At 40.7% G+C, this 72,089-nt stretch overlaps 2 protein-coding genes and 1 long non-coding RNA gene across 3 annotated transcripts in view; 2 read left to right on the top strand and 1 right to left on the bottom strand.

Moving 5' to 3' along the window:
* The first annotated feature begins 14,904 nt into the window (after nt 1-14,904).
* Nucleotides 14,905-16,721, top strand: HSPB3 (heat shock protein family B (small) member 3). The gene has a single exon (XM_017811136.1). It carries the CDS (start codon nt 15,656-15,658, stop codon nt 16,103-16,105), a length of 450 nt encoding a protein of 149 aa, XP_017666625.1. The 5' UTR covers nt 14,905-15,655; the 3' UTR covers nt 16,106-16,721.
* Nucleotides 16,722-31,724: 15,003 nt separating this feature from the next.
* Nucleotides 31,725-51,561, top strand: SNX18 (sorting nexin 18). The gene is made up of 2 exons (XM_017811127.1): nt 31,725-33,267; nt 49,880-51,561. Exons 1-2 carry the CDS (start codon nt 31,725-31,727, stop codon nt 50,131-50,133), a joined length of 1,797 nt encoding a protein of 598 aa, XP_017666616.1. The 3' UTR covers nt 50,134-51,561.
* Nucleotides 51,562-63,227: 11,666 nt separating this feature from the next.
* Nucleotides 63,228-72,089, bottom strand: part of LOC108495439 — a 24,432-nt gene continuing 15,570 nt past the window's right edge. Inside the window, exons 3-4 of the long non-coding RNA XR_001874120.1 lie at nt 67,059-67,257; nt 63,228-63,844 (exon numbers count right to left, since the gene is read on the bottom strand). This is a non-coding gene — a long non-coding RNA (uncharacterized LOC108495439). The remainder of the gene's footprint in view (nt 63,845-67,058; nt 67,258-72,089) is intronic.

A 72,089-nucleotide genomic window follows, 5' to 3' on the forward strand; every position in this document is an offset into this window, starting at 1 on the left:
CAGATTATTAAGAAACTGTTCTGATAGTGTGAGTGAAAATGAGAAAGGAACCCTAAGCAAAATGAATAATCTTCATAATGAGAATGGTTGCCTATTCTGAAATCACAGGCAGAAATCTATTTAAAAACATGAACAGTATTTGCATCCAGTATTTGCATCTTCAGCATAATTTTCATCATTATAACAATAGCAAGAACATCATCTCTTTGAAAGACTGCACCTTCTGTCTCAGGAAAAGCAGAAAAGCCTTTAACCCAGTACTTGATTTGAAGAGCTAATTCATGTTCCTAATAAAATCACTTTTTTCAATAGGAGCAAGACAGTGGCTACCTGACTTTCATATAAACAGTTTCAGAGGTTTTCTTTGTAACTGAATGGGATTTTCATAGGCCTTATGCATTGATTTGTACAGCTATGCAGACTTGAAAGAAAAATACAGCTCTTGAATTCTGGCTACCCAGAGAAGTGCATACACCATCTGTGGCTGAGAGGGAAATGTAAAGCAAACAACTGAAGTAGCTTAGATGTGTTTATCCAATCAAAACTAAACTCTAAAGGCAAATGTGGTGACATAATTACTTCTCACATAGCTAGCGCATCCATCAAAATATGTGTTTTGCACTTTGAAGCTGACCATGTAGCCTGTGTGTTTTAGGAATACATATTTTATCTTCAAACTTGGGCTAAATTAGCATGACGAGATCTGCCACCGTTACTCTCTGCATGGAAGATTTTTAATGAGAGAAAACAAGACATCATCTGTTGGGAGATAGGCAGCTGACCCTGAAATGCCATTGCTCTGACAGCTCTCTCTACTGTATCTTGTTCCTGGTCCAGAAGATACTTCCAGTAATACTGTTCAGAATGACTGTAAACCACAATTCAAGAGTGAGAACAATTATAACAGCACATAGTGAGGCTTCTGAATCCTTTAAACATAGGTAAATGGCAACAAGTATCGGGATAAACTGAGATATAACAGTGGAATTCTCCCTGTTTAAGTCCTTTGTCTTAGAGAATTCCATAGGAGGAAAAAAATTAAAATTTTGCGTCTCAAACCAGAATGGACACCTGAAAGGGGTCAGAGGCAGAATTTTATTAAGTTTCAGAAGGTCAAAATTAATCTGGAATACATGAGGGGAAAAAATCAGTATTCAGTTCTGCTGTGGTGGAGAAGTGGCAATGCTCAACAAGTGTATTTGAGGGGTTTGTTCCTTAACTGATTGAAAGCAGGGAAAGAGGAACTGGGAGTGGGTTTAGGGAGTTCCAGTGGGAAGGGTGACTGGAGAAAGTCAGATCTGTGGAAAGGAGTGAGATTATAGAAAAATGAAGGAGAAGGATGAGGGAAATTCCGGAACCTTTGAGAGTCTCTCCACACACTCACTAGCCCTCATGTCTTCAGATGACAGGACACTGCCTCCTCCACTTCCCAGTAGCTTTTCCTCCCACAACAGTCCACTCCCACCTTAAAACCTAGAGGTCTTTTCTTCCCTACTCTTGCTCCCGTTGAGTGGCTTTCAGGTCCCACTATCGCTGGAGGACGCAGTCACTTGACCCTGTGTGGATGGGGCAGGGGAGGGACAGCCAAAAGTGAGCAGGCAGGTTGTTGCCAGCTCGCACACTGACAGCCCACACTTCATACACACCAGCTTAACCCCCAGCAAGATCTTGCAAAACAAGTATCAAAGTCACATACTGTTGTTTACTTTGGCTGTGCCTGGAAGTTAAACTTGCCTATTGCCACTTGTATTGGTGAGATTCCACAGATTTCAGCTGATTTCTATGAGTAAAAATTGAATGGCTTGTTAGCAAGCCCCAGTTTTCCTTGGGTGCCTGGAGGAAGGTCAAGGAAGTCTCTAATGCCCACTGCTGCCTTTCACAGAGCTTTCTGGATGCTGGTGGTACTTTGTGCAGCAGTTTTAAGATGCCTCCATCAGTTGCTAAAATATATAATAATATATAAATTGTTTATGTTCTTCTTTATTTTTCTCTGTAGAATAAAACTTTTGAGAAATGTTTCTTCCCATCCTAAGCAAGGAAAAATAATAGAGTAAAATGACAGAACCCTTTGGGAAAAACTGTTTAGCAACATTTAAGGACTTTATTGACTGAACCTGCTATTTAAACAATTTAATTCTGCTTATGTGGGCTATGTAAAATTAGGTGTAGAAAACGACTAAAGGCAAAGCCTATTATATTAATTATTAATATATTAATATATTAATACTTATATGTTATTAATATATTACCCTAATATATCAACTAAGAAACTGAGTCTTTTTAAGAGTGTGAAACATATCTAATGATTTGTTTATAAAAAGCATGGACTAAGGGTTATTGCAGTTTAACAAATGAACTGCTGCTTCTTTGCCCTGGGGAACAGCAGATGGTCACTGACAGGGAAGGATTCAGTCCAGAAAGAGCAGAGTGTGCTGTCAGTGGCTTGCTTTTTTTTCCTGGGAAGAGGTACCAAATTAATAGAGATGTTAACTGACAATTATATTAAATGTGAACTTGCTCTTACTAGGGCCGAGGGCAGGTCTGCATTAACTGCTTTTGTCTGAGATAATCACATTTAGTCACTGTATTTAAAAACACAGTGAATTACTGCATTAAAAAGTTCATTTAGTATTTTTTAACTAGAGGAATTCAAAGGGACAATGGAGGTGGCAAACATCTGATTTTAAATATCAGCAAGGAACCCTAAAACAGCTGTTCTGTTCACAGGCACAAGAAGTTGTTGTGAATCCAGGTATTTCTCAGCACTTCTTATCACTGCCACTCATTTTCCAGGGTCTATTAACCTGCTTTGGGACTCAGGATGGGGAAACATGATTTCTGTCAGGATAAGGCTCCCTCCTGACAGACTTTGTGCAAAGGTCTGTATCAGTAAATATGCATTAAGTTTTGGAGAGACTCGGGAATGAGACAAATTCCATTTACTTTATAGTAAAATGTAATTTCAAAATAAGAATAGACAGAATGCTATGTTTATTTTATACTCTCCTTATTTTATACAAACTGTAAAAGACTAGTTACTATTCCCCATTATTATTTACAAGAAACTGCAAGTATATAGTTAAGACAGAAAATCATGGGGTTGTAGCAACTATGCTAGCAATAATCCTGGATAACACACAATTCCTTTTTGTATGTTTTTCACATACGTAGTTTAACACATTAGCACATACAGTCACCTATCTCACTTATTATCACTGCAACATTTTTACATATTAATGTCCAACTACTCTCTGAGGCTTATTTTTTTACTCTATCTACAGCACAGGTACTATAAAAATAAACATTTAATCCTTTTGTCTCTTTACTCCTTTTTAGTCTATATGCACAGAAAATTCAATTTCAACATGAACTTTGCCCAAGAGAAGTTTGAAAGGTAAGCCTACGGTTGTTAATTTTAAATTGAACTCAAGTAATTTCATCCTGTAAAAGCTCTTTGTAGACAAAATCCATTAATGCTACTATAGCATGATAAGCCTAGAATAGGCATGCTTTTGTGTCTTCTTTGCAATCTAGCGTTCTACTGGTGAATAAAACAAAAGCAATAGCCATGCAAACAGGACAGCAATACAGTAACATTTCCTTTACTAACAGCAACAAAAGGTAAATCTTCTGAAAACTTCTATATTTCTATTCAACATGCATCCCTTTGAAAAATTTTCTTATTTTCTGTATACTCACCCTCCACTTGCTGTATCCTTGTATTTTCAGATGCAGTTATAATGATGGCCCAACAGCCATCCACTGCTGTGCTATCACATCCTGTAAAGCAAGTGACATACTTTTGGGGCCATAGTAGAGGTGGGGAGGTTTACCCCTTCCAGTAAGTCTGCCTCTGATTCCTGAGTCAGCAAGCTATTCTTTGGTTTTGTCAGGAATCTTAAAGGTATGTTGACATTAAACTCCACTTCTTTTTCGTCACTGGTGACACACTGTCATACTTAGCAATTCTCATGATTTTCCTTGTTTGGTCTTTATCCTCTGAAGGCTTCATATGCTATTTTGTCTCTGTGTAAGACATTTTGCATGCATGCATTGCAAGATACTGTCTCTCCTGAAAAGCTCAATAAACATAAATAGGGCTAGGATGCTGATACCTCTTCACACAAGTGGATTAGAAAGACTGTGGTTTTCCAAATGCCAAAGACAAAAACCTCCAAAGGACCCAGGAACTAAACTGGATTTCTTACCTCCCAAGGCAGTGCCACAAGTTCAGCCATCCATTCTTGCTAACACCTTGGCAGCTGGATTATAAACCTCTCTTGTGAGTAATAAAACCAGTTAATGATAATCATCTGAACAACACAAACCTAGCAATGCTGCAGACATGCTAGGGAGCATCTTGTGCACCCAAGAAGCTCAGCTGCATTAGTGTCAAGGGTATAGGAATAAATGCAACAGAGAGCAGGCACTCTTTGAAATGCATTTCCACTCAGGCAGTTTACTGTGTGGGTGGGAACTTTATAACAACACTGTCCCCCTTCTCCCACTGTTCCTATGTGTTCTCAGGATGAGAGCCTAAAGGCAGCATGTGAATTCAGCCACTTCAGTGCAATTCTTTTGTCTATCCTACATGCAATTACAGCTTCAAGGGAGGGGGAAATAAGACATGCATGTGAATATTCTGAGCGCATCTTGAAGAGTTCTCGCTTAGGAATAAACTGTGTTTGTCTTTTGACCATCCTCCACATGATCCTGAGGATGAGAATAAGTTGCAAGAAGGTGCCCCATAAAGGAATGAATCACAATTTAAAGACGCTGACGGACCTCTCAGCCAAACTGAATCTCAAATCAGGAAAACAGGTTGAAATACTACGGTTTTCTAAAAGCTCATTAAGAGCCAGGTATTTTGTGAGGTAACTGTACAGATTTCAGCTCTGGAAACAAGTCCAAAGCACGTGTTACTGGTCCCTTTGACTCTCACTAGTGTATTTTTCTTTTTTTTCCTTGAGGGAAAGGCTAGTAGCCAAAGTATAGCTTTCTTGGCTTTAACATATCTGAAGAATACATGAGAAGAAACATTTGTTGTATTTTATTTCTGGTTTATTTCAGCATGGAGTATGGATAAATCTGGACCATATATGATTTTTGTAGTCCTGGCTAAATAGTAAACTAGCTTTCTGTATAACTAGCATGAAATTTGATCACTTGCTTCTATGTGGAGGGTTTAAGAATAAAATTAAGGTGAATTTGTTAATTCATTAACATGCAACTCTGTTAACACTTAGTGAGGGAATTTAGGTTAAATATTATTGTTACTCTGAACACATAAAAAATCATAAGTAGTAGTACTAAATTAACCAGATACTGGGAGATTCTTTCGAGTAAAGTTGTAAGTATTGTGAGCAAAAAGCACAGTACATTTGTATTTAAAGCAAATTATTCTCATTAGCGTTGATCACTAATTCTTCATTTTCACCCTGCTCAGCAGATTGACATGCATATTAATGCACTGTCTTGGAACTGAGCCATAGGCAAAAGTAATGTTTTTGACATGTTCACTGTTTCAATGGCTAGCTTTCAGAAGGTTAAGGTGTATTACCACATACAAACAGATACTGTAAAATTTCCAATAAATTCTGTTGTATATCTGTGGTATATCTCTGTTGATACTTCCAACAGAGGCATTTTAACTTAGAACCTACCAGATCCTGCCTACCTTTCCTAATATCCTTTCTGCTGCAAATGAGGAAGTTCTAGTGTATCTCTGCTGGGACAGTGGGCAGAACATACCCAATAGATTCAGTCTCCAGACAGGGAACTGCCAAGAGGCTTCATCTTAGCACATCAACTGACTCATACTTCTCATGGAAGAGGAGTAGATGGAAGTCATAGTGTGCTCAGATTTAACTTCACTTTAGAAAACTTTACATTACTATCTGAATTAATTTTCAGATGTGATTCTATCTTTCTATATATCCCACATCCTTACAGCAAATTGTGTCTCATGCTGAAAAACAAAGAGGAATAGAAACCTAACAATTGTGGCTGTAGTACAGTAAATTTTTTAAACACTTAGGAAGAAAACGCTAAATTTCAGATTTCCTGTGCAGCTTTAATTCAGCCTGCCTATGTCTGTATGTGCTGTTCAATTATATGACTCTATTGTATATTTTCCACTTGACTACTGTATTAGTCAGTATTCAATTTTCCTTTTTCTTTACTGTTATTATTGTTGTATGTGGCCTCATTTTTTTACTCACGACTTGACAAATTCTGTCTGGGGACAGAAGCTTTTTTTGCTTTGTCATACATTCTGACACTAACTTATTCACAGATATTATGTTCCTATGATATTAATTAGTTCATTTTCACAATAATCCTTTGAGATGAGAGAGTATTATTATTGCTTTCAGAAGAAGGAATGAGGCAGAGAAAGGTAAAAGTCAAAGTATCTATTGATTTTGAGTACCTATTATAAGACAGAAAGGATTCTGTAATATTTAACATCAAATAGCAACCAGCCAGACTGCTTTAAGTATTACCTGGAAGTACAGCTCTGAGTGCCTAACACTCTGTAGACCAGGTCTTGACATTCCAGTCAGACCTGCTGTAGTGGAACAAAGAATGGGCTAACGGAGCCAGGTATTTCTGCTGGCCTTTCTCCCCACATCCGGAGGTAATAACTACAGTGGGTTGTATCCAGTAACACAAGGGATCAGTCCAGATGTTTTGTACATGCGGGCAATCAACTCCATGTTTCTACAAAAGGCATAGCTGACATGTCACAGCTTCCTGTGCCAGCCAGTTTGAGTCAGAAAGATACCCCTTAATGAACTCACAACACATATGAGATGTGGACATTAAAGGTAACAAGTTGCTGGAGACAAGTGACTGTAGCAACTGCATTTTGGAAACCCTTAGTGCCTTTTGCATGCTCAAATGAGAATTTCATGAGTAGTCATGCACCTGAAATGTCATTGGTATGTAGCAATGTAACCTCATTAGCTAGCTATCTAAATGCTTACTTCACATTTGGATAGGGATAAAAATTAGCCTAAAATATATGAAATCAGTGTGTGACATTTTAGATCAGGATATTAAAATTATTATCAGCATATGCAAAATAACTTTAAAGACTAAAGAAATTGGACATCCACTGAGAAAAAAATACTAACTTTGTGATTCTACATAATCAGAGCTTAGAACTGCAGCAGTAAAATAACTAAAAAACACTCTTCCAGATTGTAGAATAGTTTGGTGTCTTTTTATGGTATCACCAGGACGCATTGTTGACTCTGGGAACAATAATAAGAAGAACAGGAAACTGTGTTTGATCTCTCAAAATAGCAGAGGCCTCTTGCACTATGTAAATACCTAAACTTGGACACTGATTTTCTATGGTTCTAGGCTAGGCTCAGGATTACAGAATTACCAGTTGTTTATATATTGGCCCCAAATCTCTATTGCTCTGCAGTCTGTGCACGTTAGCCCTCTCACAATTACAGTTCATAGAACTCATTACTATTGTTTGCTCACTGACAGCTAACTGCTCTCTATGGCTCCCTATACCCAGGAAGAATGAAATGTTCTAATTCTTGATCCTGAGCAGAAAAAGGGCCTGTCTCCAAACTACACAATTTCAGGTGGGAGAATTAAATAAAAGAAACTACATACAAACTATAACAAAGTAGGGAGAAACTGGAAAGCATCCCTTCCTCAGCTAAAAAAGAAAAGCCACTGCCAAAAAAAGTCTATCATTACACCAGTGGAAAAAAAATGCCATAGGCTGCAAACCACTGGTATGTGATTTAATAGTCTGTCATTGTTCTTAATCCTGTTATTGTTTTCTTTGCTATTTGTTTCCACAGCAAAATTCCAGCAGTGATAGAAAATGAATAGCAGTGAGACAGTTTGGAGTCCATCTGAAACTGTCTGGTGTTCTTTGAGTCCTGGATTTTTGCTAGAATAAGATTTAATCTTGCAACCTGTACTTCACTGATATCCTCATTGAATGCTCTGGGAACAGCAATATGAGTAGGGAGTTGGCAAACTGGACAGATAATCACACATTATTCAACATCCAGCTGCCTTTGGCTACTATCACTCAGTACAGTTTGCTGAATGACAGCTTGCTTGTACACTGGTAATCAAATTTCCTTGCATTTAGAATATTTTGTCTTTCATTCTCGGTTTCCACCCTCTTTATCCATCCATCAGTCATTCTCTATATAAAACCGAATATGTTTTGAATTCATAGAAAATGTCAACAATGCCAAGTCCTTTGACTGCATGTTAAAGCCCCTTCTGTGGTTTGTGGTTTTGCTTATGGTTAACTCTTCTGAATGATTTTCCTGTGGCTTTGTTCATCCCTAAGAAAAAGAAGCCCGATTTCACTTTATAAACCACAGACTCCATACACACATTTACATCTGTAAATAGCTGTAACTGGCCCCAATGAAAGCTACAATATACATGGAATAGCTAACACAAGCCCAGTAAACATCTGCATTGCTTTTTAAAACTTCCCTCCACTTTAAAATCCAGTATTACTAATACAACTACAGAACTATCTTATTAACCTGTACAGACCTAATTTACCTCCTTGCCACAGCAAAGATTAATATGGAAAAAGAGCTTCTACTGTGCAAATAAAATGGTTTCCATAATATGGGAGTTAAATCTGCTTTTATAAATATTATTGCTCTCTCATGATCTCACAACAAACATTTTATTTCTTGCACAGCATGCTATGTAAACTTAAACCTTAGCAAAATAAAGTTTAATTAAAGTTCTTCTTACCTTCAGTAGAACAACATGAGAGCAACAGATTTTGCACAGCTGTTCTGATCTGTGTTATAAAAATAGCTGTATTGACAAATATGTGTTGGGAGGAAAGTATTGTAGTAATAGAAAGAAAGTGCCAACTTGCCTACTGACCAGATGTCTGGTCATTTTATATAAATGTTTATATGTACAGTGATCTTTGGTTAGAGTGTATGGCAAAGACTGAGTGAGATTTTGCCAGTATTTTATATCGTACAATGACCTTTTTAAGAAGAAAAGCAGGTCTCCTGGTTTTTTCCAACATAGGTGACATGGGGTCTTTGAATGTAGGCAAGTGTACAAAGCAGGCCAGAAAACATGTTTTCAGATTTTGAAAATTCTAATATGTATGAACAAAAGCTCAAAAAAGAGAGAGGAGAAAAAAAGTTTTAAATTTCAGGCTTAACATTTCATTAAAGCATTCATGACTCGTGTCTGTGGAATGATATACCTATTCATGTCTTATAAATCAAGACTCACAGTAAACTTCATCTGTAATCTTAAAAAAAGGGGTCTGGCCATGTTCCGTCTTCTAACTTGAACCCATACTATGAAAGAAAACGTAATTTCATAACTAGTAGGGATTCTACCACCTCTGCAGCCTTCCTGGCATTGCCAAAGTCAGGAAATTAAGACAATATGAGACTATTGTTCTAATTCCAACACTGAAGGAAATAACAGTTCTGATGCAGGAGACAGATTTTGGTTGGCTTTCACTGTGTGGGGAGAGGTGAGACAGTATTTTTGCCAATTAATTATTGGCTTTCCTTCTAAGACTGGAATTTCATATTATCCACTAAGTCAGTATATGAATACAATAGCATTGTCACCATCAATCCCCTTTGAGTCGCTCTACACTTGAGTTTTTGGGCAAACCTTTCACTCTCATTACTTACACAGTCAGTCTCCAGCTGCTCCGCATCCATTGAAGACACTTGGCACAGTAGTTATTTCCAAGGGTACACTGGTATTGAACAGCATATTTTTGTCATTCCAGAAAGGAATTTTTCACTAACCATAGCAAACCTTTCACATCAAGATGTCGCCTCAAAGAGTTTTGAGTTATCAGGGATTCTTTCCTTGGCCCTAGGGAACTTACCCACCTTGGTGATGCATGGTGGTGAGTGACTTATGTTATTTGAGAAGTTTTCATGGATTCTTGATGTTAAAGAAACATCTCACTGATTCCAGTTGCACCTACAAGACACAAAAGATGCAGGGCACCTTAAATCAGTGGTTTCTTTCAGTATCCTGTGCCAAAGTCATAGACTTCAGCTAGAGCCACAAGCCACCTTCATATCTAGGCCCATTCAGCTGATATCTTGGATAATATCTGATATTGCTAGCAAATACTCAGAAAATATTGTTCACAGCTCTAAAATTTCTTAAATGCATGAAAATAAGTATTCTATAGTGTTGTTTTTACTCAAACACATATGTCATAATACAATATTTTCATGGTAGCTGTGAAAACACAAGTTTGTTCAGTTATACCTTTAGTCCTTTTCAACATTTGGACATAGTGAAATTTTTAAATCTCAGAATTCATTTAGTAAGTTCAATTATTTTTGGCTGGTAATTATTTTGACAAACATATCCAGAGCACATGTCTTCAATTCATCCTAACTATTTAACTTCAGTCTTCATTTTGTTCTTAGGGAAAAAAAATCTAAACAAAAGGAGATAATGGGCGTTTTGTGCTAATTACAGGTTAGCATGTTTTATGTGTAATGTGGGTCCTAGATTATCAAGCCCTTACTCCAAGAAGCCTTAGTACATAATTTTAAACAGCAAAAATATTGCTACTTCCAGAACTTCATAGGTGAGTACTTCTGTTATTTTTATTAAAGTGGTCAACCTCAAAACATGCGAGTCTGAAGCTGTAAATCCGTGGAATAGGAGTTTCACTTGCTAGATATGCATGTGAGCACTAGCTATGAAGTTTTAATAGATCTAAAATAAATACACCAGTCTTACTGTACTCCACTGCCTTGAGTTAATCCTATCAGGTCTAAAGTAAAGACTTCAGGGTGGCTGAAGAGGAAGAAACCTGAAAACTGGCATTCTTCTTGGAACACTAGTTGATTTTTAACTGGTGAAAAGTAAGACTGTTTCTACAGCAAGAGTGCATTAGATTCTGACTTGCAGTGGCAAAACAGAGCTTTCCAGTCCTTAGGCACATTATCCTGTTTTAATTGTTCATTTTCTCTCAACTGTTCTCTCTGCAAGAATTAAACAGATTATTATCACTCTAAAGAGTTTGCTTTCCATGGAAGTTCTTCAAGCATTTGTGAGGCACAGAGGCATTTGCCTATAGCAGACACAGAAATGCTTAAAAATCAGCCATGTGAAAAACGAAGCAAATACAGGTAAAGTGTTCCATGACATCACTTTAAAATAACTATTATAGTAACTTGAAATTTTAAAATCATTGTTACACAAATTGCATTTTTATTCTTTCACTGTTCTGTAAAGACGTTGCTCGAACAGCAGCTGCTGTGGTCCTGTCATCCTCCATCCTCATCCTTCATCTGCTCTTCTATCATTGGAACGTGTAAAAAAAATCTTCTAATAGTAGTTGTAATGTGTAAAAATCATAGTCCATTCCATTATTACTTATATTTCTTACAGTGCTTCCTAAAAAATGAGCAAACAATCCTTAGTGCAAAAGCTGGGATTAGTTTTCCACTTCTTAAGGCCTCTAAAATTAGGACATTGAGTTAACAGTTACAAGAGAGCATCAGTGCCCTGGAGAGATTTTCCAGAAGTTTGGGCAGATCTAGCCTTTTCCAGGTTTTGAAGGACATGACCCACAGACTGAAGCCTCCCTTCAGTAAAGCTGGCTATGTAACAACACACCCTTTACTATTTGCAAGAATTTTTACAACACAGCACAAAGTCTTGCTGCAGAAAGAGTTATGTTGTGATTCACTGACCAATATAAACAATATAAACAGCATGTTGGATTGGAATGAGATGTTACTAAAAAAAAAAATCCCTCAATATTTTTTGAAAACAGAACACTCAGTATTTGCTGATTAGGCATTTGCAGGATTTGCAGTTACACTGTTGATTCCTTCAGAGTTTACATATCTCTAGATCTAACAATTCAGCTAAAAAGACAGCTCATAGTTCTAAGGAGCAATGGACTCAAAGGGATGAAAGTAGGAGACAGTAACTTTCTCACTCTAAACGAATATACTAAATACTGCGTGGAACTCTTTACCACTGAGTTTCTCTATGTGTCACCCCATTCCAATCTCACATGTATTTGATTTTACTATCTAGCTTTTTGGCATCACAACAGAGCTTATATTCCCATATTGGGTGTAACAGACAGCACGGGTAAAACTCACTGTCTTACCCTTCCTTACGTTTCATATGTATTGCACAGTCTGAAGAGGCAATATCTCTTTTGAATGACACAGGAAGTAGATCATGAGTAGATCCTTGGTTGCTTTGGTAAAAGTAACTGCAGAGCTCCACCTAAATTCATTTAGATAATTATATGACTGATTTGAAATTAGCCCATTAGCTTCTGCTGTAAGAGTTCTCGTTCACTTCATCATGCCAGCCTTTTCACATTTTTCCCTTTTCAGCTGTTACTGAATTTCAGTGGTAGCTAAAAAACAAATTTCTCTTTGGGGAATCAAGCATACCAAGGATTGTGACAGGGCAATTTATTATTTTAAAGTGGTGCCAAGCAGAGTGAACCTGATTTTCTTTAAAACATGCATCAAAAATACATTATTCTCATTACTTTATTCATGTTACATTTTTACAATTTACAATACAGCTTTACCAGGATGCCTGCTGTCTATATTTCACAGCATCACAGAATCCAAAAAAGGCTTGGATTGGAAGGGAACATGAAAGATCTGAAAGACTATCTAGTTTTAAGTCCCCTGCCATAAGCAGAGATGCCACCCAGTAGATTAGGTTGCTCAAAGCCACATCCAACCTGGCCTTGAACACTTTCAGGGATGAGGAATCCACAGCTTCTCCAGTCAACCTGTTCCAATGCTTCACCTCCCACACAGTAAAGATTTTCTTCCTAATACCTAATCTAAACCTATTCTCATTCGGTTTGAGGCCATTCCCTCTTGTCCTATCACTACATGCCCTTGCCAAAAATTCCTCACCAGCTCTCTTGTAAAGCCCCCTTTACATACTGGAAGGTGCTGGAGCCTGCTCTCCTCCAGGCTGAACAACCCCAGCTCCCCAACTCTCTCAGCCTATCCCCAGAGGAGAGGTTCTCCAGCCCTGTGACCATCTTGATGTCTCTCCATTGGACCTGTTCTAACAGATCTATGCCCATCTTATGCTGGGGACTCCAGAGCTGGATGCAGGACTCCAGGTGGGGTCTCACCATAGCAGAGAGGGAGAATCACCTCCCTCGATCTGCTCGCCACGTTGCTTTTGATGCAACTCAGAATTCATGGATCAAATATTTATCCCACCACCACCCCCTTCCAAAATACTGAGACTTATACCAGCGTGAAAATAGCGCGCTGTAAATTAAATCCCGCTTTTCCTCCCGCAGAAGCGCGTTCCCAGGGCAATGTTCCACAGGCAGGTGGCGGCGCCCGTGCCGGCGGGTCTTCCCCCGCAGCTGTTCCCCGTCCTCTCCAGGAGATGCCGCTGCGCCCCGCTGATCCCGGCTCCGCACTCTCGCGGCCTGCTGCATCACGCGGATCCCGGTCCTGATCTCCAAAACCCGCAGGAGATTGGGAGACAATCAACACGTCTGGTCAGCGAGAGAGAGCAGGGCCTGGCGAGTGCACGGCCGCCGTGACGAGCTGCCCGGGTGCTCTGCTGTACTTTGTCATGCCAGCCGGTGGATTCCTGCCCGCTGGGCAGTACGGAGAGAGGCCTTTGTGTACACAGTAAAACCGGGAAACGAAACCTGGGGCATCGACCTGGGAGATTTAGAACATCGATCCTGCTCCTAACGGATCAGCTCTGAAGGTTTAAAATTACCACAGTAATCAATTGCTATTAAAATGCATTTCCAAACCAAATCCTGCTATAGATACTTGAAGAGTACAGCACCATAAGCATCAGAAGTGCCTCGGTATTGCAGCACTGCAACCATGTTTAAATCTGAAAGCCCAAAAACATATTCTAAATCGATGTTTGCATTTCACGGGTGTTTGCTTTTTCCACTTGTCATATTCCCCATGTTAGTAACAAAGAGATAAGAAGCACGATGCTAATTCCTGAGCCTACCAGAGGTAAACTGAGAGAAGAAGAGACTGCAACAGAGGAGAGGGCAGGATGGGAAGGCTTCATTTCCAAAATCTTTCTGCTTCCTTATCATACAGAGTAGAAAGGGATCCTACGAACTTCTGCAGCGTTTTGCATATGACATGAATTTAAAGGGTATTCAAAGCATCTTTCATGCTAATTATAGCAGACAGACAGTTCCAAGTATGCTTAACATAGACATTTGAAAGACTAACGCAGCTGCTTCTGGGAATAGATACAGCTGTCTCATAGTGACTTGCACTGAGATGGTGATTTGTGTTTTAAGTTAAAGTATGGGCAAGTTTACCTTTTTCCAGAGATTATGTGAATAATTAAAATGAAATTAAAAAAAAAAAGTTATATTCCTCCACAGTGCATTTATTAATGAAGTGGAAAACTGAAGTGAAATAAGTCAGGTTATCATCACGGAATTCAGTAGGAACAGCAATAGTTTTCAGCAATATGTTTAAGTATAATATCACAACCAGCCAGGCATACTGCTTCACTTTAGGGTTAAAGTTTTCCTCATCAAGTAAATAATTTGCTAGCAAAACAGAAAACAGCTGCCAAACAGATAACAGGCAATGCTCCAGGTTGTTTTTATTATAATTTCAGTCAGTCAAACATCCAGAATAGCATTTTTAAATTATTTCTGGAGGGCAGTTTAACAGAAGAAGCCAATAAAGTAGTATAACTTTCATTTCTCACAATACTCAATTAAATGCATTAATGTAAGTTATCTTTAACTTTTGAAAATTTCCTTACATTGCTATGTCGCCTTTAGGGGTTTAAAATAAGACTGCAAACATAGAGCTTCAATTATAGATACATCTGGTAATCCCGCTCTGCTATGAACTCAATAAAGAAGTTAATTTCTGATAAGTATCAAAATTTAATAATTTAATAAGTAACTTTCTTCATTACTCCATTAGGAACCAAAAATCCCATTTGAATTGACTTGCCATTTCCATGGTAATGGAACATGTAAGGACAAGAAATAGAACTCTAAACAAGAATAGCCAAACAAGAAGGAATAAAAGTATCTTGTTTGATTACTTCTAGCATTAGGGCAACTATTGTTGCACTAATAAATGAAATAAACAATTTTCACCATCAGTTGCCACAACACATTCTACTTTACATTACCAAGCCCAGCTATAGGGATTTTCTAGCAAACACGCTAAAATTTAGAAATGCTTTTCCCTTTTCACTCCACTTTTCTCTTAGCCATTTACCCTTGCAGGCATTATTTGCCCTGCGATCAGATATTATTTTTGTGCTCATTATTTATAATGATAAACAAAATAATATTGCAATAATCTGAGGTGCATTAAAATTTTGCTTTTACTAGTCATGCATGAAAGCTGGGCACGTGCTGAAGCCACTCAAGGCCTCAGCACTATAAATAGTGCTCTATTGTTAGTGGATAAAAGACGAAACAAGTCTCCCAGCACTGGAGCACAGGATCCTGTATTAAATGTTAAGCTTTGCCTGTTCTAAAAGTGAAGGGCGACATCCACCAATAGACTAGTCTGTGGGTGAGACATACGGCTGGGAAAGGCTCACTCTGACTCTGCAGCTTCCCAAGGCAGCAGGAGTAGCAGCTGATCTTTCTGCCTCAGCCATGGCAGAAGCTGTTATAAGACACTGGGTGGAAACTCCTGTACGCTACCAGGAGCAGTTTGCTGACCAAGAGCTGGAAACACACAAACTGAACCACCTTTTATATGCTTTGCCGGGCCCTGCTACAGCAGCACTGAGCAACCAAAGATGCACCACAGAAAGCACGACTGGGGCAGGGGAGAGTGGCCAGGAGGAGGAAAACACACACTTCCAGGTCTTGCTGGATGTTGTGCAGTTCCGTCCCGAAGATATCATTATCCAGACTTTCGAAGGCTGGCTCCTGATTAAAGCTCAACACGGACCCAGGATGGATGAACACGGTTTCATATCCAGAAGCTTTACCAGACAGTACAAATTACCTGACGGGGTGGAGAACAAAGACTTGTCTGCACTTTTCTGCCATGATGGCATTTTGGTTGTTGAAATGAAGAACTTGGTGGGAAAGAATTAGAACCTTGTCTGTAGTAATTGGTGAGATAAAATCATTCTTAATTAATATAACAAAGTAATATCATTCATGCATCGCTGTAGAGTGTGGTAAGCATGTGGCTGTATTTATATTACAGTAAAGGAAAGCCTTTGCATATGTTTTTCAGTATGCTGAGTTTATTGTTTGATGTGAATGTTAGACTGCTTGCCTCCAGCTACATATATGTTGGAAATCCAGGCTGTCTGAAGAGTAGCAAACTTAGGCTAGTCTCAGCAGGAGAAAAAAAATCTATTTTATAATACATTAAAAATAAAGTATATTTTTGAATTAAGTAAGAGGAGTTGTATTTCTAAAGAAATAAGCATTTGTCATACATAGTCATAAAGATTAAAGAAGCAATAGACAAGTTGTAAGTTAGTTTTGAGTTGTGGGCAATAGACAAGTTATGGAAATTTAATTTAAGTAGCAAAAAAGGTGCTTTCTAATTTTTGAAATCAAATTCTTCTCTTTGGAAAAGCATACAAACTGAAAAATACTATCAAGAAAAAAATCTCTATTTCCACAGTTCAAGCTTGTATACCAAAATAAGTCTTGAGAGACTATTTTTTAGAAGTGTATTGCATATTTGAAACTATAATAAAAAAGAATAATCACTGACTATATTTGCTTGAAAACACAGTAAGTAGAAATTATACTTTCTGTCAAAGACAAATTAATTTAAAAGAAAACATTTAAAGACATTTTAGAAAATTGGTTTTGTTTAACATTTTCCACTATGTTATCAACTGAAGAAAAAAATTTTTGCTTACAAATGCTCAAAAGGATCAAATTCTTCATTGTGAAACCTGGTAATAAAAAGACATTACTCTTACACAAATGCCTTTATTCTTATGCATTTTAGGTAGTCTTGTTATTCAATCAGATGAGTATTTTATTCTTCATGTTGCTTGACAATTTAGGCTGAGATTCCACAACTCTCTCTTCAAGAGCAAATTTTTCTGCCTATGTATAGTCCCACTCTCTCTGTAAGAACATGGGCTCTACATGAATCTAATTTTAAGTGAAGAGGTTCCTTTTACTACAGACACAGGTTTAGTTTCTGTTCCACTCTTTCATGAGAGTGGCAGAGATGAAAAATATCCACCCACTATATCTAGTATCTGGTCTTCTCAACATTAAAAAGAAATAATGCTGTGAGTCTGTAAATAATCACACATTTGAGGGGAACTGCAGCTGCAAGTTGAACTGCCTCCTTTTATGTCTACTGGAGATGGCTATGTCTGCTGTGCTATGAATAGTAAAGGAATGTGGAATGGAAAGTGCCAAGTTAAATACAGACTCTACCATATCCATCTGCTGTTTGGACAAATCAAAAACATAATCAAATGAAACTGACTACAAATGCAATTTTAAGAATACAAGAAAAATCTGATTAACAAAGCCCAGGCTCTTGCTAGCTGAAGCCAAAGAGTTCCTTAGTTTAAACGAAAGTTCTAAGCTTGTAAGTTTGCACGTGTCCATTTATTAGAGTTATTACATCATGGTTGTTTAGACTCAAAGATATTTGAAGCAATTGATTTTAGAAAAGTGGGTACTACAATTCTGATATTTTATTTATTATTTGTGCTAAAAGTCATAAGGAATCTGTACAAGAAATGCAGAGTAAAGTCTGAATTGTAAATTTCCATCATGTTCCATTATTTTATGTTTTTAATTGACCAAAAGTCAAGAGCATACTGTTTTCTAACGAACTAAACCAAATATAAAACATATGTCCCTACATTTCCACTCAACCCCATACTTTTCCCTCATACGGCCTGTGTTTGATATGCGTATTGGTTTAAGATCTCACTAGCAAATCAGACCTAGATTTCTAGGTCAAGAATCCTCATCAGTCAGGAATCTGGTAGAAGATGTAACATGGATTGGGTCGAATTTTAGATACAGGCCTGGATTTAAACTTTACAGGTCAATTTTATAAAAGCTTAACAAGTTTAAACCCGTGGTTTCCACATCACCTTATGGCACAACTGTTGGGATGGAGTTGAGGATCAAAAGTTAGCAATCTGCTTTGGTGACTTTTGTTTACAGAGCATTTTGTAAATTTTACCACTTAAACTTACAGGTTATTATAAAAAACTATTCTAGCTATGACTGCAATGATATTCATAGCCCTAGAGATAAGAAAGTAGTTCTAAAAACAACATACTTTCTTTAATTATTTCAAATTAGATCATGATTAAAATACTGGAAATTTGGCAAGTAATTTGACCACACAGCCAAAATCATAACATCTATTCCATATATGTTAATATTTTGGTTACACATAGGCCTGCTTATGTACACAGGTCTGCCTTCCAAAACTGGATGGAGAATGTGGCATCTGACTGTCTTGTATTGTAGGTCTTTTTGCATCACTCTGTGCCCAAGTTTGTTCTTGCTCACAACATTATCAGTCAGAAATCACTGGAACACCGTAACCCGAACATGGCAGGGATGTACCCAGCCAAATTTTACCTTCTCTTGTAGCCAGAGCTTTACAAAAGCCTACATTGGTGAATGCTCCTTGGTGAATGGTGCCCCTGACCTGGCACTCAAGTGCTCATGTAATAGGGACCATGCTGGAGATTTGGACCTGCCACTGACTTCCTGCATTTTAGCACCAAGAACAGCACAGAGGGAGGTGCTTCTCTCCTTTTTAAGTGCCAGTTTACTGAAAGTTCTTGGAGGAACGATTTTTACATGTTTACCAGAACAGCCTTGAAGTACTGTTTCTAAATAGTTTGGAAAGAGCTGTTTTCCATATTTTAGATGATGTTTTACTTTTATAATCTGACTGAATGTGAATGTCAGAGAAAGCTGCTAATATTGTTCATGGGCAGCAGACTGAGATATTTATCAACACCAAAGATTTTAGAACAGCTACAGCTTAAGACAGATTTAAGACATGCTGATGTGGTTAAATTAGGAACTGTGAAATTGGCTGTCCATAAAATTCTGTACCAGAATAAGCGATAAGCCTGGCAAGCCTTGCAGAGCAAGCATTAGAGAGCCTTCTCAGTTCCCATCAGTGAAGGATTACCTTTGTAATTGATCAGACTGCTCCTCCAAATGGATAATTTCATGCATAAATCTAAGCACTGTGAAAAATACTTCCACAGAAGAAAAGGTATCAATATCACACTAGCCTCGAAAAACAAGGTGAAAACCATACATTTCCATAAGATCCTGGTGGGCAGAAAGCCCACAAATGCCTTTGACTTGTTTCCCTTTTATAGTTTCTGCTACAACCAGGGTGTTTGAGGTCTCTCTCTGCACAGCCTCTACACTGCACTGGTGGTGCAGTGAACCAAGGCTGACATAACACCCATCAGTCAATAAATACTCAGCTTCAGCCCTGGGCATTGGAAAAGAGGAAAGGAAACCTCTGGGGTATCATGGTGGCAACATTCTCTCCAAGAGGCGTAGGTCTCATATTACTTACTCCATAGCCAGGAATCAAAACCTTCCTTTTAATCTGAGTAACATCACAAGATTGGGTTTTAACGGAAGTAGGAATATTTCTGAAAATATTAGGTGCACCTTCTATTCAGAAGAGATGCAGATCTCTGTCTTGCTGACTACCAGAGACAACAGCTGGCTCCTCTCATCTAAAGATGACATCTCAATGGCCGTGCACTGTGAACACAGGGGTTAAGTCTAAAGATTTAGACCTGTACACTACATTGGAAATATCTGAGCTGGCCCCACTCATCCTAACTCTGGAGCCAGAAGTACAGTCCCTGTATGCCAGCTCAGCTCCAGAAAGCTCAGACTGTCTACTGCTGTGCTCAGGCTGAAAAATCATCCCTTATTAAAAACACTTGGACAGACAGAGAGAGAGGAGAAACATGGCACTACAGTTCAAGACTTCCTCTCCAGGTTAGTGTTAGAGTGGAGGTCTCTTCTGCCTGTGCCATGGTGGGCTGCAGCTTCACCACAAATCCCATCAATCTCTTTAAAAAATTAGCACTCTTTATCCACATGGTAATACCACTGATAGCAGCCTTTCCAGGAGGAAGTATGTCTAGCAGCTGCTTGCACAAATAGATTTGATGCAAATAGAGTCATTTACAGTTTGTCTCATGCTCCTTGGTGTGTTTCCTGTGCTTTGTCCTGGCCCTGACCCCAGGGAGCACCACTGTCTGTTGACAAAGCGTGCTGCTGCCCAGCTCTGCAACCTAACACAGAGGCAGCAGCAGGCAAGTCAGTCCACCAAGAGGAGACAGAAAACTGTGGGACCAGGGTGTGGCACATAGCCAGCAAGGAAGCCCACCAGAGGTGTCTCAAGCGAGGATGGGGAGCAGGAAAAACAGTCCAACTGGTCCAGATTACACACATACATATACATATATATATAGTCATGGTTTAAACCCAGCTTGAAACTAAGCCCTATCCAGCCACTCACATTCCACAGTGGGATGGGTGAAAGAATAGGAAGAGTAAAAGTAAGTGAATTCATGGGTTGAGATAGAAACAGTTTAATAGGGGAAGCAAATGCTGTGTTCACAAGGAAAGCAAAACAAGGGATTCTTTCACCACTTCCTCTGAACAGGTAGGTGTTCAGCCATTCTCCAGGACATCAGGGCTCCATCATATGTAATGGTGACTTGGGAAGACAAACACCATCATTCTGAACGTCCCTTCCTTCCTCCTTCTTCTCCCAGCTTCATCTGCTGAGCATGATGCCATATGGGATATTTCTGTGATCACTTAGGGTCAACTGTCCCAGCTGTGTCCCCTCCCAACTTCTTATGTCCTCCAGCCTCCTCCCTGGTGGGGTGGAATGAGAAGCAGAAAAGGCCCTAACCCTGTGTGAGCACTGCTCAGTGATACCCAAAACATCCCTGTGTTACCAACACTGTTTCCAACAAATCCAAAACACAGCCTTATACCACCTACTGTCAAGAAAATTAACTATCTCAAGTCAAAACCAGAAAATAGATATAAAGATTTCAAGACATAATATTTAAACCTCCAACAAGAAATATTTCACTTTTTGGTAAACTAAGCATTTTTAGGGGCTGAGAAAGAATTTTGAAACTTCGTAAAAAAATTTAGGTTTTAATAGGAAAGGAACACATACATGGGCTGAATGCCTGGTGTGCTAGGCTGAAAGAATAAGTCATCCTACTACCTTAACTGCACATCCCTTCAATTTTCCCATTTATTAATTGTACAATCCATCGTGTAAGTAGACACAGCATGTCAGAAACTCTAAATTCTTAGCAGACTTGGATGACATGGGGATTAAAGTGGGAGTGCCCTATCTGAACTAGCCACTCCAAAATTTCTACAGTCAAGTCCTCATCAGTTCGAACTGATTTACTGTAAACTAGACAGCTTGTGCCACTGTCCCTCTTGCTGGTCTGCATGGTTAGTTTGATCCAGCAGGACTTCCTCACTCAGGTGCCACTGTGCAGCCCCCAGGGCTGGCTAGAACCTTGCTCTCTCCCACCACAGCACCGGTGCAGCGCAAAGCTCAGCTGGTGGCTTCTGCAGCTGATTCAGATGCCCACATGGGATCACATGAGTAGCTTCTTGTGTGTGTTTGACTTCACACAAAAAATAAGATGGAATTAGAGGACATTTTGGGGTCTAGTGGCAATAATTCCTTTATTATTAGCTCAACTCCTCATCTGATATTCCTCATCCATCAGACTGGATACACCAGTCTCTTCTTAGCCTGGACACTGCAGTCATCTCTTCCACAGACATCACAGCAGCACAGTGGTGTAAGGGATTCCACTGATCATAGCTATAATGAAAAATTAATGAAGGGAAATTATTTTCAGAGTGTGGTTTGACTAATAAAAACATAATTCTTGTACTCCAGCTTACAAGGCAGACAGAAACTCATGAGCTACCTGCTCTGGTGACAGCTGTATGCATTTTAATAGTAGCTCAAGTATATTTTTGCAACTTTACTGCAATTACTCAAGTCCTGGTGGCATGATAGGTATGTACCGTACAAGATATACCATAAATACAGTCTCTGACTTGATGTATATATGAAGCCTCAGGGCTTGATCCTGGAATGAAACTGAGGAACTTGGGAGACTCTGAGGCAAATACATGAAGAAATCTGAATGCTGAGACTCTATCATAACCATTGGAATATTTAACTTAGACCGTGTAGAAACTTCAGTCTGGAATGGTTACAGTGTGGAGATAGATAATGTTTCCAGATTTATTCTATTCCAGATTTAAAGGTCAGAAGGATCAGTGATGATCCCCAGTGTGATCCCCTGAACTGAACACACATCATCTCACTTGCCAATTTCTTCATGAAGTCAGTCCATAATATGTTTTAAAAAGAACACATATTTAAGTAAGACATCAAATCTTTATTTAAAGACTTCAGTTGATGGAAAACTCATCACATACCTTCATCAATTGTTCAAGTGTTAATAACCAGCAAGGCCAATAAAAAGCAGGTTTTCCCTAGTGATTTGAGATTTGTTCAGTGATATAAATTTTATCCTAAAACTAAAAGTACTAGTCTGGACAGCTCTTGGGACAGTCCCTTTACTATACTGCTGTTATGAGTTACAAAGATATAGAAGTATAACATATGCTAATAAACATCCTTGTTACTAATAGCACACAAAGGAATTCATCAACATGGAAAATTGTGAGTCTAATTTTTCCACACAGAGCAGAAATATGTATTGAATAACCTTGAGTATATTCAATATCTTTCCTCTATCATCATTGGTACTTTTGTCATCTTCATGTCTGTCATAGTTTGAAATTGGCCCCCCTTGAGAGTTCGAGGGGCTCAGAGGTGATTGGGTGCCAGGGCAGTGTTCCCTGGAGAGCCAGTCACTGTCCATGTCGTTCGCTTCTGCTCAAAAATCATATATCACAGCACTGGAAATGGTTGGCATTGCAGTCTTGGTTGTTTTGCTGTTGGTGTCTGCTGCGTGTAGGTGGACAAGGCCAGGGGTGGCTGGGCTCCCTCTCTTCCCCTCCAGTGGGGAGAGGGAAGCCCTGCGACCCCCCAGCTCAGCCTTTGGCTAGAATTAGAGTCAGCATTTGGAGCGTGTGCTGTGAAGGAAGAGATTCACAGCACCTGAAGTAAGAGGGAGGAGGCCAGGCCTTCTTCCCCCCCCCCTGCAGCTGTGGGATGCTTGGGACAGTGCATAACAGAACCGAGCTGCCTGTGGCCAAGGCCAGGGGGCTTTTTCCCCCCACTGCATTTAGGCTGGTGGGGGGTGAATTTTGAGGCTCAGCACTTGAGCAGAGCCAAGTGGATGGGCTGATAAAATCAGCTCAGTGCTTGGGAAAAGAATGCCAGGCGAAATTGGAGATGGGCCAAGAGAAGCTCGGGCGTTGCCTGTCGAAGCTGACCGGAGGCAGCCAAAAACTGACTTAGAGGAATGAAGATTCCAGGACGTGTACACTTGATAAGCTGCACTGCAGCAGCCTACGAACTGAGGTGGGACACCAAGAGGGAGAAATCACCAGCAGCAGGAGAGCAAGGACTCAAAGCTATCTTCTTGGACTTCATGAGGAGGAGAGACTACAACAAACAACTGCTGGACTTGGTGAGGAGGGAGTGTTCAGGAGCCCAGAACACTCCCACGGCAGACTGTGTTACATATCAGCCTTAAAGACTGCTCCTAGACTAAAGTTAAAGGAGGGGCTTGAAAGGACTGACTGATAGTAATGTAATATATATATAGTTGCCTTTAGTTTGTATAGTATTTATTTGTGTAAATAAATGTATATACTTCCCCCTTCCCCTACAGAAGCCTCTGGCCTGAAAGTTTCTCTCCGGTGTTAGGATAAATTGTTGAGAAGGGGTGGGGGGAAGCTTGCAAGTTGGATTTTAGACTTTTAATGTGGCTCAAACTGCTACAATGTCATACTGACCTAAACTCTTCTTAGGATTCTATTTTTTGCTGCATAAGTCCTGACTGTCCTCCCATTGGCCATATGATTATTAATATACTTTTAGCTTTTGCTGATAACTATTAATGGGCATTGCTTGCTACTACTTATTTTTTCTATTTCTACTTTCACTTGCCCTTTTATAACAATATATTTTAAATCCTGCTTATATGAACACAGTTCTGTATTTATGGGTAGCTAAAAAAACCTTCTTCTAAATGCATACAGAACAACCAGAGGCAGGTTCTGACACTGTTTCTATCAGGAAATTAAAATCTCTAATTTCACTAATGGTATGGGATGCCCAGAATGTCACTGTGTTGAAATCCCTCCCAAAACAAGCATTCAAAAAGGAAACACCTGTCATAGTCCATTCATACCATTCACATTCTCACAAATACACAGCCCAGAGCAAGCAAGAACCTTTCTCACCACCTCAATCTTTGCAGGCCTCTATATTCACCAAAAAAACCAGCAAAACCCAGAGGCTAAAATAAAGTAACTTAGTGTCACTTTCAGCCATTGAGCTTCTAAGAACTCTTAATTTCTTGAGCTGACACAGACAAAATGAATAACTCCTTGGCCATCCTTTCTGCATTCTATGTCCTCCAGCAACAACATGAGCTAAATTTTTCACCTGAACACTAATGTTAATTAATGTTAAGGTAAATGTCACTGCCTCCTGCTAGCAGAATACACAGTCTTAGCTTAAACACAAGCTCTGAGAAAATGAAAGATCCTTTGATGGTCAATGTGCCATCGAAACCGGTTGCCTGTTAGTGAGCACTTGTGGTTGGTTTCCAGTCTGAGACTGAGAAGTTACTCTTGTAAGGTTCAATGATGGACAACAAAAACTCATAGACACATAAAGTAGTGTCAAGGCTTGTCTATCCCGATCAATTGGCAGGTGTAACTGAGGAGCTGCCAGGGACTAGTCCTTTGCTCTGAGACCAGCCTCTGCCAGGCACCTCCCCACACAGGGCCAGAGAAACTTCAGGGTTGATATAAGCCTCTTCAGCCTAAAGAACCCAACTGCCATGGATTTCTACAACCCAGCAGCATTTATTTTCCCATGACAAACCCCAGCATTAACACAGGCATAGAACCTGCTAAGGAGGTCCTCTCTGCAATTTTTCTGTCCTGAGTGAGGACAGAGACACTTGCATGCAGGAAATGACTGAATGCTCAATTTTTCATTCTTGCTATACCATACCTTATTCATCCTATACAATGGCTTTATTGCTGGGATAACTTTACTTTCATGCCATATTTATATGGCACACAGGTATAATGTTGGCCTCATCTGGATTTCCTTATTAGCTACCCAATTAGGTCACAGTCTTGCTTTTTATAAAATATTTGTTATCATTTAAGGGTACTGGATTGAAATATATAAGATTAAGATTATCCATCAGGGATTTGAAAAGCTTGGGCTAAAGTACAGCAGGCTCGTGCATCCTCTTTTGCTGTCTCCGCCTTTACATTCAGCAGGTAAATTCTGCCTGTGTGCGTGCCAAGGGACAGGTAGTTGACACTGGCCCATTCGGCCATAACCTTGAAAGACTCTCAGAACGTCTGTTTAGCACATATCCCCACTGCTACAGCAAGGAGAACTGCATACATAATGGATTTATCTTGACAGCATCCATAGATGGTTTTGAAACATTATCTCTTCAGACAGAAAACAGACAGACATGCATTCCAAGCAATATTAAATAGAGGGTTGAGAATATCTGAGTAATAGCCATCTATTACACAGACTAGAGATGAAACAGCTAATATATACTGCAAAGGCCAAGCAAAAAATGTCAGTGTTTCTGATTAATTATCTCTAATTTTACACAGCCTAGTTTGAAAAAAGCAACGCACATTTCTCCTTAATTCATGCTCATGATTGAAAAATATTTTGGTTTCCCCTAAATCCCACTGCATCTTTTCCTAGATTTCACTTTATACCACACTGTAAAGTGTCTTAATTTCTCATACGTGTTTCATGTTTTCTAGTATGATTTTACAAAACATTTAAATAATATTTGATCTTTCAGAAACTGGAAAAAATACCAGCAGAATAACATATTTGTCAAATTTATTGCATTTTCTTCACTGCTTTCCTAGTTCAAAGTCTCTCCTTGCTTTTAGCTTTTTAGTTTTAGCAACTATTTAAATAATTTTGTGTTTAAAATCAGTGTTTAAAATAATTTCATGCCCTCTAGTGGCAGCCCTGCCAGGCACCATGAACTGTGACATTCCTGTGACAAACAATGTAAAAATGGAAGAAAACCAGTCTGTTCTCCTATTAAGGGAAATTTATTATCCATCTCTATGTTTTAAAAACTTACAGCCATCTCTAGTTATGATGAAATAGTACCACCTGCTACAGATATAACACAAATAGCAAAAAAATAACCCAAAAAATTACATACTGAGTAAGCATTTCACTGAATTTGCTCTTAGAAATTATAGTGATGGAAATTATTCTATTTGTAGCCATTTCCTTGCACAAAGCACTATTCAGTGTGTTTCCTACTTGAGTATTGTTCCATATCCAGACACATGGTTTTTCCAAGGTCCATTAAAGGGTATCATCATAAACAAAATGCCACCACAGCTTGATCTTCTCTCATGGAAAATCACTTTGCTTTTCTTAGTAAAATAGGAAAGTAATAGCATAAAAGAAAAGTAATAAAATACAGAAGGAAATTTTTGACACCTTCAAGAAAAAGTGACTCAAGGTATAAACTTCCATTATTTTTAAATTTCAGAGCCTCTACTCATTCACTTTTTTCTAGTTCAAGATAGCTTAAATCTATACATTTCCCAAACAATGTTCCCAAACTTTTTATTTTAAGTCTCTACACCTGATCAGCAAAAAAATCATACTGCTTTCAAAAAGCTCTTGTAGCATATATTCTCAAGGATCTCAGGGTCTTGAGATGCTTAACTGATATCCAATGAGATATCCCATATATAATCATTGGTAGCCATTTGGCTTTATTATGGCTTTCAGCTTCACCCCCCTGAATTACAGATCCCTAGGAACATATTAAATAATAGACATTTTCATGGAATCATAGGATATTAGTCTCAATAGGATCAGAATAACATTCATTTTGCCCCTGAAAATTTGATTCCCAATGAAGATGGCAGGAATTCCTGACAAAGCAAAGCACTGAGATACATGTTTTGTGCAATTAAAATGCTCTAAGTCACTATGTGCTATTCTTACTTTGAAATACTTGCCTCTCCTAGTCCAAGAACAACAAGAAACAAAGCTCAATCAATCCAGCTCTTCTGCTTGGCACTGTAGATGGTTATTGAGGGCCTAAGAAGCCGGTTTCTTGAAACACTTTAAAAATTATTGTTAGGGTGGCTTCTAATTCTGCACACAGGTTTTCTTGAAAATAATCACTGATGTTTTAAAAATAGAGTGCCTGAACACAGTGGTAATGAGAGTTGGCTCACTGCTAGGAAAGGATGGAAAACATCATTGGAAACCTTGTTATTGTTCAAAATTTTCTTTGCAGTTTTGTCCACTAGGGAAGTAACAGAGCACACTTCCTCCTTTCTTAATTTTGCCTTACTGATGGCATTAGTGCCAGAAAAACCATGACCCAATTTCACATAATTTTTGTTAAAGTCTTGAGATAAAACTAGAAGGTCTTAGAGAATAACTACTTTAAAAAATTACACATATTTATTTTAGAAATATTAAGAAATTAAAAATTAAGAAAAATTAAGAAATATTGTTCTCATTTGCTTCCTAGACCTTATGCCTTCAAATTCTCCTGGTAGTACTTTTTGTCCCTGTTGGACTTGAAATGTTTGCTTCTGTTTGTTTGAGATATAAACACTGAGCCAGTACTTACTAGGAAATATCAGGTCAAATGCCCTGAAGGGAGCAGGGGGAAGCAGAACAGCTGCCACCTCCACCACCAGACCCAAGAAAGTAAGGCAAGTGCCCAGCTCAAAGTTGTCCCTTTGTCTTGCTCTGGCGGTGATAACCACAGCTTGGCAGGCACTGTTGGCATGACCACTTTGAGCAGCAAAATCCCAATTCCTGAACCAGCTTTGCAGGCAAGGTATCCTGTTTGTCACTCCAGGTTGTCCAATGAAAGCAAATCCTAAATATGTCTATTTAAAACAAATCAAGTAGGTCAGCATCATATCTAGTATTGTTCACTTCATGTGAAAAAAAAGACTTTCAGAGAAAACAATATTATTGATTAACAACATTGACATTTAGATGAATACGACTGAAAAGTTTGGGAGTTGGATCATATGCAGTCAAATAAATATAAAGCAATAAGTGGTAGAGAAAAGGCAGATTAGGAGCTAATCTTTGGTAGTTTAACCTGTGAGGATTCACAAGAGTGCATAAGATTGTCCAGATCAATGTTAGGAGTAACTTCGGAAGGAATACAAAACCCCAATCACTTACCTCGGTCTGTAGCAGTCATAATTTGGGATAAAATCTAAGACCAAGGTTAAACTGACACACATCTACCTCCTGTTGGGGTTTTAGTCCTTGCTCTAGGCTGGTCACGTACAACTGCAAGAGAAGTGTAGAGAAGTGTAGGGAACAGAACAAAGGTCTCTATGTAACCTTTGTCGACCTCACCAAGGCTTTTGATACTGTGAGCAGAAAAGGTCTGTGGCAGATTTTGGAACGTTTAGGTTGTCCCCCCAAGTTCCTTAAAATGATCATCTCACTCCACGAGGATCAGCACGGCCAAGTCAGATATGGCAACACACTTTCTGAGCCCTTTTTAATCAAGAATGGTGTGAAACAAGGCTGCGTTCTCGCTCCTACCCTATTCACCGTCTTCTTTAGCATGATGCTCCAAAGGGCCACAGCAGACCTCGATGATCAGGACGGTATCTACATTCGATACCGTACTGATGGAAGACTATTCAATCTAAGGCGTCTGAAGGCCCACACCAAGACCTTAAATCATCTTGTTCGGGAGCTGCTCTATGCTGATGACACCGCCCTTGTGGCCCACACAGAAGCAGCTCTGCAGCGTTTAACATCCTGCTTTGCAGATGCTGCTGAGCTCTTTGGGCTGGAAGTCAGCTTAAAGAAGACAGAGGTCCTCCATCAACCTGCACCTCAGGAAGTCCCCCATCATCCCCACATCACCATTGGCCAATCCGAGCTCAAATCAGTCCAACAGTTTAATTACCTCGGTAGCCTCATCTCCTCAGACGGTAAGATCGACGGAGAGATAGACAACAGGTTAGCAAAGGCATACAGTGCTTTTGGAAAACTCCACAAAAGAGTTTGGCGTAATAAACACTTGAAGCAAAGCACCAAGATCAGTGTTTACAAAGCCATAGTGTTGTCCACTCTCTTATATGGTTCCGAATCATGGGTCATCTACCGCCACCACCTACATCTCCTAGAGCACTTCCATCAACGCTGCCTCCGCTCAATCTTAAACATCCACTGGTCAGATTACGTGACCAATACATCTGTTCTAGAACAAGCAGCTGTCACAAGTATTGAGGCCATGTTACTGAGAACGCAGCTGCGATGGGCAGGGCACGTCTCCAGGATGAAGGACCACCGCCTCCCTAAGATCCTGCTCTATGGTGAACTTGCCACTGGCTGCCGCACGAGAGGAGCCCCGAAGAAAAGATACAAGGACTCCCTGAAACAACATCTCAGCCTTGGCCATATTGATCACCATAACTGGTCTACTCTGGCCTCAAATCGGGAGGCCTGGAGACACACCATCTATAACGCAGCTGTCTCCTTCGAGAACACACGCAGGATCACTCTCGAGGAAAAAAGGCAACGCAGAAAGAACCGTGTATTGCAGAATACACCATCTAAGGAGTCTTTCTGCTGTGCCTTTTGCAATCGGATATGTCTGTCATGTATTGGCCTCATAAGCCACCAGCGCGCCTGTAGCAAATGTGGATAGAGCCTTCCCAAATCTTCGTTCGCGAAGCCTAGCCATGAGGATGATGAGGCTGGTCACGTGAGTGAGGGGCAGCATGGTGGACTGTGGGTCAGATGCCACAGCAGTCTCTGCATTTTGAAGAAGGGACACAGGCCTGTGTGGAAGGCAGACACTTATGGTGCACTGGCTGCAGGGGCAGAACACTGACTGACAGAAATAGAGCTTTGGCAGTTCTAAGAGCACTGACAGATGCTGATGCAGGGCTTGAGGAGCTCCTCAGAGCCTGCTGGTGGGCGGATGGGTGCCCATGACAAGGTGAGGTCAGGGTGTCTCTACCAGCTGCCAGCTCTCTCTCAGGAGAGGACTGTTGCTTCTTGCCTTAGCAGTGATGTTGATATTCAGAACTGCTCTCTGAAAACTTGCTGCTGCAAATTCAGTGCTTGGGTTTGGAGATGGCAGCACAGGTGATGCAACACAAATGTGTTCCACTGGGCTGGCCACTGAGCAGCTGGTTGTGTGGTGAACTGTGCGGTTCTTTGCGCACTACTGGTATTGGGTAATTGAAACAGACTTCCAGATTTAAGCAACATGGGAATTTGGGGCTATTATGCTAGACTAGGGTGAGATGATAAATTCAAAAAATGTTGAGCAGACCAGCCGAGCAACAGGAACAGAAACGCACTGTGATAATATGAGCACTATAATATGCATAATTTTGGAAACAATGAAGGTCCAAAGAAAAAAGTGAATAAAAGTAAATCCCAGGTATGAGACATTAAAACCAGCAAGGAAAAGAAGCAGTGGGTCTTGTAGAAAGCGAGTGAATCACCCCCAGATGAAATTATTTGACACAAAGACATTTCAGAAGTAACATACACTCTAAACTACACCAAAGAAATGAGCAAGAACTGTGTATCCATTGGGATGCTGATATGAAAACATGAAGAACTGGGGCCCACAAACTTGCACATCTCCTCTGAAGAACTTCTTTCTAATTGCTCATTAACAGGTAGAAATCTTGAGAGACACGTGTACCCAGGGATACAGAGAGAGCTCAAAAGATGATTAATGGGACGGGATCCATGTGATTAGACAACACAGGACCAGGTGCATCAGGAATTTTGAACGGAAGCGACCACGCAGGGAAAAAAAGCACCAGGGTGGGGGTACTGAGGCTGTTCCACAGAAAACAAACATCGGTAGCATGACCGCATTGTTCGCGAAGACTAAAACGCACGCTTTACCAACCTTGACATTTCTTTCCCTTGGAAGCAACAGCCAAGCCGGAGGACAGCCCCCAGAACCAACGCAGTCTCCGGGGAGCTTCCCAGCCGGACCCGGGGAAGAACTGACGTGCCTTCGAGGGGTCGGGAGGCACCGGTAGCGTTGGAGCGGCGGAGACCGGACAGGAACCCGGGACAGCCAGCAGCCCCAGGTATCCTGGGATTCCCAGGGGTGTCGGGACCCTCCCGGCGCATCCCCCGGGCCCACGGCCGGCAAGGGGCATGGGGCGTGGCCCATCGAACGGGGCGGCCGCTCTGCGCTCGGCTACTCCGCCCTGCCGCTCGGCTCTGGATTAGCGCAACTGGCGACGTGGGACGGCCCGGCCCCGCGCCCGCCGCCGGCACCGGGGGTGGGAGTCGGGAGCGGTGCCGGGAGCGGGAGCCGCAGCGCAGGCGAGCAGCCCGCCGGCGGGACGCGGAGCCCGAGGGCAGCGGCGGCGCTGCTCTGGTGCCGCAGCCCCGCCGGCGCAGCGTGGTGAGGGGCCGGCGGTGCCGGGAGCGCCCTGGGGAGCGGCGATGGCGCTACGGGCGCGGGCGCTGTACGACTTCAGGTCGGAGAACCCCGGTGAGATCTCGCTGCGGGAGCACGAGGTGCTGAGCCTGTGCAGCGAGCAGGACATCGAGGGGTGGCTGGAGGGTGTAAACAGCCGCGGGGACCGCGGGCTGTTCCCGGCCTCCTACGTGCAGGTGATCCGCGCCCCCGCCGCGGAGCCGCCGCCGCCCGCCCGCTACGCGAACGTCCCCGTGGGCGGCTTCGAGCCGCTGCCGCCTCCCGCCTCCTTTAAGCCGGCGGCGCAGCAGCCCCCGCCCGAGCCCTTCCCGGCGCCCCCCGCCGGGTACCCCTTCCCGCCCTACGGCGGCTCCTACCAGCCCAGCCAAGGCAGCGATGACGACTGGGACGACGACTGGGACGACAGCTCCACGGTGGCCGACGAGCCTGGCGCCCTGGGCAGCTCTTATCCCGACTACGAGGCGGCGGGCGGTGCCCCGGGCCGGTACCGCCTGTCCACTCGCTCCGAGCCGTCCTTGGGCTCCCGGGGCGGGGGACACCCCCCGGGACACCCGCACCCGCCCGGTGGCGGCGGCGCCGCCAAGAGCTCGGCCACGGTGAGCCGGAACCTGAACCGCTTCTCCACCTTCGTCAAGTCTGGCGGGGAGGCCTTCGTGCTGGGCGAGGCGGCGGGCTTCGTGAAGGACGGGGACAAGTTGTGCGTGGTGCTGGGTCCGCGGGGTCCCGAGTGGCAGGAAAACCCCTACCCTTTCCAGTGCTCCATCGAGGACCCCACCAAGCAGACCAAGTTCAAGGGCATGAAGAGCTACATCGCCTACAAGCTGGTGCCCAGCCACACTGGGCAGCAGGTGCACCGCCGCTACAAGCACTTTGACTGGCTCTATGGGCGCCTGGCCGAGAAGTTCCCTGTCATCTCCGTGCCCCACCTGCCAGAGAAGCAAGCCACTGGCCGCTTCGAGGAGGACTTCATCTCCAAACGCCGCAAAGGCCTGGCCTGGTGGATGGACCACATGTGCAGTCACCCCGTGCTGGCTCAGTGCGATGCCTTTCAGCACTTCCTCACCTGTCCCAGCACGGATGAGAAGGCTTGGAAGCAAGGCAAGCGCAAGGCTGAGAAAGATGAAATGGTGGGTGCCAACTTTTTTCTGACCATCAGTGTCCCCACAGGCCCTGGCGCCAGCCTGGACTTGCAGGAGGTGGAAAGCCAGGTGGATGGCTTCAAAGCTTTCACCAAGAAGATGGATGAGAGTGCCCTACAACTTAATCACACGGCTAATGAGTTTGCTCGCAAACAAGTCACTGGTTTCAAGAAGGAATACCAGAAGGTGGGGCACTCCTTTAAGTGCCTCAGTCAGGCGTTTGAGCTGGACCAGCAGGCCTTTTCAGCTGGCCTCAACCAAGCCATAGCCTTCACTGCAGAAGCCTATGATGCCATCGGGGACCTCTTTGCAGATCAACCTCGTCAGGACCTAGATCCTGTGATGGATTTGTTAGCGCTCTATCAGGGGCATTTGGCCAACTTTCCAGACATCATCCATGTCCAGAAAGGTAACACCCTTACATATTTTCTGAAATGATTCTAAGTTTTGTGTATCAGCGATATACAACAGATGGAGGGACCAGGGGCTGAATTTGCCCTGTGTATGGCTTGCAGGCCTTGGGTTCAGTCTTTCTCTGTTTACTCAGGTAAACAAACTATTGCTAAAAATACAAAAAACACATCAGTGACAAAATTTTTGTCCTGTGCCAAAGGTCTAGACATAGTTGGGAGTTTTACTGGTCAGAGGTTGCTCCATTTGACTGTGTATCTCTGAAGGAAACCAGATCTACCAATACTGCTGATACATTAAAGGGCTTGCTTACAAACCTTGGAAATCATGAAGTGGTATGAAAACATCTATTACTCAGATGCATGTTAAGTATCTTGAATCTCTGATCTAGTAGATAATAAATATGAACTAATCTGATGATGCAGGCACTCCTCTGACTGACCACTGTGTTTGAGGTGTGCATGGAGGTATGTGCATTTTGCAGTGTGAGTTTGATGAGATGTTTAAAGCTGCTGGGGTTTTTCTGTTTGGCCAAGCATTAAACTCTCTCGGTGCCTTTGGAAGAATAATGGTCTGCCACAGGGTTCTTAATTGGAGTTGTTCAACCTTTGCCCTCATTGTCATAGCCAGATGTTGCTCAGCTGTTACCCTTTCAGCATCTTTCTAGCTGAAACACGCTTTTCAGGTTCAGATTTTTGGTTATAAGGTACTTTGTGATCCATTAGAAAGAAAGAACTCAAAAATAAAAAAAAATCTGCTATGCAACTAATGACACTTTTTCAAATAAACAGAAGTTTGTAGCACTATATATGTGGAAATGCTGCTGTTCAAGTATTGATAATCCTACATTCTTGACCATTGCACATAGATGAAGTCCATTTTTCATTCTTTTAGCTGCTTTATTCCTTACCTATAGTTTTCAACTCGAAGTTTGGGAGGGTGTGGGGATTTGAGCTGTAAGAGACACCAAGAAAACATCACATATGCTCTGCAGAAATGGGTATCTGTTACCTGAGAAAATACATGAGCTTTGTTGAAAATTATTTTGGAGATTAATAAGTGGTGTTCTGCATCCCGAGTGAATTGTCACCCATGTGAACCAGTCTTTTTGCCCGTACATGACGTTTCTAGGGATTTTTTATCTGGAGCAGTACCTTGAGTTTGACAATAAAAAGGTTGGAAAAGCTTTTTTGGTGGATCAAAAAGACAGACTTGCGGAAGTATGCATTATTGCTGGGAGCATCTGAGGAAACAGAGTTGCTACGAAGTGCACAATTTGCTGTCATTTAAGAAAATAAGCTTTTTGTAAAAATTGTCAGATTTCCATTCTGCTGTCGAATCTTGAAAATTGTGAGTGGAAACTTAGACACACTTAGTATTATTTTGAAGAGAAAAGGGAAGTGTGCAGTCTAACCTTTGAGGAGTAGCTCTGCAGGGTTCTGATAACAGCTTTCAAATATTTTGATTTGGAGAGAAGGGTCACCTTGGAAATGCCTTGTGTTGGGAGCAGAGCATGTTAAAGTGAGTTGTCAACTAGTAGGATTATCTCTAAGCTTCTGGAAAAAAATAAAGGGACAGATTTTTTATTAGGTAGAAAAAACCATCAGAGTATATATACTATTTAAATAATACATCCTCAAGCTTTAAGGCTATATGAAATTCTTCACAAAAGTATTTTTAGAGATGAGACTTTGAAGAGAGGACTGGGAATAATAAGGTATGTGCTGGACCCATCCCTATTTCTTTTATAGTTTGGATTTGTGCTTTTTGGTTAGGTTTACCCTGTTGAACTGGAGAAAGTTCGTGTAAATACACTTTCGCTAGAGCAGTGCATGAACATGATGTATGTAGAGTTGATTTAGGGCCATAGCACTGCCCTGGAGCAGCTTGGAGAAATGTCTGGCTGTCAGGCATGAAGCTGCTAATGCTCCAGCACCTCTGGGCTAGCACTGCCTCCAAGACAATGTTACCCATGGTACACACCAGCCATTCGAAGATGGCGTATGCTTGAATGGTTGATCTCTTGAGTGTCCGGTTCATGATAGGAACAGGGTTAGAGCTGGATTGTATCTTTGTTGTTGTTGTTCCTGTTACAAAACAGCAAACATGAGGAAAGCTGAGAGTTGTTGTTTTTTGCACACAGTATATTGCCAGTTTATTATTTTTAAGAGTTACTTTTAACAAGGTACAACTTTTCAATTTCGATCTGTAAACTTCAGATGAAATTATGAACCATGTGTTCTTACAACATAAAAGCTTTCTTTTAAATTTATTGTCTGGGATGGCTGCCAGTTTTGAGAAATAATTCTGTCTCTATAGTCTATATAAATATCTGTTGGTGATAATAGATCATCTGAAAAATACAGTTGATGTGTCTTTCTTCAAAGTGCATTTTATTTTCTAGTGTACAACCTCACTGAGCAGGAAAATGACATCGAAGTGGCTTTATAAAATGTAGAAGCAGGAGCAGCCTGACTATCCCTTTAAAAAGATGAACCTTGAAGTTGGGAGTAGTGCTCCTTTTTTTTCCCCTACAAAGTGCAGATATATTGTCCACTTCAGATAAAAACCGAGGTGTAGTGGGGGAAAAAACGGTTTTCCCCCTGAAGTTATAAAATGGTAAACCCCCCCAGGGGGTGATTACCCTTGGAGTTGAGCCAACGAGCGCTTCTGCAAAATATAAACATATCACCCAGACCAGAAAAGAACATGGTTGTGGTTGTAGTTGGAGAGTGGCCATGTTGTGAAAGCCACGAGCTGAAGGGGCAAGAGCCCCTCTGGGGGGCCACGGCCCCCCAGTCCCCAGCTGGGGTCATAGAAACTCGGAAACAGTGTTAAACTGGACTGAGGACTGTGACTGAGAAGCTTGGAGTTTTTTCCCACTGTAAGCAACAGCAGGAGCAGTGGCAGAAGCAGCAGCGTACGGAGGGCAGTGACAGAGAGCCAAGAGATAAGAGAGAAGCAGCAGAGACAGCATGCAGCCAAGGAAGACACAGAGATCTCTAATGGAGAGAGAGAGAGAGCAGGACTAAGCCCTGCAGAGACAGAGTTTGGGGTAAGAACTGAAACCAGACCCCCCAAAACCCTTTTGAGACCCCTCTTAAGTGGAGGGGGTAGACTCCTACTAGATAGAAGTCCTAAAATGCAGCATGCACTGCAGAGAGAGGAGCTGAGAAGCTCAGGCTTCCCGGAGCTGGACCAGGATGGCTGAAGGAATGCGGAGTAGGGCTTCGATCCCCCTAGCTGCTCTGAGATCAGAGCACAGGAGCTCTGTAAGGGAATTTGAATCCCCTGAGGATAGGGACCATCATGAAGGCTTCTGCACTTTGATATGACATGGTGAAGCGACCTTTGTCCTGGTGAACACAGCCCACAGAAGAAAAAGACCCTCGCCTGGAGTCGAAGGGTCGAGAGGGGCTTGGAGATCCCCCTCGTGTGTAATGAAAAGTGATCCAGCTACAGCTGCTGCATGGAAGAGAGAGAGATAGACTGCTGCCCTGGAGAGACTGCTGCTCTGAGAGTGGAAAGGATCTCTTCCTTCTTCCCTCCTGGACTTTTATTTGGAGAGAGAAGAGATGTGATCCATTGTAAATACTGCTTTATCACGGTAGAGATAGTTGAGATTGTGTATATAATGTATTGTAATATTTATGTGAAAAGTCATTGTAATATAATCCCTTCCCCCCATTGTGAGTCTTGTGTGGTGTCTGGAAAACCCATCCCACACTGGGCTGAGATGTGGGAGGCGGGCTTGGACTCGAGGACTGGATTTTGGGGCTCTCAAACCATTACACGAGGTCATATTCCCATAGACCTGAGAAGGACTGAAAAACAAAGGCAGCTGTACCCAAAGCATGCCTATGTCTGTGCATAGAATGTTTAACTGAGTTGTCTTGTTATGGCTTTGCTCTACTGCAGCTTGTTGAACAGCTGCTGAATGTGGTTTGAAAATGTGGTTTGGATTGAGAAGTCTCCATGTCTGGGGTTTTGTTAAAAATTTCTGCAACTTCTGCAAAAAGAATCACAGAGGCAAAAGTTTCCCTCCATGTGGGCTTTGTCTTTTTCCCTAGAATTATGCACCAAAGCCATGTAAGCCTTGCTGTTGCTTTGTCTGCATGTTAGTGGGAAAATGTGTTAACTGTTGTGCTTTTAATTGCTCTGGGATTCAGGTCTTTCTGTCTTCTGTGCTGAGGACATCACACATGATCTTATTTGTGTAATTTGTGTAAAACTTACGAACCAATGGACTCTGGAAATATTTTCAATCTGTTTATTGTCTTATTAATATTGTTAGTATTTCATGAAATGGAAATAGCTTCAGTAGGAGATTTTAAAAGATTCCTTTGTCTCTTTCATCTCGAGTACCCAGTGTTGAAGGAATTTTCTGTAGGAAAGGAAGAATTAAATTTCCTGCTTCAGGAGTGACAGAGGAAGGATTTGAACATTCCTGTACCACACACCAGTTGAGGATCAACTGGTCAATGCTTTGTGAGAGACCTTACCTTGTTTCGTATGTGCCTCAGTCCAGGTCTGAAGATTCATTGGATTGAGTCCTACAGCAAAGAATGTGCCAAGTTGGAAACCCTACATTTCTGTCTGGAAATAATTGATTTGAGAGCCCCACTGAAGGTGGCATAGAGCATATCAGTACCAAGGCAGACATCCCTTACAAACAACTAGTTGTTTTATAGGTTTTGTTTGGAAAACTAAGTCATTAGGGGAAGACTGGCATCTGTATGGTAGCTGATGGCAGAGTGGTGTCTCAAGATTCTAAATACCCAGATATTTTTATGAGTCCAGCCCTCAACCCCCCATAGGTAAATGCTTCCAGAATGCTTACTTGAAAATATTCCTGTGCATACTGGTGGTTTTTTTTGGAATGGAATATACAAATATGTCAGACAGATATACTTGTACTCAGTTTATTTAGCCCCTGGCAAAACATTTGCAGAAGAGGGATATTAAGTTCCATAGGCTCAAAAGCTAAGCTGCATTTTTGTAATTTTCTATTGCAAAGCTGGTATATCTTTCAAGAAATACTGGATTCAGTTGTTTTCATTTTGAGAAGAAAAGCAGCTTCCCAACTTCCTTTGTAATAATGCCTTCTTTTTTTATGTTTTTAAGGTCTACTAGTGGAAATTCCCTAGGCATTCTTGATGAAATAATTTCTACATATTAATTGCTAGAGCTTCACTCAACTGATGAGATCTTCCTACTTCAGTAATCTTCAACACAAATGCTCACTGCAGGCCCATGCAAGTTCAGGTTCAGAAAATTTGTGCACTTTTGAGTTGCAGATAGGATATGCTAGTACTCTGGCTCATGCTTGTCTGGCTGTCTTCATATTTGCTTAGTGAGAGTAGAGAAGTTGGGGGCATTTGGGATTTTTCTTTCAAGTTTTGTTTGAGGAATTACTATAATTAGCCTCTTGTCTTTCCTGAAAGTGGAAGCAATACTGACTAACGTGCTGCTTTATCTCTGCCTTCCAGATTTCTTCTTTCCCTGATGTTTGCAAACTTCTGGTTATGATTTTTGCAAAACAGATCTGAGAAGGCGGTCTAAATATTTCTAAAGATGTAGGCAGCGATTCCATTTCCTCTGCATGCCAGGATTTAAGGGAATTATTTTTAAAAATATCTGAGTGACCTTTTTGCTTCTTGATCACTGTGAAAAGTAAAATAAGGCAAGTGGTCTTACTGAAGGAAACTTAATTCTAGACGCTGGCTTTGAAGAATGCGCTGGGTGTGTTTTTAGAATATCTTAAAAATTTGTAGGTGAAAAATCTGTATGGCTGTAAATGCATTGAAATTTCAAGCGTCACAAAAATCCAAACAGCACTGAAACCTGGAACTCTCTGTAACATTTTCAGCTTCCTCTCCTTCGCCCACACCCCTTCAGGGGGAAGGAGTGGTATGTGTGTTCATGAATAAATCAGACTGGTTAGTATTGACACCTAAAATTTTATATCACAGTGTAAATGCAGTGCTTTTCTCTCATGCTTACTTCCTAATCTCTTCAATTTGTTATGCAGACATATTTTTTCCATCCCTGTTTTTCATTTTATTCACCTTTGGGGTTTTTTTCCCCTCCTCTGTCTCTCAGATGCATATACTTTGCATGGGGTTCAGCCCAGGTAGGTACTGGGTAAGAGCTGGGTATGTAATCCTAGCCAGATGACCCTTACAACAGTAAAAAGAGATGGGTAGATGCACTTCCTCTGTATAAGGACTTTGGTGAGAAAGGATGTTCTGCTCCAGAATGGCTTGTATTTTTTGCACTGTCAGCCTCCCCATAGCTGTTACAGTGGTGATGTAGCATTGTCTGCTTGCTGCTGCATCATCCAGTATTGCCTGCCAGTATTTGAAGGTAACCTCAAGGAAATGGAGATGTTTAGATAGCTAAAATGTGAAAGAATCTTCACATTTAGAAATTCTGTAAATTTGCATCTTCCTTAATCAGGGGACAGGAGTAAGCAAGACTAAAATTGAGTAATAGCCTTACTTAAAGGAGATTAAACAGGAACAGGAAAAAAAAGGACTTGTATGCCCTGTCTGTCCAAAAGATGCATGGATCTTTTTTAACTGTGATTCTTTTTTCTTTTTCACTTTCCTGCAATCTCTATAGCTTTCTAAGGGAGCGAGATTTATGCTGTCATGATGTTTTCCTTTCCTATTACCTTTTGAACACATTCAGTGACAGAGAGACATTTCATAGCTGATAAAACACCAGTAGTTTCTTTTTTAAAACCAGCTGGTAGCAAAGAAAGAGTATAACTGTTCCTCCTATGGGAGAAGCTGCATGTGTTACTGCAGACTGGAAAGTCTGTGCAGTCTACCCTCTTTGTGCCAACAGACTGGAGAAGTTTTAGTCAGAGCTCAAACCTGTAGGTTTGACCACAGGCAGTGTATTCCCATCTCTTGTGTGCTCACAGGTACTTGCTTACTGCAGGCAATAAGGCCTTGTCTACTGGGAAAACCCTGTGGGCAACTAGGGAGTAGCAGTGTAGACAATGAAGAATTAAAAGTTACATTGTAGGAAGAGGAAGTAATTTTGTTTCAGAAACTGTGTAATACCTTTGAGGTTGAAGTATATGAAGATAGTGAGATGGTTCTCTTGAAGATCAGAGGGCTCCTGGTCTGGCTGAAAGGGCTTCTATCGAAACAGAGGAGACGAGAATTGGTAGGCTCATTCCATCCAACTAGGAAACACAGAAATAGGTAGACTAAAAATGGAAAGAAGCTCCCATAGTTCTTCCAGTTCTTTGTTAGCATTATCAAACACAAATAAGCTATCTGACTGTTTTGCAAATCACCTTTGAAACAAGGACGTGTTTCAGCCTTTCCAGCATCTTTCCATGAGTTCATTGTTAGACTTTGTTTGAACAGTTGAAATGCCAAGTTAATGTGTGCAGACTGTATAAACATATCCAGCTGGTACTTATGTATTTTAATTTGCGTGGTTCAAATAGCACAGATTTGAAAATTCGAATTGAAAAAAATGAAATTACCTTTGGCTGAGCCCCCAAAACATGAATCTTATCAGCAGATTAGAGCAAACAAATGGCACATGCTTTCTGTGCAGTCTAGTTTGCTTCTTTCATGAAGGCTGTGAGGATTAAAATAAAATGAAAAAAAAAAATAAAAATTAAACAATCTGTTCAGTTCTTACCAGTGGCTTTGGGTTATTTTAGCAGAGCAGGAAGAAGTGTGATGTTTTCAGCCTTTGTTTTAAGTAGGTACACATCATGGGTACTTCTGTAATTATAATGAACAAAACTACCCTTTTCATACCTACCTGCAGTTCATTCATTAATAATATGAAAAGCAGATTCATCCTGTGATTTGGAGTTTTCATTACTTTGTTGTCCCATGCAATTTACTATTCTAATTTTTTTAGAATTTTTATGATTTTTGAATTATTTTTATGATTTTTATGATTTTGAATCTATATGAGTGAATAGCTATGCTGGCTAACTGGCAGTATACTGAAGAAGCTAATTTTTTATATAATATGGATATGCATGATATTATTATAATGTTCATGTGTTCTGCATTTGTATTTATAACATTTTTAATTGGTTACATTAATGATGATTTACCTTGAGTATTTTTTTTATGCAAAAAGAGTTGTACTTCTTTTTGTCCCTACACAGAAACTGCAGCATTCAGATTTCTAAGAGAGAGCAATTAAAGGGTACTAAGAAAAAGTGAACCAGTGTCTGCATTTCATTTTGATCCTGACTCTTTTCATATGAATTTGCTAAATTGTCTATGCATGTTGTATTTGCTCATCTTAGGACAGTAGTGGAGCTAAGCAGATAATTATGGAGAAGCAAACACCATAAATTGTGTTCATTCTTTGCTTTCCTTTTAGCCTTAACATCCAAAAGCAGGTGTTTTGTTGTGCCCCAATAAAGAAGTAAGAGTCAGCAGAACTTGCATTTATACTTGCTCCTCTCAGTAATGGTGTATGGATGTTGATATGCAGTGTTACCTGTCTTCCCCTGTTCACACACATCCCATGAATCTTACAAAAGCTTTGAAAGTCACCATTCAATATAATGATGCTTACATGCATTCTAGAGAGGAGGAGACATTTCTGTTCATTTGTTGTTAACCAGTTCTACTGAAAATCTCTATCATGCATGCATAGCATAATTTCTGATGGTTGTTGTCTTGAAGTCAGCACTATGAACTGAACAGGGCATTTACTAAAGCTCTTAAGTCTGTAGCATCTTTCTACCAAAAAATGCCTGTAATTAGCATCCTAACTGGGAAAAACTAGTTTTCAGAACCTGTGACAACTGAACTGTAATAGACCAACTCCTATTCTGGAAAATGTGTTAAAAGCTTGTTTGATGCCCCGTTTAGATGTAAACTAGTGAGAAGTACTAAAAAATTTCTGAAAGGTTTCATCTTGGTACTTCTGCAAATTGCAATTACTTAAATTTTCAAGTGTATTCCTGAAAAACATGACTAGCTTTCTAATGGGCAAATGTACTGCATTTCTGGTGACCAGCCTAGTTTATGTTTTATTCTTTTCTGTCCCTGCTGAAGCCAAAGAAAAACTCCTTAAATGGTACACGTGAGTGCCAAAAAGTACAGAGCGCCTTAGAATTGGGCAAAAGCAGCATTAGTTAGTGCTTGCCTCTCAGGCTATGGTGCAAAATGCTATATTTGTGATAGCAAACAGCAATATACATAGTTTAGATGGATTTTAAGATCAAATTGTTCCTGGCGGGCCTCCTTTCAGACATCACTAAACGTACTTGTAAAGTCAAAACTCTTCATGAACACAGCTTAAACATGCTTTACTGGCTAAGATAAGGTCATTTGTTTGCTTAAAACACTATTGGTGTACAATACATCAAAAGATAGCATTAGTTTTAAATCGCTGCATTCACAATTTGAATGGAAAGCTTGCATCTCATCTTGCATGTTTTTTTTGTGTGCGGTTACCTAACACTGTGGGGTTTTCTTTTAATTTTGTTAATGGCATTATGTGCGGCAGTAGATGTAATAAACTGGTAATTCTGTAATGTTTCTTTCATTTATTTTACCATCATGCTCTCGTCTCCTTTTATCAACTCTTCCAAAGGCAAACTATGGCGTGAGCTCATACAGCAGTGTGGTGTAGCATGGCCCGGGAAGACATTTGTACTGGAGGTGCTGCACACCAAAGCTTGTAGATTCCTCTGGGGACTCTGGAACTGAAATGGACATTGACAGCGTGGGAATTTAAATAGCTTTTCAATAATGTGATCATTTTGGAGTCTCTGACCATGCACTGGTATGATTAGAGTCCTTGTAGGTTTGAAGAAATAGATTGGCCATGTATGTTCTTCCTATGTATGTTCTTCCTATGTGTGTGTACACTAACTGGCAGATGTATGCTCAATGAGTCTAATCAGGTCTTAATAATCACATTATTTAAATTTTTAAAAAATATTAGTTAGACATGCATCGTGTCCATTAACCCTGGCAGTTCTGTAAAATTGACGTTTGACACTGCAATCTAACACCATTGTTAATCAGTTATATATTAATTAAATCAATTTATATGTTAAAACCATCACATGAGGTTACAGTTAGTTAAGTTTCTGAAATCTGTAGCAAGGCTGTTTTATTTGTGTGTGATCTCTGAGTTGTGTAGATTAAAAGTGACTTCATTTTGAACTGAATAATTCGTCTCTGTCAGATTTCAATGAGCTTTTCTATAGGGTAACTGGAAGAACAAATAATTCTGTCTAGTGTTAATAATCCTGCAGTCAGGCAGTGTTAACCTAGATGTCAGCACAGTACTGTAATTTAAAGGCCTAGATTTACAGGATAGTATTATTTTTTTGGGGCTTTTTTTGAGCAATGTGCAACAAAAAACTATTGTTAGGCTGAAGATCCCATAAGCATTATAGCCATTTTTATGTACCTACAAAACCCCCTGTAATGCTAAAGTAATTGCAGTTCAATGTATTTGATTTTTATATTTCTAACATTTCACTTTGAATGTTATTAAAGTGGGTTTGCATCCGTAAGGAGAAAAATAGCATCTTTTAATTTGAAAGACTGTTTTTGAAAACTGTTGTGTTGACACTTACTGAAAGAGCAGGTGGCTTCAGAATTTTGCCTTTGGTGTTGAAGATGACTTGCTTTTTTCAGTGTAAAACTGGAAAAAAACCCAGATTTTAAAGGAGCAACTCATTTCAACATTAGTAACTGTAATGGTACTTTTTCCCTGGGACATTTCTTTTATACAGTTCAGTCTCTACTGGAAAAGTCTTCTGGTTTTAATTTCAGGCAAATTCCTATTATGCTGCTTTCCATTATAAATCTTGGCCAGAAAATGTAAAGAATTTGCAGAATCTTAGTGTAGGCTTCTTTTGTTAATCAGTGCTCAGAGCATTCTTAAGAAAATAATCTGTCAGTGTAGCAAAATCTCTGTTCTGTTACACACTATTTCACTGTGAATTGAGAGGGGGAAGTTTGAGGGCTTTTTTTGGAGTAGGATTTCACGTTATATGTAACCTCATGCAATGCTTCTGCAACTTCCCTTGAAGCTAATGATTGTAGCCCTGGGCTGAGCTGGATCACATAGCCAGGCCATTGATAAAACCAAGCCGTCTCTCTCCCCTCCAGGCCAATTGCATTTTTTTGTTGGATTAGTCACTTGAGACATCTCATAACAACATCTTTGCTAGATCTGGGGTAGAGGGACAACCCTGTAGACCGACATGTTCTGGCAGCAGTCTTCTGGGTGAGAGGTGTTTCCATGCATGTGAGCTACCCCTGGGTAGCTTTTTCAAATCTTTAAGCAAAGAACCATAGTTAAATGATCTTATCATTAGGTAAGGAAAAAGAATTTCTAGTTACATTATCTGGTTTTACATCCTTTTATGAAAGCAGCATCATGAATATGTTTTTTCCCTTCCCATTAGAGATGGTGTTCAGGTTAGAACAATGTCTTGTAATAAAAGTAAAGCAAAGTGAGTTATTAGACAGGTTCAAAGCTCTCACTTCATTAGTGTGCTTTGAAGGACACATCATTCATACTATTAGACCATTAATACAATGAACAAGTGAATGATGTGGTAATGGAAGTTGTTCTACTTTCTAGTAAGTAACGAAGTAAATGTTATCTTGTAGCTTACTGATAGTAGAAAGATGAAGTCAATCTTGAGTGTTTCTTAAAAGATCACAGTGTTTTCTGACCCTAACTGTGCAGCCCTTTCAGGGAACCGTCTCGGCTTTGGTCTTCTTGCTCTCACACAAATGAAGCCTGTGCTCTCACACAAGTGAAGCAGGTGCTGCTGCTCTTTGGCTCCTGATTGCATATGCTGGCAGGCACAGGGCAGGCCTGCCTTCTGCTGAGATTGAGGAGTTCAGTGAAGAGCAGTGTTGACTGCAGTCTGCAAGAGCTGAGCCCCAAAACTTTTGCCTTCTGGTCACATTGCAGACTGCAATTGGGACTTGTGTCATGTACGTAGCAAGCAGGAAGAACCAGTGTGGGGCTGGCTGCTGGCAGGGTGCTCAGGTCATGCAAGTGGAGCACCTGGGGCCACATGTACATCAGCATAGGTTTACAGGAGTACACGTTACTTATTGTGTGCAGGGAGAGTCAGTGTATGGATCCAAACACACTCTTAGTTGACTCTCAACCACAAATCTCAAAGCGTTTATTACTGTAATAAAACTGCAGGTGGTGTGAAAATGTATTTTGACTCAAATCTGAGTTCTCTCAGGTTCAGGATTTTATTTTTTTTTCTGAATGTATATAACTTCTCCTGCCTCGTTGCAACCTTATATTTGCATAAGCAGCTTACTCAATAAACTTCTTTTTTTTCTCATAACTCCTCAATACTCATTTAAGTTGCTGTTTGTATAGTGTATTTTATGCTTGAAAGTATTTATTTCTATCAGAAACTCTACATTCTCCCTGTTTTCCTGACTGCTAGCACAATACACTAGCACCAGTTTTGGTAGCACAAATTTTCCTTGTTAAACATGTTTATATCATCTTGTGTTGTCTAATCTCATACTTCAAAACAAGCACTGAAACGTGTGAATTTCTCTTAAGCCTTTAGCTGCATTCAGTGAGCATCACTGTAAGGCTTTGGGTAGTGAAAAACAGCATTCACATACGCTTTTCCCCACCTTTAAGAACAGAAATAGATGTAGCACAGCTTTTTGCAGCATCTTTGATCCAGGCCCTTTTCCCTGTTTGAAAGTTAGTCGTGATCACTTGGACATGACTCCTGACAGAAGGTCTTTTCCTTAGACCAGAAGCATTAAATGCATGGGCAAGACTTTACAGAATCTGTACATCCGGATCTTAAAAATCCCCAAGAATTTATTTTTATGTATTCCATCCCTTTGGGAACGGTGCATTGGCAGATATTTCTCCCAGGCATGTACTCAGCAGGAGTCTTCCTTGAGCTAGTATGCATTAGGATGTGGCTCCTTCTGTTTCTTTTTCCTGAAATTTGTTAGTCTTTTCTGGGACTACCATAATTCTGCCTTTTTTTTTTTTTTACCTACATCTGGCTTTTTCTGTTTGTCCAAACCAGTACTAGGTATTCACACAATTAAAATCAGAAGCAGGAGAAGTTTCTGCAGGTGTACTTTTAGACTGGGGGGCCTTGCTCGCCTCAGCAGCCTGCGAGCTGTGAGGTTCTGGATTAGGTGTGGAGTGTGATGGATCAGTTAGTGAGGATGGAGGTGGGGGGTTTCATGGTGTACAGCCTGTAGTGCAGCAGGCTGGGAGTTGTGGGCTGGGAGCCATTAGAGGTTACCATCCCCTACCAAGGCATCTCTGCGCAAGGCCCTTCTTTTCACACAAGGAGCTGCTTTCCAGTCCCCAATTCCTTCACGCTGTTCTTCTCTTCCAATTCACCGCTAGAAACCTGCATGGATTATTGAACCCTCCACATCAATGAATCTCTGTTCCAGCTCAGAGTTTTGTTCACAGGGATTAAAATACAGGAAAAGTAGATTATGGAAAGGTGTTTGGAGAAAATTTGGGTGTGTTTTGTTACTAAAGCTGCTTGCAAAGCCATTCGAACTAGTAACACTTTTTTCCTACAATTTGCTAAACTAAGTCTTGCAAACTTCAGTATATGCTGACCAACTTAAATATAACATTTGAAAACAAATGATTATTTGCTTCTTAAAATAAAGCACACATGTGCTTTTTTTTTCTGTGTGTTTAGAGAGGATTCTTTTACTGTCCAAAAACAAGATAAAATTTTCTCTCTATTAAGTTATTTTAAGATTAGTTGTTTTACTAATAATTCAACACTTCATTTAAAGGCATTTCAAAATAAAACCCAAGCAATTTTATACTTACATATATGTATCAATTTTGTCATATATTGCTGATATCTGGTTGTAATCTGTCCAGGTTTTAAAGGAAATTCCATTACAGGACCAGTATGAATCCGTATGCATTAAGAGAGCATTGTTAATGACTGTAACTTTTCCCTTTGGATTCCTTCCCTAATTATAAATCTTCCTTTTCTTTAATGGCAAAAAAAATGCAAAATATATCTAATCTGGAAGGCTTTAGTGTTTGGTGATGTATGTTTTTTATTAATGTAAAATAATTTGAAGATTATACATGCACCAGAACTTAGTTATGCTTTCAGGTGCTGATGCTGTAAAAGTATTTTTCTTCCAGTTTGGTCATTCTAGAAATAACGTCTAAAGCAGTTTCCCACATCACAGCTGAAGAGTTGTCATGTTTATTTAACCAGCTCCATCTGGCTTCCAGTAAGTCCCAAATTTCAGGGTTTTGCAGCCGTGCATGGATTCCTGTCGTGCCCGCAGAGCATAGAAAAACTTTTTGCTAAGCCTGGTTAACTTTGTTAAAAGAAGCATTCTTTTTACAGGAGAAGGGATTAAATGTTTTTCAGATCGTGCCCTACCTCACAGATTCCTCACTCCTGAGAGGACAAAATGCAGATCTTTTGGCACAGTCCCACTGCTGGCACCACTGCATATGGAGAAGATTTTTCAGTGGTGTTTTTTTGGGCCAGGCTGAAGATGATGTGGTCAAGCCAGTGCCAAGCTTTTAGCCACATAGGCATGCAATGGGATCCAGGAAGGTATGGAACCTTGCCACCACCCTGCAGCCCCCAGAGACAGACACTGTCCTTGGCCTTCAGCCAGTTCTTTAGCACATCAGGCTCAGCGTGTGACCTCTGCCACCTGAATATAAGTGTCCTCAGCCATGCAGCCTGTGGTCTGTGCTTAGCTTGTTAATAACCTCCCTGCCACGGTTTAAAAAAGAAATGTCTTTCTGCAGCTACATCATACCAGAGGGGAGTTTCTTGTGCACACGCTGGAGGGCTCATACCAGGACTGCAGACAGGAGATGCCATGTACAGCATAGCCCAAGTGCAAGTTAAGCAGAAAAATATGATTTTAAGAGCAGAGAAGTACTGATAACAGTGAAAGTATTTTCTCAGTGTTTGCAATTAAAAACAGTCTCCACCTTCCCCCACTCCCACTACAGTTAACAAGTTGTTGTTAGAAGCTGAACAGAGAAAAGTCATGCAGGCTTCTCTCATTTTAGGAATTCCACGTTTTATCTATAATGCAAGACATAACCCCTATTCAATTTCTCAAATGCAGCAAACTCTTTTTACCCAAGGCTGTGAAATCATCTGATATTTTAACTTGCTTCCTGTAAGAGTGTACCCTCTATTCTACCTGTCTGCCTGGTGAAGGTTGGAGATGGTTAGGGAATGAGCCACAGCAGGCTGGGGAATGTGAGAGCACCTGAGTAAAATGTAATGAGCAGCAGCCATGCTCCCCAGTCGCCTCCCAGCCTGCTGTGTACACAGCGAACACAGACACATCCATGCACAGTCTCCAGACCTGAATTGCAGGGATGTGTCAGGGCACCAGCAAGAGGCACATTTAAAATGGTTTTCAGACAGGCACAGGAAGACAAACAGTGCTTACAAACTGCATTGTAACTGTTCAGTCGTGTTTGCCATGTGTGGGTTCAGGCTGACAAGAAGACAAACCTGCTCCCTCAGCAGATAGAGTGAAGGGTTTTACCTCTGGAATTTACAGGCAGAGAGGTTTCTCCATTAGCTTTCTGGCAAGTGTCAGTGCAGGGGGTACATAAAAGCTCTTCTTTGAGGCAAGAAGGGAGCCCTGTCCGTGAACTGTAGTCACATGCAAGAAGTTAATCTGAAAGGAGAGTTAAAAAATTACAAATATTTAAAGGAACAAGCATTTAGTGAGAAGATAAAAGCTGTACTGATCTGATTAACTTTAGTTGTATGAATAAAATACACACGTAATATTTAAAGCAAAGAAGTTGCTCTATGGGAAATTGAGTCCAAGACTATGAATGTCTTAAGACATATCTTGATATTCTGTCATTTTATGAGTCTGCTTTGGGTGTGTCTGTTTTGGGTGATATTTTGCTTTTGTAGGATGTATGTGCTTTAATTAGCTATTTGGAGGAGGGGGACCGTCAGTTCTTTAATTCTGTTTTGCTACTAGTTTTACAATGCTATGTAAGGTCTAGCTGGGCATCTGTGACTTTGGAATAAACCGCTAGATTCTAGTACTCAATAATTGGAGCATCTGTAGTGTAAAAGCAAAAACATGTCTTGTCAAGATTTTGTGTATTAAGATCTGCTTTTGACATTTCACAAAGATTGGGAAAACTGCTATTTCATAAAGCCTTAATGAGGATATTTCTCTGGGGTTTTTGTAGGCTTAAATTGATCTGACAAGTTTTCTAGTGCTTTCACTTATTCCCACTACTGGTATATCTCTCAGTTATTCTCTGAAGGACATCATGTGATTTTTAAGGTTGTAAAATAGGCATCTTTTACTAACTTTTCCATGCTTGAGCCTTAAAAACTGTTGTATTTTGCTTTTTAAGCAGGATGCACTGGTCTGTGATTTTTCTTACATGAAAAAGCTTTTATTCCTTTTTCATTCACATATGTACACGTATATGTACACATAGGTATGTACACATATAAATACAATGAGAATAAGCCTTATACAAATCCGTGTTGTTATTAAATTACTTGTTAAAGTTCAGTAGTCAAGTCCTCACTGTTCAACTGTTTTGTTTTGTTCTTTATGCAGGAGCCCTTACCAAAGTAAAGGAGAGTAAGCGGCACGTGGAAGAGGGGAAGATGGAGCTCCAAAAAGCTGAGGGCATTCAGGAACGCTGTAACATTATTTCCTTTGCAACCCTTGCAGAAATTAATCATTTCCACAAAATTCGTGTGAGGGACTTTAAATCACAGATGCAGCATTTCTTGCAACAGCAAATACTCTTTTTTCAAAAAGTGACACAAAAGCTAGAAGAAGCTCTTCACAAGTATGACAGTGTTTAGTCTCTGAGTTGTGGACTTCCCTCAGCATGACCGTGACCCAGGCAGCAGAGCAGATGCTGCTGAAGAGCTATTGCCAGTGGTAGATGGCGGTACAAGGATGGGTTTGTGTTCACCTGGAACCCAGGTTTAATCTCCAGTTATGTAGAAAGGAAACAGTTATAGCACTATGTAGTAGAAACAGTACCACGAATTGTAACTAAGTTATACTGTATATGCCTACACTACCATTGTAACTTTTCTGAATAATGAGTATACTATTTGCCTTATTGCTTTTTGAAATACGGTATTTTAGTGCATACTTTGTAGACCTCAAAACCCTTTGGGTCTTTAAGGAAGTTGGCTAGATAAAAGCCTGCTTCAGATGCCTTTTTACTTTACTAGATTTGGATTTCCTAAATTCAAACAATTCTCTGTTTACAGACTCCTACTAGAGCAGCTATGTGATTCTGTGCCTTTAGACTCTATTTTTCTTTTTCTAGTAAGTCACATTTTTATGATTGAATGAATGAATGGTTGATGCCTATGACAGAACTGATTATGAAACCTCACACTAACTGGAAAAAAATCAGCTGCCATCCAGTTTGCATAGCAAGTACTGTCTTATGACAAGTGTTGGCTCAAAAGGGAGAATTTAAATTTATTCACACTTTCCCTGAAAATGGAGACTACTTGTTACATGTTCTAGGATGTTAAGCACATATACAGCATTACTGTGAGTGAAAATTTCAAGAGCTAGCCTAATAAAAATTACATATATCAAGGGGATATTTGTGCAAGCTATGTGGCTGCAATATTTTTTTTTTAAGTTTCAAATTATTTGCTCATTGTTCACTTGCTGATTCAGTTTAACTTCAGACTTGCATCTGCATTGCCAGTTGTCTGAGTTGAAACTCCACTGTGATTTGTTAGTTTACTAAGTTAAAAGTTTTCAGGGATGTTCAGTAATATAAGTGATCTGAAGTAAGTCTTGGCTGAACTGACTTGGAAAACAGGTGACATTTTTATGTTTGTAACACTCAAGAATTAACAATTGTCTTAATTTTTGTATAAATATTTTGACAAGCAGGGTGCATTTATATATGTAAACACTATCTTTTAAAGAGTTTTATGGCTTATTTCGCTTGAAATAGGTATTTCTTAGGTATTGGTTTCCTTCTTATAGGTCAGTATGAAAGAGGGTTTTTATTTATCCTATTTTTTTTCTCCTAAACAAAAATAACAAAACCTTTCAAGAAAGCAAAATGTTTACTTTTTTGTTTTAAATTGAATTAATCAAAGATGGCTTAAACAAATGAAAGCCTGGAAGAGGAAGTAGAGCAACAGTTACATTTAAGTACAAATCATTCCTCACCTATGCAGCAGAAATGTACAGATCTTTCACTTGATCATGTGAGTTTCAGTAGTTTAACCCCACACCTTTATTTCAGAGAAATAAATGTATGTAAGAATGTAGTTTTGGTTCTAAGATTCATCCCCAAATGCTTGGAGATGGCTGTTTTGTGCAAGTTGCATTTGGCATTGCTTCTAGTACATACACAAAGCAGTAAAATACAGAATACTGAAGAGGGAAAAACCAATATTTGTAAAAGAAAGGACAATCAGTGAGGAAAGACTCCATTTCCAGCTCATTGGAACAGTGCTGCAAACAATGTTGACCATAAAATAAGGACCACAGTCACAGGGCTGACTTGCTCTTTACCTTCCTCATGGTGTCTCGTTCTACAGTCAAAACTCACCACTTCCCCTTTCCCACCACTTCTTCCCAGCAGAACTTCTGCTTCCCCATATGCCGTGATGGTGAGCTAGGTTTGAGCTGAGTTCCATGGCTTATGTTTGCTTAAGCCAGATACTGTTTTATTAAATGTCTTTACATTAATTAGATCAGACTACAATCAAATTGATTTTACATGGAGGTTTAGGACCTGTTCACAAGTTGATCTGGTCCAGTTGAGTATTTTAGGAGATTAGTATTAATGACGTGTACATGTCCAGGAGGAAATAAAGCTGTGATACGTATTCATACAACATTATCAGACAGGTACAATTTTCCCTAATAAACTGTCATTGTCTTCACCTTACTTTCTCATTTGCGAATTTTTTGGGCAGGGGAAAACTGGGGGTACTAATTGGTTAAATTTGATGTACCAGAAAACTTTGACTGGAATCCTGGGTCTGAATTGTTGCAGAATTCAAATATATTCAAATCTGTAAAATGCTATATTAGCATCTTCCTCTTTTCCTCACTTATTATAGAGTTGAAGTTAAACTGGCTGAGGGGTGGAGCCCAAAGGGTTATATAGTAAATGGAGTTACATCAAGCTGGCAGCTGGTCACCGGTGGAGTTACGCATAGGCCCAGCTCTCTTCAATGTCTTCATAAAGCACTTGGATGCAGGACTCAAAGGGATACTAAATAAGTTTGACGATGATACTAACTTGAGAGGAACTATTGGCTCCCTTAAAGGCAGAGGAGCTGTACAGAGATACATGAACGAATCAGAGGGATGGGCAATCACTAGCCATATGAAGTTTAACAAGGCCAAGTGTTGGATTCTGCACCTGGGATGGGGCAACCCTGGTTGTGTGTATAGACGGGGAACAGGAGGCTGGAGAGAAGTGCTGTAGAAAGGAACCTGAGGGTCCTGGTCGATGGCAATTTGAATGTGAATCAGCAGTGCCCTGGCAGCCAGGAGGGCCAACTGTGTCCAGGGGGGCATCTGGCAAAGCATCCCCAGCTGGTTGAGGGAGGGGATTGTCCCACTCTGCTCTGCACTGGTGCGGCCTCACCTTGAATATTGTGTGCAGTTTGGGGCACTACAATATAAAAAAAGATACTAAGCTATTAGAGAGCGTCCAAAGGAGGGCCACGAAGATGTCAAAGGGTCCGGAGGGGAAGCCTTATGAGGGGCGGCTGAGGTCACTTTGTCTGTTGAGCCTGGAGGAGACTGTGGAGAGACCTCACTGCAGTCTACAACATCCTCACTGGGGGAAGCAGAGGGGCAGGTACCAATCTCTTCACTCTCATGACCAGTGAGCACCCAAGGGAATGGCATGGAGCTGAATCAGGGGAGGTTTCGATTAGGTGTTAGGAAAAAGTTTTTCACCCAGAGGGTGCTGGAAGAGGCTCCCCAGGGTAGTCACAGCACCAAGTCTGTCTGAGTTCAACAAGTGTTTGGACAATATTCTCAGGCACAGGGATTCTTGGGGTGTCCTGTGCAGGGCCAGGAGTTGGACTGCATGATCCTGTTAGGTCCCTACCAACTCAGCATATTCAGTGATTTTTATGATGTAGGAAGCCTTAACTCCATTAATGCTTACTGAACTACATAAGAACTACAGTATTCATTTTATTTGGAACAAGTATGACGTTGACCAATTATGACTGACTGACTACCAGTGGTGTGGTCTGAGATCCAAATGTACTCTACAGTTATGTGAATGTATATTTTGTGGAACTTCGGAAGCACCAAAGGAAATCTAACAGAATTTAATAAATAAATGTGGAAGAAAGCAGATTTGTTCTGTAGCATAATGTTAAATGCCATCATTTTGTTCAAATCATGTAATTTGGTTTTGATGCATCACAATTTTTGCATTGATAAATAGTAAATAACTGGTATACTTGTTGGAGAGTGGAGAGGATGAATTGATGGCTGCAAGATCCACTGAGGTATTGGTTTGTGTTGAAGTGTGGAAGAATATGTTGTGAATAAAATTGGTATGTTTTTAGAAAATGTTAATCAGCTACCTACACTGAAAATACATGGTGAGACAGATGTATCTTACATGTAAATTGTAAGACCCTGTTTGCCGTACCTTCTTAATTTTCCAGATCTTCACTAGTTCAGCTAACATATTCCATGCTGGTTGTGTGCTCCAGTGTGCCCCAGTTCTTCTGGGAAACTGGAATGACAATTGTTCAGCTATTTCTCAGAAGGAAATGATAAAAATAAAAAAAAAGAGTTTTTTCTTCTTAAATTTTCTATACAATTTGGCTGGAAATCTTTAGTTCTTTCATACTTTGGAAGACAATTTGAAATTTGGCAGACTTAGATATGCTTTCTGCACTGCCTGTGAAAATTTGTCCTTGTATTTCCAAGTTAAACTAAGGTTTCTCCAGGACCTACTGGGCAAAATTTTCACAGATAGATTTTCTGTAACTCCCCTTTGCTTCAGGCAATCCTGATTCTAGCATCAGTCAGCAGTGGGTGACTTTCTCTAGAATTGTTTTTTCCTTCATTCAGAAGGGGCTGAAGCTCTCAGATCAGAAGTTGAGCAAAGAAGCTGTCTTAAGCGGATCTTTAAGCCTGGCCATGGGAGGAGAGGAGCAGCAGTATGGAACAGAAGTCTGATGATGTGCCTGGCAGCTACAACAAGGTGGATGTCGGAGATGGTTGGCAAGGAACACAAAAATCAGAAAATGGTGAGGACAGAAAGCCCTGTGACTACAAAAACCTGTTCTTCCAGTCCCTAATTGTACCTTGGGCTTCCAAAGCATCCGTGTCATTTTGTTGTTACTAAATAGCCATAATGAACGGGCACAAAATGGGGAACTTCAGTTCTTCTGGTGGTGAGGACAGCAATGTTTTCTTTCCACCGTCAGAAGTTACATTCTTTGCTCAATGATCAAAGGTCTCATGGCAGTTGAAAACTGTTGATGAACTGTAGATTTCAGGACTGAATGAAATGCCATAATGCAGGCTCTGTCAGTGGGTTTTGTAGGGCTCCATGTGTTCTATTATGTGTTTTTTTCTTGTGAAGAGGAGATCAATTTAGGAAATTCCACACATTAAAAAAAAAAAAAAAAAACCAAACCACAACTGTATTAAAGAATACTAAGATTGATAATACAGTAGAAAATTCAAAACATTAAAAAAAAAAAGGAAAGGAAATTTTAGAATTGAAGTTACCTGTGTAACTGATATATCAAGGCACATCATGATACGTGGTCTAAGAACTTTTTGCATCGCTTCCCTTTCTGATTAAGTGCGCATGATATACAGCATTCTCCTAGTCAACTAAGGTCTTTCAGGGAGGGTATCGCCTATATAATCCTTACTTCTTTTGCAGCATCAGTTGTACTCTGAACAGTGAGAGAGAGGCAGAGTGAAGATCAAGTACGGGTTTCTGTCACCCTGCACAGTGGTGCTCAGAGAGCTCGACTCTGTCCCTGCCTCTCCACAAGTTTCTGTGCAATATAAGCCACATAAAATAAATAATTTGCATGCTCTCCTTTTGGTGTAGGCTTGAGTTTAAACCTAGGACTTACTCTGATTAAAGTACTGGACATTCAAAATTTTCACCAATGGCTATGGAAATTCTACTATGAAGAGGGCTTCAAAATGCAAAGTACTCTGGAAAAAATAATCAGATGCTAATTATTTTAGGTAGACTAGGACAAATTAGTGGACACTTGTAATCTATGAGCTGGAAAAGGGGAATAGTAAACCCATCTTATATTGCTGGAATGTTGCAAATACAAACTCCTTGAAATAATTAGTTTTCAGTTATTGATTTAGTAAAAAAAAAACCAAACTCAAACCCTCCTAAGGAAATTAATACTTAACCTTCAGAATTAAGTAGGAATATTATTCAGGAAATAATAGGGATGGGGCCACATGTAGAGTAGCGAGGTAAAATAAGTCTCTAGAGGAATCTCAGTCAGGTACTTTTCATTCGATGAATGGAAAGAGAAAAGCATTCTCAGAAAAATCTTATGTGATCAATGTCATTGGAGCACATTTTTTATGCATATTCACAGGAAAGCTGAATTAGTCAACATGGTTTAGCTTACTTCTGGCATTTCCTAAGGTTTGACATGCTGCTTCTGTAATTCAGTAATTTCTCAATGTAACACAGTGCAATATAGTATGTGTTATACACAGAAAAGTAAATTGTGTAAGATATATATATAAGTAATGTAATTTCAGTACACTTCGGACTTGTGCAGTTGGCAGCAGAGCTCAGACACGCCCTGAGTTAATTTAAATACAGATTACTTTTAAATGCAGTAAAGCTCTCAGTTTTCTAGAGTTAAAAGCATCTCCTGTACTGACTGACTGGTAGAACTTGCCACTTGGCAACTCCATTTAAAACTAAGCAGTTAATTTGGTTCAACTTTGAAATCAAGGGGGACTTTTTTTGTTTGACTCCACTGGGAAGAACATCAGGCTCTGCGAGTTGAAATTACATCCCTCCATCAATCCAGTAGCATTCAGCCCAGAGTATTCCCCTCCTGTGCTCATTTACAATCAAATCTAACATGCAGAATTTTGAAGTTGTCTGTCAAAAAGCTCTATTCTGTAATTTTAATAAAAATCAAGTCCCGTTTTAGGAAATATGACATTACCATTTGAAATGAAGAATTGAAGGAACTTGGTTTTACTGCTTTTGTTTTAAAAGACATTTCTAAGGAGCATGAAAATATTCTGTGAGAAGATAAAATCAGGAATTTTTAATTCCACCTTTTCCATCTTTGATCCTTACAATTGACATTAACAGCTATTTTTTATGGATGAAATAATGCTGCACAGGAGGAAAATAAAAAATACACAAAAAGTTAAAAGAGCTAGGTAAAGCAGTACAAAGTTTTATTTGTAGTGAGATAGGATGACTGTGTTTCTCACAGTAGGTACTGATACACCCCATGCTATTTTTTAAGATTTTCCTTTTGGAAAAAAGCAAGAGTCAGTTTTTTAATTAAAAATTAAGGTAGTCAAATAATATATAAGAATATAAGAATATCCTCCTACCTTCCATTTTTAATCACTAGCCCTCAGATAAGAGTTGTAGGAGGCATTCAGTTCCTCCCCTGTCCTTGAGGGACCCTTGAGGGCTGGCTGCCTGTCTGTCAGGAGGCTGCCATACCTATCACCTCCATCCCAACACTTCCTAAGGTGAGTAGGGGGAAGAGCCACAAACAGCATTTCAGTTTTTCAGGCAATTTCTGGTCTAGTTGCAAACATTTGAGCAATGTTGCAAAACATCACTTGCAAAATGAGAATTGTCAGTCCCACAGTGCTGTCCTGGCAGGGTTGTGCCACAATTGGTGTTTGTCATTGTGCTTCGCTCAGAGAAATGCTGCAAGCAAGAAGACTCCCCCAATTATTAAATGGAAGAAAGTTAGGACCATGCTGCTGATTCAATTGCTTCGTCAAATCTGTGGCAGTGCTTATTTATCATGGGTAGATTTCACTTCACATAACTGTAAGAAAATTAGGAAGAGTTTTTCAGAACTTAATAAGTTTGCTTACATCCTTGTTCAGAATCTGTGAAGCAATTGTATCAGGGGCAAGGTCCCTGCTGTCAGAGTGTGGTACCAGTTCTGTGTTGTGCCCACGGGTAGCTGCTGTGTCGAAACACAGTCTGTACAACAGATTAATGCAAACAAGACTGTGCTAATGAAGAAGTGCTAGACGGTAAGAAAAGCCTGCCTTCTCAAGCTCAATTACCTTCTCCAGCAGAGTCTTTAATTTCAGAAATTTAGGCTATGCATTTTCTTTTCCTCCCTGCTATCTCCCTGCAACTTACTTGTGAATAAACATAAGCATTTGCTCTCAGGCAGCTTGGGCTGTTCCACAAGCAACATCCATTCATAAACTGTGAGCTGAAAGGCAGCTGGATCTCTGCTTTAAGGTTAAACAGTATGGCAGGGTACTCTTAAGCTGAATTTTGAGTGGCATGAAGGTCAGAAGGAAAACTGAAGTTGCAAGGATACACATTAAACCCAGAATAAAAATATGGCCAATGCATCATCTGCAGTGGTGAACAGCTGGACCTCTTGTCCCATTCTGCCTGTCTTTTCCTCCAGGTAGTTGTCAGCAATGACACTTCAGTCTCACAGTGTCTCAAATAGGTAAGTTTCTGGGCTCAGCTATCCATACTCCCACAGCACATGTGGTGACGAGGGAGCGTGCCTTGGTGCAAGAACTGGTTGCTCACACTTTGAACCACAGTTAAGGAATGTGTTTGGTCTAAGGAGCTGAGCAATATGCATCCCCGTGCCTGGGGGTGGGGAGTAAACAACTTTAACTTCTCAAAGGAGTAACCAGATAAAGGGCAGACTCTGCACCTTGGAGCACTGCTCGGTTTACCAATGTGGTAAGAAAAGCCTGTCTGGAACTCGTTAGGGCAGGAAGATGAGAAGCAAGGGGGAAGTAATTTTCTCTTTCCTCACAGTCCAAGTGCAGATTGTGGAGCTGTGTGTTGACAGCCAGAGAGGGAAGCTAAAGAATGCTGGAGTTTTCCCTCTGGACTATTCTGAAATCATGAGTGCCCAAAGGATGAAGTATCCTACAAAAGGTAGTTGTGTACATCTTCTTTTATAAATCATTATTGCTTGGTCTAAAATACAGGAGCAACCCTGGGAAGAGGAACCTCTGACATTACTTTGGCCACAACAACCCCATGCAGTGCTACAGGCTGGGGACAGAGTGGCTGGAGAGCAGCCAGGCAGAGAGGGAGCTGGAAGTTTGGATTGACAGGAAGCTGAACATGAACCAGCAGTGTGCCCAGGTGGCCAAGAAGGCCAATGGATCCTGGTCTGGATCAGGAACAGTGGAAGGAGGACTGGGGAAGTGATTCTTGCCCTGTACTCAGCGCTGGTGAGGCCACACCTTGAGTACTGTGTCCAGTTCTGGGCCCCTCAGTTCAGAAAGGATATTGAGGTGCTGGAGCAGGTCCAGAGAAAAGCAATGAGGCTGGTGAAGGAACTCAAGCACAAGCCCTGTGAGGAGAGGCTGAGGGAGCTGGGGTTGTTCAGCCTGGAGAAGAAGAGGCTCAGGGGAGACCTCATCACTCTCTACAACTCCCTGAAGGGAGGTTGTAGCCAGGTGGGCATCGGTCTCTTCTCCCAGGGAATCAGCAGTAGGACAAGAGGGCATGGTCTTAAGCTGTGCCAGGGGAGATTCGGGTTAGATATTAGGAGGAAATTCTTTACAGAGATGGTGATCAGACGTTGGAACGGGCTGCCCAGGGAGGTGGTGGATTCTCTGTCCCTGAAGCTTTTTAAGATGAGACTGGATGTGGCACTTAGTGCCATGGTCTAGTAACCATGTCAGTGTTGGATCAAGGGTTGGACTTGATGATCTTGGAGGTCTTTTCCAACCTGGTATATTCTGTGATTCTGTGATTCTACGTGCTCAAAGGGCTTCAAGGTCATCTCACAAACTCTCTTGCATTCTTTTGCACTCAGAGAACACGACTAAAGGAGGAGCCCTAGGTCACAGTAGTCACAGATGCTTCTTCCTGAAATATAGTACCTGAACCTCTGAGGCTGAAGGAGCTGAGATTCCCCTCGACATGGGGAAGCTACTGTACTGCTAGCCAGGATGTGTGAGTGTGTGACATTCACACTGGTCAGTCAGGGCTCAGCATTACCTTGTTCTTTAAGAGAACACACTGTAAGTGCCTACCCACCAAAGAGGACTCTGGGATGTGTGTCCACAGGTTTTAAAAACCATCACCTGAAGCTATGCAGGAAGGACATAGGCTCTCAAGGGGACTGTGTGCTCATGACCTCAGTGCTCATTCCTTCAGTGACTACTTCTATATGTCCATTTGCTTCTCTCCCTGGGAAATGTGTATGCAAACTGTGCAGGGAGCCAAGTCACCTGATGCAGAGGCCTTCTCTGTGAGCCAGGCACCTTGAGCTAGGCTTACATGATCTGCCATTCCTTATAGGCCTTAAACAGTTGTCTACTTGGAAAGTCAGGAAATTTTATTCAAATTATAACTAAAGTAGATTAGCTAAACCATGTTAAAGCCATGTTATGTTCATGTACTCATTCAGGATTCATGCTTTTTCCATTTAGCTTTGCTGAGATAATGAATTAAAACAAATAAAATTAAGTTTAATTATGAACAAGAATGTCCAGTGTTTGCGTAGGGAGTTATGTAGCTCTAATAACTTAAATTTCCATATTTAGCTGACACATGAAAACTAGTCTGAAAATTTCTGCATAGAAAAGCCTCCAAAAAATTTGCTATGTATTCTGGGGTTTGTACAAAATCTGAACAACTTTTCTCACTCTTAACATATTTTTTGAACTGGGATTAGAGGCTAACATTGCTCTAGTCCAGGTCAAATTCCCAGTAGGAGTTGTAGCTGCATATTTACAGGAAACCCCAAACTAGAAAAAGCAGGACGAGAAGAAAATGTAACAGTACACGCTCATTGAGCTTCGTGGTCCTCAGCATTGGTACAAATACACTATCTCATATGTGAGGTGTGACATGACTTCTGCCCTTCATACAATATCATGCCATCCTTCTGCTAGCAACCCTCTGCTGAACTGCATTCCCACAGGCCAATCACCACCCTGCTGCCTGGAGGAGGAACAAGCACAATGAAGAAAAATAGGCAAAAACAGGATGGTAGAATGAAACTGTCAAGCAGAGGCTGTGATCTGTAGCAATTGGCAACATTATCTGCATGTTTGTGGGTAGGGGTGACTCAACTTTTTCCTTATTATTGGTGCATCAGGCATTTTCTGTCTGAAACAACTCCATTTTTGTCTAAATTTACCATACGTTTATCCTTTCTGCATTCACACTTTACTCCAGTTTGGCTAGCTGCATGCTTAGAACTTTCATTAAACATTCATGAAAACTTTTGTTAAGATTTTACCTGTCAGATACTTTTTTGTCTCTCATGAACAGCTGTCACTGAAATACTGTTTCAGTGGTTAATTTGAACTCTTTCTGATTCATTTTTACTTCCTGTTCAAATGTTTGCAATTTGAAAGTAGTCTGACAATGAGCAGAACCTTATCTCTATCAGTAAGGAGGAAGATAATCTGGCTGGGGTTGTTTTTTTTCCCTATCTCAAGGTCCTGATGAACACTAAGCAGCCTAGAGCAGAGGCGTGTCCCAGAGCGTAGTGAAGTCAATACACTGGCTGCTGCAATGAGCTGCAGAACAAGATTGTTTGGGACTACATTCGAGGAGGCACTTAGGCATCTAATTCCCGAATTATGTACTTAAAATACCTTCATCAACCACCACTCAATCCTGGAAGTGCCTAGTTCCATAACCACCTACATTGTCAGGTTTGTTGTTCTTGGGGTTGCTGTGGATGCACTTTGCACCTCCCCCAAGTTTGCTCATGTCTTTGTAGAGTCGGGCAGCTCATTGCTTGAGGTACACCTAAAATTCACCAGCACAGATTAACTGGACATTTCTCTGCCCGAGTTTCTTAGAGTTGTGATTGTTGTGCTAGAGGCCATCTGAAGGAGAAGAAGGTCTAGATTAAAGAGCATTTCAGTGCCTGTAAGACGAATACTGACACCTCTTTTTTAAGCATCTGGTCCCTGAGAGCAGTGCACAGAAACTGAAGCCTTAAACCGGGTTCAGTTTTCTATGATTGACGCTGTAGGCTTTCCTCTGGAAAGAGAGTTCATGGCTCCAGAGGGCTCAGTCCCAAGACTGACATGCCGAGGTTGAGATCCAATATTTACTAGCTAATCCAAGAGCCTGTCTCTAGGAATTCAGAATACAAAGTGCATTTGCATTTACACTCGGCTAGAAATGCTAGTTATTTGTTTTGCTTTAAACTGCCTTTCACAGAATCACAGAATTGTTAGGGTTGGAAGGGATCTCTGGAGATCATCTAGTCCAAACCCCCTGCCAACGCAGGGTCACCTAAAGCAGGCTGTACAAGAACACGTCCAGATGGGTTTTGAATGTTTCCAGAGAGAGAGACTCCCTGACCTCCCTGGGCAACCTTTTCCAGTGTTCTGCCACCCTCAACATGAAGTTTTTCCATAAGTTGAGGTGGAATTTCTTGTATTTTAGTTTATGGCCCCGGCTCCTCATCCTGTTGCTGGGCACCACCAAAAAGAGTCTGGCACCATCCTCTTGGCACCCACCTTTGAGATATTTATATGCATTAATGAGATCCCCTTTCAGTCTTCTCTAAACAGGCCCAGATCCTGCAGTCTCTCCCCATATGAGAGATGCTCCAGATCCTCATCATCTTTGTGGCCTGCACTAGACCCTCTCCAGCAGCCCAGAAATGGACACAGCACTCCAGATGTGGCCTCACTGGGGCTGAGTAGAGAGGCAGGATCAGCTCTCTTGTCCTGATGGCCACACTCTTCTTCGTGCCCCTAGGATACCACTGGCCCTGCTGGGCACAGGGGCACACTATCGGCTCACAGTCAACCTGTCATCCACCAGGACTCCGAGGTCCTTCTCTGCAGAGCTGCTGTCTGGTAGGTCAGCCCCCAACCTGTGCTGGTACTTGGGGTTATTCCTCCCTCGGTGTTGGACCCTACACTTGCCTTTGTTGAACCTCATTAAGTTTCTCTCTGCCCAATTCTTCGGCCTATCAAGGTCCCACTGAATGGTAGCACAGACTTCAGGTGTATCAGCCACTCCCCCCAGTATCATCAGCAAACCCTTTTAGGGTGTATTCTTTGGATTTAAATTGAACGTAGGATTAATCTGAAAAAAAAAAAAAGTGACTGATGGCACTGACTAGATGGCAAGATGGCAAGACTTCTTTCTTTTCAGGAAGCACTCAATCAAAAGAGAAAATAGGAATCATGACATGTCAGAGCTGTGTGTGAATGTGTGAGCTGTGCAGCCCTGGGGAAGCCCATTCTGCTTTGTGGATCCCCGGTGTACTCAAAGAGAGCTGGGAACTTGCAGGCTGAAGGTACACTGGTTTTACACACTGTTGAGATTGAGTAGCCACTGAGCATAGTGAAGTTTGATTCACATTTCCATGCTACCCACCTCATATTCCCAAGCCGTGTTTTGTTTCAAACCATGAGTTTTAGGTCCATGCTTTGAGCCACTGTTTGGTCCTGAGTTATTCTGTGTGATGGCTGAAATGACCCTCATGCATGACTGGTGGAGTGCCTGTGCAGGCTGCATGGTTCTTCACAGGGGTTTATACTCAGCAAACAGAGAAAAAAAAAAAAGACTTTTTTTTCCTACATTTGACATTTATAATAAATAGAATGTCCTGTTGTATGCACTTTATAGGATCAGGTTAGCTTCCACTCTTTCAGTCCTGAGAGAGCAAACATTTGTGTCATTTTTTAATCATTTCCCAGTTCACATTTTTCATGATAAGTCCTGAGTCAAGACTTTTTAAAATTATCTCTTAGGCTTCAGAGGAAAGACCCATAAATGAAGTCATTAGTGTCAAAGTTGTTAGCAGGTAAATATTAGAATTGCCAAGTACAGTATGATAGCAAGAAAACAGCCAATATTGCATGTATGAAATATGTTGATCCTGCATTGTGCTAGCTCAGGCAATAAGTACTTCTGAAACCAGTGACCAAAATTTTAAGTATCACAATTATTAGGAAACCAGACTGAACTAGGGTAAAACACATATTGCAACACAGTCTGATTTCTCACCTTCTTCAAGATATGCATTTTTAAAGATAATACAGCGTTAATTATTGGCACATTTTGTGTTGGCCTCTATGCCTGTGTCCATGCTTGCTGGTTTGGGTGTCACTGAGCAACAGCAGCAGGTATCTGCTTTCAGGTTTGAAGACAACAAACAATAAGCACAGTTGCTCAGCTCTTGAGCACATTTGTTTATAAACATATGTTAGGAAAGTGGTATCCTTCACTAAAATGAAAATATTCAATTCCTGTTGACAGCAGGATCTCCCAAATGTGATTTGTTGGATATTTATTTCTCACACTACTGGTAGGCAGCAGATGTATACATTTCCATTACTGACAGCTTCCTGAAAAGAAAAAAAAAAGAAAATAAAAGAAAAAAACAAACAAACACACACAAAAAAGGTTTAAATGAGACCATAATATGCTGAAGCATCTCTTCACTTAGGCTGTAATTTCTTGTGTTAACTAGGATTCTAAACATCATGTCAGTATACCTATACCCCTCGTCCAGTGCTGAATATTTATGTCATTTTATCATTCTTTCCAGCTAATTGTTTTGCAATTAGTAGTCTTGGAAGTAGTGTATTTTTTCTCTTATCATAGAAGCTGGAAGAGTGCCCAAAGCATATTAGCTCATCAGCCAGCCATTTGTACCTGCTGCTTATTATCTGCTACTGCTAAATACATGCTAATGATGCTATCTGAGCCTTGGGAGGACAGGATGAATTTGTAAATTGTACCCCTGCCAGGAAAACGAATGCTACTTAAAAAGATGACAAAGGAAGCAGCTGCTTTTGGATGAGATGGGTCACCACATTATGTATTACTCTAGAGTAATAAATTATATTTTTGGTCTTGAATTCATTTTTTGGAAGCATATGATTATATGGCAACTATAGCATGGGAGAAACCTTTCAAAGTCTTTTGAGGTGGAATAAAGAGGCAGTATCAGATTTATTATTTTTTAACAGACTGATGTTTAAATATACACAAATCCATTATCATGTGACATTTTTAGAGGTCTTTTCACGTGTTGTGTTGTAATTAAAAAACTGCAGCTTTTAAATATTTTATAGAGGGTTTTTTTCCCTTTCTTAAGTTACTAATTACAAGGGTCTTTTTAAGAACAGTGAGCAATGTTCAGCATGTCTGAATTACTTATGTATAAAATATATCAAAAGCAATGGAATGAGAACAAACCAAGTTAATTTGAAATTCCAGTGTGGTGTAAAATAATGCAGCCTCTGTTAAGTATGTTTGGTATGAAAGAACAATTTAAGCCAATTGTAAGTACAGCTGGAGTTTGAATTGTTTAAACATTTTTGAAGGATGATTAAGACATGGAAACAACTGGCTGAAAACTTGGGTCCTGCTTTTGACAAACTTTGGGTCCTGCTTTTGACAAAGATGCATAGAGGAGTTGAACTGAGGAGCAGAGATGAGAATAATTTTGGAAAGTACTGTAATTCCACTTTCTTTAGTGTCAGGGCAGGCAATGCCCTTCCAAAGTGCTTTTCGATGCACTATCCTATCACCTCAAACTAAAACAGGAAGAGAAGAGGTGAAGAGAATCAGCCAGACACAGTGGGTATTTGGGTAGTCCCCTTGTGCAGTTGGTGATGGGCATTCCAGGGCACGGACATTGCTCTGCCCTTGCCTGACCGCTGGGCTCAGCAGCTCCCAGTGCCAGGGAGTGCCACAGGCTGTACTGGGAGACAGAGTCCATGATGGGGAGACCCCTGCAGGGGTCTGAAAATGAACCAGAGTGTTGTCCAGGCCCAGAGCTGGTGAATCACTGGATGCTGGGCCGACAGTAGGTACAGGGTTCCGTCTTGTGGGAAGGCCAGCAAACACCACTCTAGTTTTTAACACCCTGTTCCCATGAAGTGTTCAAAACATGCTGGATCAGTCAAACTGATCAGACAATCTGGTAAAAACCAAAATCTTAATAATTTTTGAATAAGTCACAGAATTTTCTTTCATACGCTAAACCATTGGTAATAGAAACTTTTGAATTTGTCCTTGCTAAGGATGAAGCAACATGAAAGAACCTTAAAATATTTATATTTAACCACAAAAGAACACTCATCCAAAAACAATGGCCAAAAACATCTAAAGAGGTAAACTGAGGACATCAGGTTCTGCAGGGTGTATTGCAGCCTCACAAAAATCCCAGACCATGAGAGTACAGCTTGGATCATCTTAGCCATGGAAGCTATGCTTAACCTCTTTTAGAGAATACTGACATTCACCATATGAGTTTTTGTACAACCCAGCAGCTTTAAAAGAAAACCTGAGCTTTCCCAGTCTCTGCAGAAACACATGGCTGGAAGGTGACTCTGAAATGTTTGAGTGCTGTGTGAATGTATGGCTACTAGAGAGTGACTATGGAAACATAAGTATTTCCAGAGACAACACCACTTTGCTGTGTAACCCTGTAGCCTTGTGTCACCAGAGAAGGGGCAGAGGTTTATCCAGCCTTTAATGTGGGGAGGTTTTCTCAACCTTTAGTAATTTATTTGTCTGTCAGTGCCCCAGGAAAGCTGAGACCCTTACGTTCACCAGTCTGTCAGCGTCCCATAAGGGGATCCTTCACTGAAGAGATTCACTGGATAGGAGAGTGATTCGATTGCCCTTTTCAAGGAGGCTGAGCCAACAGCATAAGGGAAACCCCTCAGCAGGCCTTCCCATCAGCAACTGCTAGCACCTATAAAGGACTCACTCTAGCAGTTTACAGTCTTAATTAACATAAATTGTGACAGGTTAATAAGGTGCAAGAGTTGTCAGTGACAGTATCTGACTGCAAAAACACGTTTAAAGCAATCTGCTCTACTATAAAGCAACACCAGCTCTAATCCTATAGCGATATTTAGCATGCCTAAAGTATGGATCTTACCCAATAGGCGTCCTTATGGTGGGGGGAGACGGGTTCAGCCCCTTGACTGATCCCAGCAGTTTCAGTGGAGTCTTCCTCAATTTTCCCTCTGCCCTTAACTTATTTTTATACTATCCCTTTAGGTTTAGGTGGAGCTTGAGTGACTTCAGTCTTAAGTACTTTTATCTCTGATTGATATAGAATTCTCTCTCTTTGCTTCTCATGCCTAATGGTGGTGGTTGTATCTTGGCATTTGAGGAGAGGGATTTCAGCTCAGCTGAAACAAATGTTGTTCAGCTACTGCTCTTTGTCTGTCTCCCTTGGTTGAGAGGTGCTATGTGGTCTTATGGACTACAAAGTACCACTACATTCCCCTCCCTGCAGGGATGTCTATGGAAGGAGTCTGTGGGGTCTCCACTACACCCCACCCTTCATTCTATCCCCTATAGCGCATGCTTATTCCTGTATGTGGAGCATGTCAACCACATTCCATCCAGAGAGTAGCAGCTGCATTTTACCCTATAATTTTTCGTCTCTTCTAATTTTTTAACCCCAGTCATCTTTCAAAACCCTGCAATGCAGCATTGCCTTCCAGTAAGAAGCTGTGAGCTCTGCAGTGAGCTTCCAAGGCCTCAGGACTGGGACTTATCAAGCTTGATTTGTCTGAAGGCCTCCTAACTTACCTGCAGCTCTGTTTTACTTTGTTTAGCCATGAGAGTGGTTCCTCCAATTAGCCAGGCGTCTGTGACTAATTCATTCTGCTTTTGTTTATCCTTGCAGGGTACAACCATCATTTTATATAGCTGGCAGTAGCAAGCAGTGCTGCTGTGTTGAATGAGATGTTTAAGACTGACACATGATGTAGGGCAGAGAAATACAGACCTGGTAAAACAGCAGAGGATTTGAGAAGCGGAGATACAGGGTGTGTGACAAAAGCTTACTGGGACAGAGAGATAAGAGATGAGTCACCGCTTTGGCACTGGAGACTCATCAGTTGTCCATTTTAGCAATATGGATTCGAATCTGGACAAAACTAATTTTAGAGATAACAAAGGAAACAAAAAAAAATCAAACATACATAAACGGTACCATACATATATTAAGTACATTTGTAACATGAAGCTGTAGACCATCAAAGAAAAAGAAAGGTACCAAACTGTGTTGGAAAACATAGGGAAAAAAATTATCCCAAGTGCATATTGGTGAAGGAAGAAAAATCAAACACCACAACCATCACATTCCTCCCAGTGAGGGACTCCAGGGGCTTATGGTTGACACTGTTGTCCTCTCCAGCTGTCTGAAGTTCCCGAAGGTCCAGAGAAGAGTGAAAGGGTGAGCATACATCCAAGGAAAGGGATAGAAGCTAATAAATATATGCCTGACAATTTTATTATTGCTATTAATAAGACTTTTTCTGTACAGAAGTGCTCTAACTGCATTACTAGTCTCCATTTTCCTGCAATAATAACATCTGCATTCTTGAATTGTAGATTAACTAATTATTCTTGAATTAGATTGTTACGATTTTTTGTTACAGTGACAATAAATTCTTGGATTTATTTTTATGTATATGTCATGCTTTCTCTTAGTCCACAAAGAAGATTTTGAGCAGAATGGTGTGTTATCTCCCACACAGAAGGAAAAGAAATGTTTAGTGGCACCTCAGTGGTGCCTAAGCCAAGGCAGACCAGCACTCTGAGCTCATTGACACAGTACTGACACTGACTGCATGTCTACACTGGAGCTAGCACCCATCAGAAGTTATTTGCCAAGTCATATTTTTAATTTGTAAATTCTTTTGCAGACACTATTTCCTGAAGAAACAAGATGTTTTCAGTCATGAGCCATCCTGGAAAGTCATGACTGTTGCTCAGTTTGGGGGCTGTGGGGTGAGCCCCTCCCTCTCGTTGAGTCCTGCCTGTCCCACTCCTGGCCCAGGTCAATGTCTTTGATCTATCTGGGTTATACCTACCTCTGGCCATTGACCTGGACCCATAACAGAGTAAAAGTCACAGGAGAAAAGAGCACATTTAACTTCAATAATGTTGGGAGGTAAGCAGACATAATAATAACCATGTCAGTCCCTGTCTGCAGGAATGGGAGGATAAAGATTTTTCAGTTGTGGAAGACACCTGGCCTTGATCTCAGATGTGTTTTGTCTGTTACCTGGTTCTGCCTCAGGAGCTGTTACCCTCAACATTATCTCAAGATAAAAATATGACCTTCTTACCAATAAAGGCACCATGCTGAACTCATCTTTGGGTCACCAGAAGGAAATCTTGACTGTATCTGAAAGACTTGCACCTCCATTTGGGAAATGGTGTGATTATATATTAAACACATATTATATATTCAACTGTGAAAAATACTACTGGGCAGCCACAAGCATCAGAGGACCAGAGCTCTGCTTGAAATGTCAGGGAACAGTAGAAAAATCCTTACAGCTTTGGCAGAAGGAGATGGATGTGGGAAGAGAGGTTTTCATTTCAGATACCATCTGATGGTAGTTTTACCAGGAAATAACTGTATATCTATATTTTTAAAGGCAGGTTTCCAGCCTAATAAAACTACTACTGCTGTCTGTCGAGAATTGCTGTGCTTGTGGGAGTGCCATACGATGAGCAACTTGCCATAAGGAAGAACTGTGCTACTGCGCGAAGCGAGGGCTTTACTCAAATGCATCAGGTCAGGTTGCTATAGGTAAATGGATATGAGCATGTGCACGTGTAGTAGCAGCAAAAAAAGGTTGCAATGAAATTAACCTTTATATTGTATTGCCTTTTCCGTTGTCTGAAATATCAGGGCCATGATTTCAAGTTACGAATGCCTGTGTAGCTACATACACAGCCTTACATTCACATCTATTCTCTGCACTTTGACAATAGCTGCTTGTGCAAAATAAACCCTCGTGCATAATAATCATCACCAGCAGATGTGCAACATTCAGACTACTGACTGCTCCCAATGAAATATCCTACAGCATATCCACTGCACAGATCAAGTTTTCTATTTATTCTCTTCCACAAACACATAGTTTAAATCTTGTACTGATTTGCAGTTTCATAGATTCAGAAGTTAATTACACCAACATATACATCTGCCATATGTTCTGTACACAGTGCTTTGAGAAAGTACCAGTATTAACAGCAGCACCTTGAGAGTTTGAATTGAGTGTCCTGGATTTTGATGTATTTCTCAAAAAAATCCACTTGCACTAGGATTTAACGCAAAGGACTAGAATACATGCCATCTAGCCTGAAATGTGTCATAATTTGCATCTGTCTTGACTTTAGGAAGATTTAGTCTCTGAATTTCAAGTACCACATTCAGGCACCTTTTGATTAGTTTCAGAGTTGGTGACCCTGTCTGGATTGGAGGGCAGTTTGATTGACTTGTTCAGGGACACGCACCAACAGCATGAGAGACCTCCTTCTGGGTCTCCACGGCCGGCCAGCGATGGCCAGAGTCCTTAAAAGACTGACACTAACAGTTTATGGAATAACACTTTTTATTAATATAACAGAAAATCATGGCTCAAAGATTGCCGGTAATGGTATCTGACTGCAAAAATATACTTAAAGCGATATACAGACAAGATCTGATCCCCAAAAAACAGCTAGCTCAAGATAATCATTCAGCACACAGAGTATGGTTCTTATCTAATCTGTGTCCCTAAGGGGGACGAGGCAGATGATCATTGAAGTCCAACTCTTGGTCCTGCACAGGACAACCCCAAGAATCATATCATGAGCCTAAGAGTTGTCCAAGTCTTATGTGGGATAGTATACTGGACTGAGAAGTTGATATGCCATTCCAGAAAGATACAACTGAGATGTATAATGGTATGAAAGATGTTGTGGTGAAAACAGACTATGCCTTATCATTTCACTTCATTGCGCTGGTGAGTTACCCTGACTTTGAATTCATAAAGGTTTGTACTAATTGAGTGGATATCAAGGAAATGAGGATTCAATAGCGGCCTGTTGCACATATGCACAAACAAAATTTCTTTAGAAGCAACAGCTTTCCAGGGTCAAATGCATATCTGAAGTATGCTTTCTTGGATTGAAGGTAGTCCAAAAAAAATTCAGATACTTCTTCGACAATGCAGAAATCTCAGGCTCCACTCAATAAGCCTGATTTTGCTCTGTTATGAGTTGCTGTAAGAAGGGAGCAAATCTGCTCCTGGTGAGGTAATTGGGTTATAAGAACTGACTCCAGTTCCAGGAGAGTATCTGTGAATGAGGGCTATAACTGAATGAGGATTTGTAATTGTAGTGAATGATCCCACCTGCTTTGCATCACACAGACCCCATTCCTCACATCATTGTTAAAATTGTTAATAGGCACCTTAATAGACAAAGTGGAGGTTGGCATTTGGAGGAAGAGATGGAGGTCCCATTGGAGGCTGAACTGACTGTGCCGCAATCCTGTGCTCTCCACCTTCTCACCACAGTGTAAGAAAACTGCCAGATATATTTAATTGCTGATTTACTAAGTGAAATGCATTATTTTTGATACTTCCATCAAGAATGTAGACTTCCGGTATTTGTACCTCTCAAAATAACTCTTTCTTAAAAATATCCATATTACTATAGGTAGAACAAATGTACCACAACAGATATAGCAGTCTAAGGTAGAGCCTAAGGTATGTGACACTTACTGTGTCACAGCTTTGCTGACAACTAAAATGGATTCTTTTTCATTACTGAATAAGAAAGAAAAATGTGAAGTCTTCACTAGTATTGCAATCAATGTAATGGAATCACTGTTGTGGAACTTGCAGGGACTGGCAAATATTCTGTACAGACTGATCAGTTTGCTGCATGAACAGACCATCTGCTGTCCTAACTGAGCCTCCTCTATAAAAACAGACACATTTTTAAAGAGGTAACTCAGCAAATTCTTCATTTTTAACAATGAAATAAACAGTACATCAAAAAACACCTTCCCAGATCTTTTCTGTGGTCATGTTAAAATAGCAGACAAAAATATATGAGGAAAAATTATATTCACAGACACCAACAATAACTAAACTGGGTTCCTGAAAAACTATGCAGTTATTTCAGGGGACTTTATATTTTGTGTGTTGTATACTAGGACAGCTCTAACCTTTAGTCAAAAAAAGAAAATCTTGAAGAGTTATGTTGATTATGGAGCATGGATTTGACTTAATATCCTAAACTGAGAATCTATGCATGATTGGAAAAAGATTGCAGAGGTGGAGGAGGAAAGCAAGGAAAGAAAAACGGCAAAAAAGATTCTGAGGCAGATATTGTTCAAAACCACATTCAAGGACACAGCGATAGTAGAAGGTTAGATATTAATAGGCTAATGAATAACTTCATTGCTCCATAGTGCCTGTTAAGAAATCACATTTTATTCTTGCTAGAAGTTACTTACTTCACACAAAAAAATGTTTTCCTGAAAGTTTTTCCTCACTTTATAATCACTGAAATAGGAAGAAATGAAAATAAAAAAGTAGGAACTTTCCCTTGTTGAGGTTTCTGGCAATATTTTCAAAACCAAAAATGGTCAGGAACTGAGAATCTGAACTTGAATTCTTCAGGTGGAAGTTCTCCAACCAAAACCTAATGCAGAATATTTTTCAATTTTTCACACTTTGAATCTTTAGTAATAAGTTTGAGAATCACTTCAAATTAGATGTGCAGAACTATCATAATGCTCAGCTGTGTTGTGCATTACACAAAGTA

Source organism: Lepidothrix coronata, unplaced genomic scaffold (assembly GCF_001604755.1).
Source record: "Lepidothrix coronata isolate B3197 unplaced genomic scaffold, Lepidothrix_coronata-1.0 Scaffold31, whole genome shotgun sequence".
Taxonomy (NCBI): Eukaryota; Metazoa; Chordata; class Aves; order Passeriformes; family Pipridae; genus Lepidothrix; species Lepidothrix coronata.

Excerpts from the sequence above, each read along its gene's own strand:
- HSPB3 (XM_017811136.1), top strand. The coding sequence starts at position 15,656 with ATGGCAGAAGCTGTTATAAGACACTGGGTGGAAACTCCTGTACGCTAC.
- SNX18 (XM_017811127.1), top strand. The coding sequence starts at position 31,725 with ATGGCGCTACGGGCGCGGGCGCTGTACGACTTCAGGTCGGAGAACCCC. Across the intron at positions 33,268-49,879 it reads CATCATCCATGTCCAGAAAG|GAGCCCTTACCAAAGTAAAG; the intron begins GTAACACCCTTA and ends TTCTTTATGCAG.